General features: G+C 36.0%; 3 protein-coding genes across 19 annotated transcripts; 1 reads left to right on the forward strand and 2 right to left on the reverse strand.

Moving 5' to 3' along the window:
- Positions 1-21,670: 21,670 nt before the first annotated feature.
- LOC131162191 (butanoate--CoA ligase AAE1-like) lies at positions 21,671-30,937 on the reverse strand. Its single transcript, XM_058118394.1, has 2 exons — positions 30,613-30,937; positions 21,671-23,461 (listed from the first exon to the last, which is right to left on the reverse strand). Exons 1-2 carry the CDS (start codon positions 30,808-30,810, stop codon positions 21,992-21,994), a joined length of 1,668 nt encoding a protein of 555 aa, XP_057974377.1. The 5' UTR covers positions 30,811-30,937; the 3' UTR covers positions 21,671-21,991.
- A 12,323-nt stretch (positions 30,938-43,260) lies between these two features.
- LOC131162192 (uncharacterized) lies at positions 43,261-44,534 on the forward strand. Its single transcript, XM_058118395.1, has 3 exons — positions 43,261-43,413; positions 43,548-43,672; positions 43,766-44,534. The coding sequence occupies exons 2-3, from the start codon at positions 43,567-43,569 to the stop codon at positions 44,314-44,316; spliced, it is 657 nt and encodes a 218-aa protein (XP_057974378.1). The 5' UTR covers positions 43,261-43,413; positions 43,548-43,566; the 3' UTR covers positions 44,317-44,534.
- A 401-nt stretch (positions 44,535-44,935) lies between these two features.
- LOC131162193 (dolichol-phosphate mannosyltransferase subunit 1) lies at positions 44,936-58,488 on the reverse strand. Of its 17 annotated transcripts, none has more exons than XM_058118404.1 (10): positions 58,339-58,488; positions 58,061-58,127; positions 57,669-57,895; positions 48,692-48,791; positions 48,547-48,580; positions 48,397-48,473; positions 47,328-47,353; positions 47,066-47,230; positions 46,865-46,979; positions 44,936-45,259 (listed from the first exon to the last, which is right to left on the reverse strand). In XM_058118404.1, the coding sequence occupies exons 3-10, from the start codon at positions 57,776-57,778 to the stop codon at positions 45,155-45,157; spliced, it is 732 nt and encodes a 243-aa protein (XP_057974387.1). In that variant the 5' UTR covers positions 57,779-57,895; positions 58,061-58,127; positions 58,339-58,488; the 3' UTR covers positions 44,936-45,154. The 17 variants fall into 17 exon arrangements, with proteins under 17 accessions (XP_057974387.1, XP_057974388.1, XP_057974379.1 ...); XM_058118405.1 differs by having other exon boundaries at positions 57,669-57,898; XM_058118396.1 differs by having other exon boundaries at positions 58,061-58,112; positions 58,339-58,480.
- Positions 58,489-62,467: the final 3,979 nt, after the last annotated feature.

The following is a 62,467-nucleotide window of genomic DNA, read 5'->3' on the forward strand; positions in this document are numbered from 1 at the left end:
ACGGTACCGTGCAAGTGCTAACTTAGACCAAACCAACCAGGTTCTGATACCATATAATATAAATTGAAATTGTGATACATGGATATTTCATATCATTAATTTTCACATCAATTATATCATTTTGCATATATACGTGTATCATGAAAATCATTGGCCCGTACGCCGGTATTACACATTTTATCATAGCTCAGCCCGTATGTCGGCAAATCATAGCATAGCCCGTATGCTGGAAAAACACATCATAACACGGCCCGTACGTCGGTAAACATGTCATAGCACGGCCCGTACGTCGGCAAACATATCATAGCACAACCCGTATACTGGCAAAACACATCATAGCACGGCCCGTACGCCGGCAAACATATATATAAAAATCTCGGCCCGTACGCCGGTTTCCCATTATAAAAATCCGTATCATAATCCCATTCCAGAAAACAGTATTTCACAACATTTTATACTCATGCCACATTGAACAGGTTTTTCACGTATTCAACATATCATCATTTAAATAGTATTCTCCCAAATATAAATCATATATATATATATATATATATATAAACATATTTACTTCCCAGAAATCAAAATACTATATATATATACATACATTTTCTCAAAAGGAACTAGCTTAATTTATCTCTTTACCTAATTACTGAGAAAACCCCCAAAATAATCTAATTTAACTCCTGTAGGATTTCCTGACCAACACCTTGAAAATGAAAACCCCCAGTATTAAATTTCAATATTTTCATGCATATATCATTTTCTATAACTATCACAAGACCAAATTTGCCTTAAAAAGCCTTACCTCAACTTTGAGATGATTCCCAACTTGCTTTCGCCAACGATCCGCTCCGGCAGATTTGGAGAGAACTTCCCCAAGAGCGTCGTGGTGGCTTTGGATTGTCGATCCGGTGTAAATTTGGCCCGAAATCGACAAAAGAAAAAGAGAAAACCAAAGGGGAGAGAGAGAGAGAGGGAAAACTTAGCTTAATTGTGAAGATAAACTTGGATTTTTCATATTTATAGAATAGGGGATTTCGTCGACGAACCATGTCATTCGTCGACGAATCCTTCAATAATTTCGTCGATGAAATTCAGTCCTCGTCGACGAAATTCAGTTGGCTAAAAAACGCCTCTCGGTATTTCTTCGTCGATGAATCCCCTGTGTTCTTCGACGAGGTCCTGATAATTTTCCCTTGTTTTTCCTTCCAAAATGCAATGTCAAGCGTTCGTCGACGAAGTCGACTGCTTCCTTCTATTTCGGTTTCCATTCCTCTTTCTTTTATTATTAAAATACCATTTTAAATTTGGGTCGTTACATTTTCCCCTCCTTATAAAATTTCGTCCTTAAAATTTACTATTCACCAAACTCATCATCACTTAACAAGAAAAAAGTCTACTTATTTTATTACCTACCCTCACTTATGGCGGAGGAATACCGTGGTTACATTCCAAGTCTTGGGAGATTACATATACAAAATAAAAATTCTCCCAAAACTAAAATGCTACAGTATTTAAACCATTACATGTACCTGCAAAAGAAACTACCTAACTACTTACATTTTATCCAATCAACTTTCTTGGAATAGATGCGGATACCTCTATCTCATCTGCTCCTCGGACTCCCAAGAAGCCTTTTCTACCGCATGATTCCTCCATATAACTTTTACCTGAGGAATTTTCTTGTTACGTAGCTCCTGTACTTTCCTATCCAGAATATGTACTGGTAACTCCTTATACACCAGTGAATCACTAATCTCTAACTCATCATAACTGATGACATGAGAAGGGTCGGGGACGTATTTCCTCAACATAGTAACATGGAATACGTCGTGGATCCTGGACAACACAGGTGGCAAAGCTAACCTGTAGGCTACCGGCCCCACTTTATCTAGAATCTTAAATGGACCGATAAACCTAGGACTAAGTTTACCTTTCTTCCCAAATCGCATAACCCCTTTCATCGGAGCTATCTTTAGAAATACATGATTACCCACATCAAATTTCAGATTTTTGCGGCGATTATTAGCGTAACTTTTCTGTCGGCTCTGAACTGCATTGATCCTGTCTCTGATAAGTCGAACCTTATCACGCGCTTGCTGAACAAGCTCTGGTCCCACTACTCACCGCTCACCCACTTCATCCCAAAACAAAGGAGAACGACATCTCTTACAGTATAGAGCCTCAAACGGTGCCATGCCAATGCTGGATTGATAACTGTTATCATATGCGAACTCTACTAGTGGTATGAACCGAGTCCAACTACCCTCAAAATCCAATACACACGCTCGGATAATATCCTCTAATGTCCGTATCGTCATCTCAGTCTGTCCACCAGGCTACGGATGGAATGTCGTGCTAAACGATAACTGAGACCCAGAGCCTTCTGCAAGCTCCTCCAAAATCGTGACGTGAATCGCAGGTCTCGATCTGACACAATAGATACAGGCACCCCATGAGAACAAACTATCTCCTGAATGTAGATCTCCGCTAAACGGCTGAGGGAGTAGCTGATCTTGATAGGAATAAAATGGGTGGTCTTAGTCAAACGGTCAACAATCACCTAGATGGCATTCTGGCCATGTAATGTCGTCGGCAGTCCTGACACGAAGTCCATAGATATATGATCCCACTTCCACTCTGGAATAAATAACAGCTGCAACTGCCCTACCGACCTCTAATGCTCAACCTTTACTTGCTGGCACGTCAAACAGTGGGCTACATACTCAGCGATCTCTCTCTTCATACCACTCCACCAATACGACTCTCGCAGATCTCTGTACATCTTCGTACTATCGGGATGAACTGTATACAAAGATCTGTGAGCCTCCTCTAGAATGGTCTTCATGATCTCAGTATCGGCTGGAACACATAATCTGGAACGGAATCGCAAGGCTCCGTCATCTGCAATACTGAATTCCTCTCCCTGACCATTTTGCACTCTGTCTATCACCTCTACCGATTCTGGATCTTCTTTCTGGGTGGCTTTAATTCTTTCCTGCAAAGTAGGCTGTACCAATAGGCTGGCAATATATACTGGAAGATCACTCTCTACCATCTCTATGCCGAGTCTCTCCAGATCCATCATGATCGGATGCTGGATCTCCATAGCTGCGAACACAGGTTCCCTGGATTTCCTGCTCAATGCATCAGCTACCACGTTTGCTTTCCCGGGGTGATAACTGATGGTACAATCAAAATCCTTTATTAGCTCCAACCACCTTCTCTTTCTCATATTCAGTTCTTTCTGCATGAAGAAATACTTTAAACTCTTGTGATCGGAGAAAATCTCACACTGCTCGTCGTACAGGTAATGCCTCAAAATTTTCAGTGCGTGTACCACTGCAGCCAATTCAAGATCGTGTGTAGGGTAGTTCTTTTCATATTCTTTTAGTTGCCTGGACGCATACGCCACTACCCTGCCATGTTACATCAATACATAGTCAAATCCCTTCAAGAACGCATCACTATAAATGACATACCCCTCACTCCCTAATGGGATAACTAATACTGGTGTTGTGACTAATCTCTGCTTCAGTTCCTAAAAATTCTACTCACAGCTGTCGTCCCACTTAAATCTGATATTCTTCCTCGTCAGTCGTGTCAAGGGTCCTAACAAAGCTGAGAATCCCTCAACGAAACGACAGTAATATCCAGCTAGCCCTAAGAAACTCCTAATCTCCTAGACATTTCTTAGTCTAGCCCAATTCACTACCGCCTCAATTTTGCTGGGATACACAGAACTACCGTCTCCAGATACAACATGCCCCAAGAACACGACCTTCTCAAGCCAGAATTCACATTTATTGAACTTAGCGTATAACTTCTTTTCCCAAAGCGTCTGCAAAACTTGCCTCAAGTGCGTCGCATGCTCCTCATAACTCCTCGAATAAACCAGTACATCATCAATAAACACAACAACAAACTAGTCTAGGTATTGGTGGAAGATTCTGTTTATCAAGTCCATAAATACAGCACGAGCATTTGTCAAACCAAATGGCATAACAAAGAACTCATAATGCTCGTACCTAGTCCTGAAGGTTGTCTTTGAGACGTCTTCTACTTTCACTTTTACTTGATGGTAGCCGGATCTGAGGTCAATCTTCAAATACACTCGTGTACCTTGGAGCTGATCAAACAAATCGTCGATACGGGGTAGAGGATACTTGTTCTTGATTGTTTCTTTATTAATCTCCCTATTGTAGTAATCGGGAAAAATAAAATTTTTTTTTAAAAAATAATAAAATAAAATAAAATAAAATAAATAAATTAAATTAACAAGTAAAATGAATAGTATGATAAGGAAAATATATATATATTGAAACACACACACACACACACACACACATATATATATATATATCATTATTACTTTTAACTTATATGTATTACATATATATCCTAATAACTTTTATATATATATATATATAAAATATATATGTAAGTTATCTTAAAGTAAACTTCTCCAAGAAGCTTTGTTTTGAATTCATGAAATCCAATTTGAATTGGATTTCATTCCTGCGCTAGTGCACTCTCTCTCTCCTACGACTCTCTCTCTTTCTCTTCGATTCCGAGCCAGTTTTATGCCGGATCGACAAATCGAAGCCACCATGACGCTCCTGACGAAGTTCTCTGCAAATTTGTCAGGGCGGATTGTTGGAGAAAGCAATTTGGAAATCATCCTTAAGTTGAGGTAAAGTTTTTTAAGCCAAATTTGAAGTTGTGATAGTTGAGAAAAGTGTTATACGCGTTGAAATATTAAAGTTTAATACTGAAAGTTTTCGTTTCCAGGGGTGTTGATTGGAAACGTTGGAAATCATCCCTAAGTTGAGGTAAGACTTTTTAAGCCAAATTTGACTTTGTGGCTGTTATAGAAAATGTTGTACGTACGAAAATACTAAAATTTAATACTTGGAATTTTTGATTTCAGGGTACTGGTTAGGAAATCTTATGGGGGTTAGACTAGATTGTTTTGTGGGCTTTCTCATTAGTCAGGTAAGGGGATAAACTAAACTAGTTTTATTTTGAGAAAATGCATGTATATTTATGTAGCATCTGGTTTCAGGAAAAATAAATATATTTATATATATGATTTATATTTGAAAAATACTGCTTAAATGATGATATGTTGAATACGTGGAAAATTTGTTCAGTGTGACATGAGTATAAAAATCTTGTGAATAACTGTTTTCTAGGAATGAGGATGATATGACTTTCTACGATGGAAAACCGGCGTACGGGCCAAGATATATATATATATATATGTGATTTGCCGGCGTGCGGGCCGTGCTATGTGGATATGTTTGCCGATGTACGGGCCATGCTATGTGGATGAAATTTTCCAACGTACGGGCTGTGCTATGTGATTTGCTGGCGTACGGGCCGAACTATATGATTTGCCAGTATACGGGCTGTGCTATGTGATTTGCCAGCGTATGAGCCGAGCTATGATAAAATGTAAAATACCGGCGTACGGGCCGATAATTTTCATGATATATGTATATGTGAAAAATGATATGAATGATTTGATAATTAATGATATGAGTTATCTATGTATCACGATTTTAGTATATGTATATGATATTAGAACCTGGTTGGCTTGGTCTAGGCTAGCACTTGCACGGTACTGTTGCTATGTGTCTATGGTCTTCGTGATCATGATATTTGTGTTAACGCCGCTGTACGGAGGGGTATGAGATTGGATGGTCGATGTGGTTATTTTCAAGAAGTGTGCTGTTATCGCCCCTGGTGTACGGACCAGTCTGGGTAGACCCATCGGACCTACAGACTACTGTTTGACTTGGCAGTGGTCGGCTAACCATTGTCAGGTCCCGCCTTCGGGCCACATAACCCAGTCATGTGGGGGTAATACATGACAACAGCCAGCTAACCTACCAGGAATATTTTATGTTATTACTATTATATGAGATGAAATATGATTATGAAAAATGCAGTATGTTCTGCCATATTTTGATGGTATATGTATGTTTTCCTAGATTTAATAAACAGTACTGAACATGTTATGTATGATATATGTTGAACACAGAATACTCATGTTGCCACACATTAGTATTAGTTTATTTCCCTTACTGAGAGGTGTCTCACCCCTAAATCTTATTAACTTTTCAAGAGCCCCGGATAGGAGAGTGGAAAAAACCCCGCTGATATAGTACGGTCTATCTGCCCTTTTTGAAGGGTAAGTTTTATAGAGACAGTTAGATTTTGTGGAAAATGTCCCTAGGTTTTATTTTTGGGATGTATATATGAAAATACAGTGATTGTAGTAACTCTAGTATATTGTGGTATATGGTATTGAGATGTACATGTTTGTATATTTTCTACTGCTAGGGCTTCTGCTTTATGTTCTAATATATCCCTGGTGCCCACAGGCCCAGGTGGATTGTGACCTGCTGAGCTAGAATATGAGATATGTGATATTGATATTATATTTAAAAAAAAAATATATGGAAAAATGAGCAGGTCGTGACACCTATAGTCTATACACATCCTCATGGTCCCGTATTTCTTCTTCACAAATAAAACTAGAGCTCCCCACAAGGATACACTAGGTCGTATGAAGCCTTTATCAAGAAGATCTTGCAACTGATTGTTCAACGCTGCTAACTCCACTGGTGCCATCCGGTACAGTACTTTAGAAATCGGCGCTGTACTAGAAGGTAGATTAATAGAGAAATCTACCTCACGATTGGGTGGCAAGCCTTGTAACTCATCTGGGAAAACATCTGTAAACTCCTTTACTACAGGGGTGCTAGCAAGTTTCAATTCATTTTCTGACATCTCCTTTACAACAGCCACAAACCCCTGACAACCACTCAGCAGTAATCTTCTGGCCTGAACAGCTAAAACTAGTTGGGGCGGGGATTGCACTCACGACCTTACGAACTTGTATTCTGCTTCCCCCGGAGATCTGAATATCACTTCTCGTGCCCAGCAATCTATGCTGGCAAAATTAGTTGCTAGCCAATCCATGCCAAATATAACATCAAACTCGTGCATGTCTAGCACTATCAGATCGACAGACAAAGTCTTTCCTTGAATATCAACTGGACAACATCGGAGCACCTTACTACACCTCACTATCGACCCAGTTGGTGTAGATACCAACAATTCAACATCTAATGATTGTGTTTTACCTCCACATAATTTAACTCACCCCGAAGACACGAACAAGTGTGTAGCTCTTGAATCGAATAATGCAATAACTTTAAAATAAAACATAATAACCATACCTGTCACCACGTCACTTGACGTCTCAACCTCACTTGGCGTCAGAGTAAACACCCTGGCTGGAGTCGTATTCCTCTGCTGGCCCCCACGTGACGTCTAATAACCTCCCTGGTATGGTCTAGGAGCTGGAACTACATCTGGTGGGGTAGGACAGTCTCGCACCATATGCCCTGATCTACAGCAGCGAAAGCACATTGGAACTGCATCCGGTGGGATAGGACAGTCTCGCACCATATGCCCCGATCTACGGCAGCGATAGCACACCACTCCACCAGCTCGACACTCCCCCCAATGCCTCCTACCACAAGTCTGACAGAATGGAGGACCCTGCCCTGCCTGCACCTCACGTCCTCCCGTCTCTTGTCTCTGCCCTCTGCCATGGTTTCCTCTCCTCCACTGACCCGGTCTATGACCCTGCTAGTAGCCCGTAGATGCAGATCTCTTGCTCTGCCCCTGCTCCTCTACATCAAGACGCTCACCAATCTCCGCCAAAGCTGCCATGTCGACTAACTCAGCAAAGTCCTAGATCCGCAGCACTACCACCTGCTTAAATATGCTCTGCCTCAAACCTCTCTCAAACTGCCTGGCTTTCCTCACTTCATCAGGAACAATGTATAGGGTGAAACGAGAGAGCTCGATAAAACGCGCCGCATACTGCTGGACAGATAGCTGTCCCTGCTTCAGACTCAGGAACTCTTCTACCTTAGCCTCCCTGACAGTAGCTAGAAAATACCTATCAAAAAATAATTCTTTAAACCGATCCCATGTCATGGCTATAGGGGTCGCCTTTTGCTGCTCCAACAATCCCACTGCAGTCCACCACCTCTTGGCCTCTCCTGTCAGTCTATAGGTGGCGAAGAGGACTTTCTGTTCCTCAGTACACTATAACACGGTTAAGACCCTCTCGATCTCCTACATCCAATTCTCGGTGGCTACAGGATCAACTCCACCCGAGAATGTCGAAGGATTCATCTTCATAAACTTTTCTATAGTGCACCAATGGCTTGCAGATGGACCACTCTGCTCCCTCGAGCTCCTAGTGATCTCAGTCATAACCTGCTGAGCCACACTACGTAATACCGCGTCAGAGTCGGTCCCAACTGCACCTGATGGTCTTGCTCCATCACTGCCACTAGCATGAGCACTATTTCCCTTTGGGTCCATCCTAAAAAATAACAGTTGTAACTCAGTAATCCTATCTTCACTACTGATCTCAACATTTCTAACTCATTTCTAATCCCTAGTCCTACATTCTAGGAACACAACCCGACAATAGCTTACTATGGTTTTCCTGAAATCGTCATCCTAGGAAAAACACAGAAACTACCACGAAAGTCCTGCCTCTAGACTGTAGAACAACCTTAAATCTTTTCCTAGACTCTGGTATCATTTTCGCTGAATTCTAAAGTCTACAAAACCTAACAACCTAGGCTCTGATACTAAACTGTGACGACCTGCTTATTTTCCTTTTTTTTTTTTTTAATATCATCAATAATAATAAAATCAATACCACATATCTCATATTCCAGCTCAGTAGATCATAGTCCACCTGGACCCGTGGGTGCCAAGAATACATCAGAACATCCAACGGAAGCCTAGGCAGTAGGAAACATACAATCATATACATCTCATTACCATATATCACAATATACTAAAGTTACTACAATCACTGTATCTCAGTTTATACATCTCAAAAATCATATTTAAGGACATTTCCCACAAAATCTAACTGTCCCTACAAAAACTTCCTACAAAAACTTACCCTTTACAGAGGGCAGATAAACAACTCTAGATCAGCAGGGCTTTTCCCGCTCTCCTATCAAGGACTCCTGAAAAGTTTATAAAATTTAGAGGTGAGACACCTCTCAGTAAGGGAAATAAACTAATACCAGTGTGTGACAACATGAGTATATCTTGTTATACATATACCATGCATAACATATCTAGTAACTGTTTGTCAAATTTGGGAAAACATATATATATATATATCAAAACATGGTAGAACATACTGCATTTTCATAACATATCTCATCTCATATCATAATAATAATAACATAAAAACATCCTAGTAGGTTAGCTGGCTGTTGTCATGTATTACCCCCACATGACTAGGTTGTGTGGCCCGAAGGCGGGACCTGATAATGGTTGGCCGACTACTGCCAAGTCAAACATACAGCCTGTAAGTCCGATGGGTCTGCCTGACCTGGTCCGTACACCAGGGGCGATCACACACACTTCTTAATAACTACATCGACCATCCAATCTCACACCACTCCGTACAGCGGCGTTAACACAAACATCATTATCACGAAGACCATGGACACATAGCAACGGTACCGTGCAAGTGCTAGCCTAGACCAAGCCAACCAAGTTCTGATACCATATAATATAAATTGAAACTGTGATACATGGATATTTCATATCATTAATTTTCATATCAATCATATCATTTTGCATATATACGTGTATCATGAAAACCATCGGCCCATACGCCGGAATTACACATTTTATCAGAGCTCGGCTTGTATGCTGGCAAATCATAGCATAGCCCGTACGCTGGCAAAACACATCATAGCTCGGCCCGTACGTTGGCAAACATGTCATAGCATGGCCCGTACGCCGGCAAACATATCATAGCACAGCCTAACGCTGGCAAAACACATCATAGCACGACCCATACGTCGGCAAACATATATATAAAAATCTCGGCTCGTACGCCAGTTTCCCATTATAAAAATCTGTATCATAATCCCATTCCAGAAAACAGTATTTCATAACATTTTATACTCATGCCACACTGAACAGGTTTTTCACGTATTCAACATATCATCATTTAAATAGTATTCTCCCAAATATAAATCATATATATATATATATATATATATATATAAACATATTTACTTCCCAGAAATCAAATACTATATATATATATACATACATTTTCTCAAAAGGAACTAGCTTAATTTATCCCTTTACCGGACTACTGAGAAAGCCCCCAAAATAATCTAGTTTAACTCCCGTAAGATTTCCTAACCAACACCCTGAAAATGAAAACCCCCAGTATTAAACTTTAGTATTTTCATGCGTACATAATTTCCTATAACTATCACAAGACCAAATTTGGCTTAAAAAGCCTTACCTCAACTCTGGGATGATTCCCAACTTGCTTTCGCCAACCATCCGTTCCGGCAGATTTGGAGAGAACTTCCCCAGAAGCGTCGTGGTGGCTTTGGATTGTCGATCCGGCGTAAATTTGGCCCGAAATCGACAAAAGAAAAAGAGAAAACCAAAGGGGAGAGAGAGAGGGAAAAATTAGCTTAATTGTGAAGATAAACTTGGATTTTTCATATTTATAAAACAGGGGATTTTGTCGACGAAATTTAGTCCTCGTTGATGAAATTTAGTCAGCTCAAAAACGCCTCTCGGTATTTCTTCGTCGACTAATCCCTTGTGTTTGTCGACGAATCCTCTTCTGCCTTCGTTGACGAATCCCCTGTGTTCGTCGATGAGGCCCTGATAATTTTCCCCTGTTTTTCCTTCCAAAATGCAATGTCAAGCGTTCGTCGACGAAGTCGACTGCTTCCTTCTATTTCGGTTTCCATTCCCCTTTCTTTTATTGTTTAAATACCATTTTAAATTCGGATCGTTACATGACATGCTTCATCATAGTATTCGGGCTTTCCTCTATATGTAGGAAGTAAGTAATCAATATACCTTTTGTTTGGTATGTGCTGCCGAGAAGATCTCCTAAGCTCTGGTGCTGGAGTAGGAGGTGGTGGTGCAACAATTTGCTCCACATGTTCCTTTGCCTGATGAATCTCAGTATTCTGCTGAGGATTTTTGGTGTTTTGTTGACGTGTCCTTACACCTTCTAAAACATCATCCACATCTACAAAGGTCGTTTCTGACTCTGTAGATTCTGTTGTGTGTCTATCTTTGTACATCATCTTTTCATCAAAAATCACATCTCTACTCCTGATCACTTTTTTGTTTTCATCATCCCAAATGCGGTATCCATATTCATCTCCACCATAACCGATGAAAGTGCATTTCCGAGATTTTGGATCCAACTTATTTCTAACATGATCATTGATATGTCATATGCAATACAAAAAAAAAACTTTCAAATGTAAAAGTCTTACCTCTTTATTACTCCAAACTTCTTCTGGTAGACTATAGTCCAATGGAACTGATGGACTTCTGTTAATCAAATAAGCTGCTGTGTTGACTGCTTCTGCCCAAAACATCTTTGGCAATCCTGACTGCATATGCATGCTTCTGGCTTTTTCCATCAACATTCTATTCATCCGCTCGGCTACGCCGTTGTGTTGAGGCGTACCTGACACAATTCTTTCCATTCTAATACCATGCTCATAGTAGAATTTCTTGAACTCGGAGTCAACATATTCACCACCGTTATTTGTTCTCAGCTTCTCGATTTTCAAACCAATTTCGTTTTTTTCCATTGCTTTCCAAATTTTAAAAGCATAAAAAACATCTGATTTATACTTTAGGAAGTAAACCCATACCTTCTGTGAATGATCATCGATAAACGTGACGAAGTAATGCTTTCCACCTGTAGACGAAATGGTTGCTGGTCCCCATACATCTGAATGAACTAGCTCAAGTCTCTCCTTCTTCGGGGTACTGATGTTTGTCTGGAAACTGAATCTCTTTTGTTTCCCAAATATGCAATCCTCACATGTGTCAATCTTCACCGACTGTAAATCACTCAACTTACCCTTTGAGTGCATTATCCTGAGTCCCTTCTCACTCAAGTGTCTGAGTCGTTGATACCATAAGTTGCTATCATCACTTCCTGTAGCAACTGTAATAGACATACATGCATGCATTAGGAGTTACATAAAGAGTACCACTTTTCTTACCTCGAGCAATTGTCAATGCACCTTTTGAAATCTTCCATTCATCACCAATGAAAGATGTGTTTTATCCTTCATCTGCCAATTGACCGACTGAAATCAAATTCTTCCTTAGGTCTGGAATATACCTGACACCTCTCAGTTTCCATACTGACCCATTCATTTTAATCTTCACCAACCCTTTACCGACAATGTAGCAAGGTTGATCATTGCCCATATATAATTTACCAAAATTACCTGATGTATACTCCTCTAGGCAATCTCAGCTGCAAGTGGCATGGAATGAAGCTTTAGAGTCTAACACCTAAGACTCATTTTTGCTCTCCAAAGAGCATATAAAAAAATCATCATTTTCTGAAGCAACATTTGCTTCTGTCTTTGCCCTCGTCTCGTATTCTTTCTTCTAACTTCTGCACTGGTTCTTGTAATGACCAGTTTTTCCACAGTTCCACTCAATAATTTTTGTGCTTTGGGAACTTGTTTCCTGAGAACCTCTGAGATTTCTGGATTTAGATCGCCTGGGCCTAGATCTGCCACGATTGTTTGATCATCCATGCTTTTTTCCTCTGCCTTGACTTTCCATGTTCAAGGCTGAACTCGAAGTGGAGCCATGGTTTGATTGCATTCTGATTTCCTCCGTTAAAATCATGTTGACGACCTCATCGTATACAAGCTTTGATTTTCCTACGGAGCTACTGATGACAATAATGACACCATTCCAACTTTCGGGCAATTGATTGAGAATCAGTAGGGCACGAATCTTATTATCAAACGTTATCCCGACTAAGGCGAGTTGATCCGACAACTCGTTGAAATTATTCAAATGTCTGCTAAAACTTTCACTTGTAGACATGCTCGTGGTAAATAGTCTTTTCATGAGATGTACCTTGTTTGTTGCTGAAGGCTGCTCGTACATATTAGAGAGCACATCTATCAGAGACTTGGTAGATGATATATGCTTGGTATTGAATGCCACAGACTTTGACAACGTCATTTTGATGGCTCTAAGAGCTTTTCGATCAAGTAACTCCCACTCGTCCTTGTTTATAGATGTTGGCTTACCCTTTAGGGGTAAGTGCAATTCCTTCCCAAACAAATAATATTTTATCTGTATCTTCTAGAAACCGAAATTGTTGCCATTGAACATTTCGATTTTTGAGCTCTTTTCATTTGACATCTCGATTCACTGATCTAAAGATAAAATTAGCTCAAATGGATAGCACGGTTGGATCCGAAATGGTCAAAAACCTTAGAAATGGTTTAAGTCGTTCGAAAAACGAACCCAAAACGACTTTGAAAAGTTTGGTCAAAGTTTAGGCCAAACATGGTCAAACTTGGTCAACTGTGCTGACATGGCAGGCAGTGGGGTCCACCAGCTGATGTGGCGCCCCGGGTTTGGATTAGTTCGAGTCAGATACAGATCCGCGGATCGGGTCTCGGGTTGATCCGGTCTGAGTGAGTCTCCGGGTCAGGTTGAGGTAGTCCGGGCGAGGAAGACGCGTGGCAACGGGTGTGGCGCGTGAGAAGCATGTCACCGGCGCATGGCCAGCGTGTGGCGAAGCGTCTTGCTCCGGCAAGGCGCGTAGTGGCTCGTGAGGCTTCTTCTGAGCTCCTTTCGAGCTCCGTTTTGCACAGTTCACTTCGTCTCAGCGAGTTGAATGTGATGGTGGCCTCAAAACTTAGTTTCGAGCCACTAGACAGAGCTCTGATTTTAGTGTACAACTCCGATCTAGCATTTCTGTTCCAACTGGGCTCTGATACCACTTGTTAAGACCCTGTGAGCAATCAGAAAAATATTACACTAGAAATTTAACGTGATTCGATCAACATCGACCTATGTCCACGGAGCACGCCACAAATTCACTATTCGCCGAAAAAATACAACTCTCTCTTTCTCTCACTCTCTTCCTCCTCTCTTTCTTCTCTCTGCTCTCTAAGCTTCTCTTGTACATCTCTCAACTCCATAGCTCCTCTATTTATAGGGCTTTGGAATCAATTACAAATTTAATACAATAAATTACAAATGAGAGGTTTCATCTATCAAGATAAATGGAGATAAATGCAAACCGCGTTTCCAACTCTTCACGCGTCTCCAGCTTCTGACTCCAGCTATATCTCCTGTCTCCAGCTACAACAAAATCTCGATGCCAGTTCAACGTTAAATAGAATTAGTACATGGGGACCTTTTATAGGCCGCCTGTGTTACTTAAAGAGCAAATAAAATAATTTTAGAATCCTAAATAAACCCAAATACTACTTTCATAAATAATAATATGCTAAAAATCTAAAGATGTCTTAGATAAGTGAAAACACTAATTTCCTCAGGAATAAAAAACCATATCCCAAGTTTTCTTCAAAATAAGCCTCAAGTAATGCCAATGCTCTAACTTACGTAGACTTTAACATGCAGACTGAACCAAATCCAGTTTAAAGAAAAATTGAGAATATGATGATGACAGTGGGAACCAGATCTTATGTGCCAACTCAAGTCAAGCGACAGCACCAACTACACACGAAGAACTGATAAGAGGGAACTCAAATCGAAGATAGTCAAACAAATTCAAGTCATTGAAATAAGCTCCAAAACAGAGCTTTAAATCTCGACTCCTGCTTTGCCCCAATTACTTTGGGTTTGTTATATTAAGCCCATTTTACCACCCCACTTTGTCAGGGCTGGAGTATTTTCAGTTATGGACATTTATTAGTCTTTGTTTTTGTTAAGTGCCTTATGATTTTGCCTAGCATGACTGAACACATTGGAGATGTAGGAGGAGGAGGAGACAAATTCTCACTCAAAAACTCTCTAAACTCTCATAGTTTTCTCTGCCTTCCCACTTTCTTCTCTTAACTCTGTTTTATTTTTATTTTTATTTTTATTTTTTTTATCTTTACATTCACAACACACCAATTTATATGGTGAAGAGGATTAATTACTCAAGAAAACTCCCACAATCACATTTCAATTTTTCCATAATCATATTTGAATTATCTCCTGATTTTGTGGGGAACCACCCGTAGGTAAGTAATGGAAGAGAAACAACAACACCTGAATAATTTTCATCTTAATTCCTACATTAATTTGGGTATGAACCTATCAATTCTCCCCCTCCATACCCATCAGAGGAGAATGCATGCAACCATTCTTCAATTGGTATCCATCTTGGCTATGTCTCTGCATAACTCAAACTTCTCACGAGTCACTACTTTTGTCAACATGTCTGCAGGGTTTTTGTTTGTGTGAATCTTCACTAGCTTTAATAGCTGTCGTTCCATCATTTCGCGTATCCAATGATAGCGAATGTTGATATGCTTCATTCAGGAATGATACATTGCATTCTTACTCAAATCCAAAGCACTTTGACTATCACAATGTACTTTATACTCTTTCTGTGTGACACCTAGTTCTTGGATAAACCGCTTTATCCACAACATTTCCTTACCAGCTTCTGTTGCGGCAATGTACTTTGCCTCTGTTGTAGATAAAGTAACACACTTCTACAACTTGAATTGCCATAAGACTGCTCCCCCTACAAAAGTGAAAAGAAATCTTGATGTAGATTTCCTACTATCAAGATCCTGCCATATCGGAATCAGTATATCCTTCCAAGATTGGTTCAGCTCCCCTAAAACACAAGCACATCTTTGATGTATACTTCAAGTACCTAAAAATCCACCTAAGTGCTTCCCAATGGTCTTTGCATGGATTTGAAAAAAATCTGTTCACCACACCTACCGTGTGGGCAATATCCGGTCTTGTGTAAACCATTGCATACATCAGATTGCAAACTGCTGACGAGTATGGAACGACTTCCATTTCTTCCACTTCTTTCCTCGAAGAAGGACACGATCTTTTACTCAACTTGAAGTGATCTACCAATGGAGTAGTGACTGACTTTCCATTCTTCATGTTGAACTTTTCAAGCACCCGTTCAATATAATTTTCTTGGGACAAAGACAATTTCTTAGCTTTCCTGTCACGAATAATTTTCATGCCCAATATTTGCTGAGCTGGGCCTAGGTCCTTCATGTTAAAGAACTTGGACAGTTCTTACTTTAATTTGGTAATCATACCTGCATCCTATCCAACAATCAATATGTCATCAACATAAAGCGTCAATATAATGAAATTACCATAAGGGAATTTTTGAATGTAGACGCATTGATCCGCAACAATTCTCTTGTAACCATGACCCACCGTGAATGAGTCAAACTTTTTATACCACTATCTCAACGCTTGATTTTTTTTAAAAATATCTGTTATAATTTATTCCCTTTATCTGCTTACTAAAAAAATTCCTACGAAGATCCTAAAACCCAAGCCCGCGGCGATTCAGAGTTCAAAACCCTGAAATCACATTTTCCCAGTTCAATCAACTCAACCACATAATTATAATTATTTTAATATTTCCTAAGCTCACACACTCCCAATAACTAATTAAATTTTAAAAATAATTAACGGATATAATTTCATTATCCTTACTTAACCTTAGAGTGGTGTCTAGGAAATCTAAATTAAAAATCTGCTCCGATTAACATGATGAGAATTAAAGTTAGGATCCCGTGGTGGTATCCGATCATTGATTTGGTTGAAGATTTGAGAAAAAAATTGAGAGAGAGAGAGAATTTACCTTATCTTAGAAGTGGTACCTACGACACCTTAATCACGAATCCACTGTAATTAAAATGTTGGTGATCGAGAATGAACCCAGTGATATTTTCCGTTCTTCAATCAAACGACAATCAGGGAAGAAATTGAGAGAGTGAGAGTGATTGAAGAGAGAGAGAGAGAGAGAGAGTTGACGGCCACTAGGGGTCTTCTGTTTCTTGATTTCAAGATTCAATTCCTGAAGCTTCTTTTTTAAGCTTCAAGTTGTACTATTATTATTATTATTATATAATCATTAGTTTATTATGTTAATCAGATATATATATATATATATATATATAAAATTAATAATTAATATATTATTATTATTAATATTATTATTATTATTATTATTTATTATTTATATTTTTACACTTCTATGCTTATAATTTTCTGGTCGTTACTGCAGTGGCGCTGATGCTCTTGCCAGCATTTGGGCTGCACCTCGTTGTCATCTAACAAAGCAGCGAAATGCCACAAGATCCAAAGCAATTCAAGCTATTAAATTACTCTTACAAAAGAAAGAAGTGTATATGATGTTTAACTTCTTGTCTCAGGACGACGTGTTTTCCTAGAGTCAACTTCCTCTAACCTTGCTAGAGCAGCAATAATTATAAATTGAATGGGATAGCCATGCCTCTTTTGGGCTAGATTTTCTCCTTGGAGCAAAATTAGAAAAATGGGATCCCATTTATCTCTCAATTGTCTAACAATCAAATTCATGATCAAATTTTTCATAAGTGGAAATGGACTTTCGGTCAGAGTGGAAGCTGGTGATGCAAGGCAACATCATGCAATTACAGCCAACACATAATTGGAAGAATAGAGGAGAGGAGAGAGGAAGAAGAAGGAATGGAAATCACATGTTCTTTTCGGTTCAAATTCATAACAAAAACCTAGTTCTTACATGGCTTTCACACCCTACCTATAGGAAAGCATAAATTACAGGAGTTACACATTTACACATATAAGTTGGGTAAAATGGAGAAGTGCGTTAGCGGTGTTATTGATTGTAGAATATCCTTAAAATTAAAAGAAAAGTTTTATAAGACGATTATAAGACTTGCTATACTTTATGGTTCAGAATGTTGAGCAACTAAGAAATATGTACAAAAAGTAAAAGTTGCTGAAATGTTAATATTAAGGTGAATGAGTGGTATAACATTAAAAGATAAAGTAAGAAATGAGCATTCATGCAATAATTTAGGCACAACATCGGTTGAAGACAAGATAATAGAAGGGAGGCTTAGATGGTTTGGGCATTTTAAACACATGCCTAGTAGAGCACTTGTGAGGAAAAGTGAGTTATTGTTTCTGACATGAAAATGGTTAGAGGTAGCGTCAAAATAACTTGAAATGAGGTAGTGAGGAAGGACATAACAACCTTTAATCTAATAGAGGAAAACACTCTGGATTGGGTGAATTGACAGAAAAGGATTCATGTAACCAACCCCATGTAGTGGGGCTTAAGACTTATTATTGTTGTACACACTTACACATGCACCCATAAAGATACATGAAATTACAAACAGAACCCTAAAATACACAAAAATTGCAAACAAGCCCCCAAAACGCATAATCCTACTACAAGCAAACTAAAAAAATGAACTACTAATTAACTAGGCACATTTGGGTTTAAGACCCAACAATTACCCTATTCTTTGAAATTGGCGTCCAAATTGGGTCTAAATGATCCATCCAAATACTCATCAGTCTATTGTCCATGGATTAAGAAAAGAAATGTAGCTTAAAATTTGAATGCAGACTGTGTGTTGTAGGAATAAAATACTAGTCTACAAAAAATGGTGCGGAGAAGCAACTCTTCATCTTGGTTATTACTAGTTAGAGCATATGCAAGCTTGAACAGAACGGGCCATGTCTCTTCAGGGATCAGCAGTAATGGGTGAAACAACATCCAACAAACTGATTATGAATATTTCTTTTACAAGGAATGTGCTCCTCTCTGATTAAATTTTCGTTTTTCCTAGCCAATTAGTCAAAGAGCACAAAATTCAAGACACAGAAATGAGTTAACATTCCAAATTTTCTTCTCAAATCCTCCGTTTTCCCAGGAAACCAAGGAGCATTAGTATTTCATAGAAAATTTAGTTGAAATATAACAGTAAAACCTATAAGCATAAACATAAAAGTAAAACATCAACACCCTAACAGCAGGAGATGGAGCTAAGGTATGCACAAACAACAAAAAGCAACAAACATGAAAATTAAACAGAAATTTGCTTATTAAAAAGTAAAAACTAAGAGCTCAACTTTGCATGGAATTTGGTACTCAATGTAACAATTAGTGTGCCAAAAATTGTAGAACTCAAAATCAAACTACCAGCAAAACTACTATGAAACAGGAAAAACATCAAACACAGCAAGCAAATGAATTTTAAAGTAATAAATTTCAAGACATATAGATTTTTTTTTTTTTTTCCTTACTTTCGCACACAGCTATCAGAGCACATTTCTATCATAACAGCTAAAGCACTTCTATCTCACAAACACAATTTAAATTAATAAATAATGGTTGATGCAGCATGCAAGCAAGATAAATTGTATTTTCATAGTTTTTATTACATTTTCATTTTATTCATTTTGGCTATTTTATTTAGAAAGTATCCTTAAGATTCTTGAGATATCTTTATTTAGGAGAGTAATATTTAAGTTTATTTAGGTTCCTAAAATTATTTTGTTGTTACGTCCGAGCCTGGAGGTCAAAGGCTCAAGGCAAGGAAACTGTCTCTCAAAGTGCAGAGGTAAGACTACATACATCGTGCCCTTCCCAAACCACCAATGGCATGGAGCTTTGTGCATGTATATATATTTTTTGATTTTACATTGATCTCCAAGCTTTGTAGGCCTATAAATGGCTTCTATACAGCAATTTTATTTGATGTTGATTTTTTATTTGTGTTGGACATTGGTCTTGTATCAATGATTCAACAGATAGCAATCATATTATCAGAATATAAGGGCATGCAAAGTAATCAGTCGCAGTAGGAGAGTATCAAAATAAAGCAAACTATCTTTAGCTCAAAAACAAACAAACTAGACTTATGACGTCTCCATGAGCAAACCCCAGTTGGCTCAGAGCAAAATCTAGTCTCAAATATCTTCAAACGTCTCTCTCCATGTGTGCTTGACATTTTGATACACCATGGACCATCGTCTCTGAACATAGTGGTCGATCACTCTCAAGTAGCTTATAAGAGGCGGGGATATAGTTTGCAGTGCATTTGAACAGATCTCCATGGGTGCTCATGAACTCTACCCAGTTTCAGACATTGATATCTCATTATTCATACGGCCTAGCCTAAGCTTTAAGGGTTGACTGCTAACTTTTTTAATCTGAAAAAGATTCTTTTTGTTTCATTTTTTTTTGTGTTGTTTGCCTAACCACATCAAAACCCAAAAGAAAACTATAAAAAGAATTAAGCAGCATCAACTCCCCTTGGTCTCCTTTTCCCAGTTGAGGGAATGGAACCCTGGACTCCTAAATGGAGGCTGAGAGGTGAGGTGAGATCGCTTGGCCCAGAAGCCCATATCTCCAATCCCTTTATTTTCATGCAAGGACTCTTCATTTTTCAATGTTAATATGTTATCTTGGACATTCTGATTAAACATTTACGTTGCCTGTGGTAGGGGGAAAGGTGTGGCTGCAGGAAAAGGAAAGTCTTTCCCTCCCCTAGTATTTGGTTAAGCAAAAGAACAAATGAATGGAAATTCAATTTAATAGGCTAGTCTCTTTTCCTCACATACTCCCACATCCTCCCACTTTCGGAGGGATTGATTTTGGAAGGAGTGGAGATATTCATTTTCTTCCTTTTTCTTTCCTTCCTAATTTTACACTATATCAAACATGGGAAAAAGTCTAGATCCACTCATCCTTTACTTTTACCTATTTTTCCTTCCTTTTTGCCTCTCCTATTGAGCATAATAATGTTATTCAAGAAGAAATAAATAATAGTGCGGAATTAAAAGCAATCAGGGAAGGAATTCGTTTATGCAAATATTTGCATTATTTTAATGTGATTATTGAAAGTAACTCGCGAATTATAATTGATTGGCTTCGGAAAGGTAGATGTACTTTGTGGTATCTTTGAGAATTTTGGGAGGAGCTTGTGGTGGAGTTAGAAAAAATGAACGTCATGGTGATACATCAATATAGGGAAGACAATAGTGCGGCTGATTTTCTTACTAAAGAAGGAGAAATGGGAAATAATGTAATCCAAGAAGAACAACACCTTCTACCACGTTATCTGAAAGGTATTCTTCGGATGGATAGGTGGGGTCTCGTTTCCGTTTGTCGTTAGTTCAACTCTAGATTTTTGTTTGATAAATTTTATTTTGATTTTGGTTGTGTTTATATTTTTATCTTCTTTGTTAGTTATGTTTAGTTTTATTGTCCTAATTTGATTGGTTGCTGCTGTTAGTTTTTTTTTAGAGGATTTTTCTGTACTCTCCCTTTTGTTTTATCTTGTAACCACGATATTCCTCCACCAAAAGTGAGGGTATATTAATAAATAAATGGAGGGGCCGCCTTCTTTTAGTAAAAATAAATAAATAAATAAATAAATAAGCATTAGAATTTTTTTCACGGAATTAACTTAACTTTAACCGAGGCCTTTCTTCTTCCAAGGTCCCTGAAAATGGCAAATCTAATATTCAAATTTTAATTTTTGATTTTGTTAGATCAGCACTTCACCTAAAAGCTCAAGCTCTTAGGTTGTGGTCCAACAATGTATATTAAGCATTTTAACAATTCCCTGCACGTGCAGCCAAATTGTATGTGGATAGATACACAAATGATAAATAACACCAAACAATAAATGCGACAACAAGACTAGAACCTGTAGCTCCTAGCAACAATAACTTTGATACCATGTTAACATTGTTTATCAAGGTCTTGAACAGTTTTATTACTTGTCAATCATGGGGAAGGAAAATAACAAGTGGCAAAGGTGCTGCCACTGAAGATTATTGAGGAAAAGGGTGAAGGTTTTAACTGTAAATCCTAAACTGTTGAATTTTTTGCTCAATAAATTATTTATTGAGGAAAACAATGAATATAGTACATCTAAGAGTACTTTATTTTACCAACACATACACACATGCACACATATACACGCATAGATTTAGTAATCCCTGGCCTTTTGCCTGAAAGAGCCATAGTGGCAGTCGAGCAAAACTGATACCTCCCAATTAAGGTGTCTCAAATTTTGCTCTTTTTTGAAAGGCTTCCCATGGCCTTGGCTTTCTCCCTGAGAACAAATTTCTGTGTCTTTCCAGTCGAAGTCTTTGGTAACTCCTGAAAAACAACAGTTCGAGGTGCCATATAATGAGGCAAACGATCCCGACAAAAGTCAATAATCTCCTTAGCACTGACAGTACTCCCATCCTTCAGCTTTACAAATGCACAAGGTGTCTCCCCCCAGTGATCATCAGGTCTTCCCACAACTGCTGCATCAAAAACTGCTGGGTGACCAAAAATCACCGATTCAACCTCTATTGTGCTGATATTCTCTCCCCCAGAAATGATGATGTCTTTTGAACGATCCTTTAACTCTATGTAACCATCTGGGTGCTTCACACCCAAGTCTCCACTGTGAAACCACCCACCAGTGAAATTTTCTTGGGTTGCTTTGGCATCTTTTAAGTACCCATTCATCACAGTGTTACCTCTGAACATAACCTCACCCAATGTTTTTCCATCAGGCGGTACACTCTTCATAGTAACAGCATCTTTTATATCAACCTCCTCCATGCCAAGATGGTGCAAACCCTGGCGAGCCTTGATCTTTGCACGTGCATCAGGGAGCAAGGAATTCCATTCAGGTTTCCAGGTGCAGATTGTCCCAGGACCATATGTTTCTGTCAACCCATACGAGTGAGTTACATCAAATCCTAGTTCTTCCATCTTAAAAAGTACTTGTGGTGGAACTGGAGCAGCACCTGTCACCACGGACACTTTGCCCGGAAGTGCCCTCTGTTCACTAGCTGGGGCATTGATCAGCATGTTTAGAACTGTTGGAGCACCACCCATGTGCGTGACCTTGTGCTGAGCAATACTTCTGAACATTGCCTGTGCACTGATATTTCTGAGGCAGATATTGGTGCCACCTTGAGATGCCACTCCCCAAGTGAAGCACCATCCATTGCAGTGAAACATGGGGACAGTCCACAAATAAACAGGCATTGAGCTCATGTCGCTGAGAAGAACTGCTGCTAGAGAATTCAGATAGGCACCTCTGTGGCTATATACAACTCCTTTTGGGCTTGATGTTGTTCCTGATGTGTAGTTAAGTGAGATAGGATCCCATTCATCTTTTGGTCGTTTAATGACAAAATCATGTTCTCCCATGGCTATAATATTCTCGTAATCATAATTCTTGGAGGTTGAGTCAGTATTGTTTGTAAGAGTGAGGGATGGTTTCTCACATTCTGGAATTAAGACTAGTAGGGGTAGCTTGGAACCTGTCCTGGATAAAATTTCGAATGCTCCATTTGCAACAGCAAGATATTGGTAGTCTACAAAGATAATTTTGGCCTCCGAATGCCTGATCAACGATGACACCATTGCAGAATTGTGACGTGTGTTCAGTGTACAAAGAACTGCCCCAGCCATTGGAACACCAAAATGTAGCTCATACATTGCTGGAATGTTTGGAGCCAATGTCGCAACCTGTTTAGATAAAGTCAAGAAAGTTCACAAGAATAAAATTGTGTGTGTGTTTGTGTGTGTGTGTGTGTATGAGAGAGAGAGAGAGAGAGAGATGAAAATAGAACTAGAATAAGGAAAACATGTCCATTAGCTCCACATGATATTCAGAAGAGAAATTATCATGTCTCTACATTCATCAAATATCAGGTGCTCAACCAGCAACTTATTAACACATTAAGAATCACGAGGGAATATTGTTTAAAATAAAAATCTTCTCCTGGAAAAAGTAATGCCAGAATACGCATTACATTTCAATTTTGATGTACTATCCATTAATAAAATGTTCTTGTTGGCTTTTTGACTGTCTAAAACAATTGGTGTCCTTAACTTACCATACCCTTGGGGCGACATTCATTTGATTTTTTGAGTGTCTAAAACAATTGGTGTCCTTGGTTTACTGTATCCTTGGTGCCACATTCATGTTTGCTCTTTTTAAAGCTTGTCCCAAAATCCACATCCCTTGTTTAGCCTCCCTTGGACCTCTTAATATATGGGAGAGTTACTTGGGCTTTGTGAATAAAATGATAAACAAGCATCAAGAGCTCACCACATGCACATGAGGGCAGGGCACAATCCATCCATTTTGAGGAAGCCTGATTTGGAAAAAAGTAAATCGGGTGAGACACATGTGCAAATCTCTGATTTTGGGCCTCACAGTGGACAAAGTCAAGCCTGCTGTTTTGACTTTTGATCCTTCCTAATTTACGGTTGACTTCGTTTACTGTACAAAATATTCTTGGTTTGCTCTGGGTACTTAGCAATCACTTGACCATTTTCTTTTTATTTTGAAGTACTAATTGACAATTATCAAGTTCTTTTCTAGTCAACAATTTATCTACATATATAGCATGCAATTAAGGCAAGGGGGGAAAATGGAGAACTGCTTTGACCATGTCTTGCAAGCATGGAATGTTTTATAGACAACTATAAGTTCAGCTATGCTAAATGGATCATAATGTTGGGCAATTGAGAAATAACATATCCAAAAGTAAAAGTTGCGAAAATAAGAATGTTCAGAACTTAAGATGCAAGAGTATTATAACTCTAAAACATAAAGAAAGGATTGAAAAACATATCCGTGGCAAGTGTAAAACATATAGAAGACAGGATAAGGGAAGAGCAGTTCAGACAGTTTGTGAACGAGAAAATAGTCCAAATAATAAACAAATAAGTGAGTTGATTGCCATTAACAGTAGAGGGGGACTGAGACACTAAGGATTTAACACTCCAACTTTCGAAGGACATTACCTTAGATCAATGCGGAATAGTACAAGAGAAATCATGTAGTTGACACTACCTAGTGGGACTTGAGGTTTGGCTGTCATTGTTGTTGTTTTCATGATGCAGACATTCCAATTTTAATAAAAAAAATCTTAACCGTCTCTTGTCTCTCTTAGCTGTCATCAAGTTTTAGGCTGTTCTTAGTTCCCCCATTGACGAGTACAAACATAATGAGAAGGGCTATCATATCCTAGGGACGGTCACCACAAACCTTTTACTAAATTTGGAGCTCAACTTTGCGTGGAATTTGAAACTCTGTGTAACAATTATAATGTCAAAAATCGGAATCAGAACTCAAAATCAAACTACAAGCAAAATTACTAAAAACAGGTACAACATTATTTTTTTTAAAAAAATACCATGCAAATGAATTAAAAATCAATAAATTTTATGACATGTCAAAATGTAAAAGAGGAAAACTGAGCAATATTAGAAGACATCTAGCTCTCTCTCTCTCTCTCTCCCACAGCCACCCGAGTGGATCATCACAGCCCAAAACACTTTAAATGGAATTTGGAACAATGTGTGACAGTTAAAAGAAAAGGAGGTGGAAAACTGAACAATAACAGAAGACATCTAGCTTTTTTTCTTTTCCTCTTTATTCCTTCCACAGCCACCCAAGAACATTTCTATCAACACAGATCGAACCCATCAAGCTAAAAATCACAGTTTAAATTAACAAGAAAGGATAGCTCAGCAAACAGTGATCAGATTATCAGAAGATAAGAAACATGCAAATTAATCAGTCAATGGCAGATATAATCAAAATAAAGCAAAACAAAGATAGCAAGTAGATAAACTAGACTGATGGAGTCTACAAGAAATCACCAGTTGGGTCAGAGCAGAAGTAAGTTTTGACATATTCAAAACATCTCTTTCCATCCATACTCCACATTTCCGTATGCCACAGAAAATCTGTCTCTGGTATGCTCTAAGTAGCTTACAGGAGATGGGGGCCATATTTTGCAGGGAATTTGAACAGACATTCATGGATGCTCATGATTTCTACCCAGATCCAGCCTTTGATATCTCGTTATTTGCAGTGCCTATCTTTTTTGTGTGGCTATCCTTTTTAAAGAAAAAATAATTTTTATTTTTTTCTCCTTCTTAATCTCCTGAAAAATGAAAAATCTAATCCCAGAATTTTATGTTTGTTCTGTCATTTCTCAGGAAACAAATGGAGAAGGAAAATAGAAGTGGCAACTATAGTGCTACTAAAGATTGTAGCACAAAAAGGTGAAGGTCTTAATTGCAAATCCCAAACTGTTGATTTTGTGATCAATAAAATTAATTGTGGTAGAACACGGAGAAAATACATATGCAACTCTGGCCAAACCACTTTTGCTTCAGCATAGCAAGAACAGCTTTATATTGCTGAGTAAAATACATGCGTGCGCACACACACATCATAATTCCTAGCCTTCACCCCAGAAGGGCAGTCTTCTCCCAACACCCAACTTGAACCCCGACCTCCTCCTTCAGAAGAGGAGTGATGCATAGGGCTACAAGGGCCACAGCAGGTACAACACAATAGACATATATACTACATGGACGAACTGGCAATCAAATAAAATTGTTGCTTCACACCTAAAGCAACCTCAAATTTTCCTCCACTTTGAAAGACTTCACAGAGCATTGGCCTTCACCCTGAAAATTTTTGTGTCTTTCTACTCAAAATAAAATTGTTGCCTCCTACCTAAAGCCACCTCAAATTTTCCTCCATTTTGAAAGACTTCCCAGAGCGTTGGCCTTCTCCCTGAAAATTTTTGTGTCTTTCTAGTCAAATTCTTTGGCAACTCCTGAAAAAAAAAAACAGTTTGAGGTATCATATAATGTGGCAAATGATCCCAACATTAGTCAATAATCTCCTTGGAACTGGCACTACATCAAACCTTCAACTTTACGAATGCAGAAGGTGTCTCTCCCTAGTGATCATCAGGTCTTCCCATAACCACTACCTCAACAAGAACTAAAAATCGTTGATCGTCTATTGTGCTAACATTCTCTATCTTAGAACATTTAATACAAACTTAAAAATAAAACTCATAAGCATGGATGGAAGGGCCGAACCGCAGAACACTTCACACCTTGTGAAGTGCCATGTAGCACTAGTCGTAATACACTAGGTTAACTAGTGAAAGTAAAATTGTGGTTTCGCCACATGAACATTGAATACAAAGTAAGTGAAAGTAGTAAGCAATCATGAAAGCAAAGAAGAGTCACGTGGTAAATTGTTAAGCAATGCAATTCATTGTTCATACCTCCATAGATGTGTTTAGCATGGGAGGCGAGTATGCTAAACAAATTTACAATAGCTAGTGACCTTAAAGAGCTTTCTACACTATTCTAACTCTAGTACTAGTAAACATCAACTTAGCAACTCCTTTCTGACTAAGACATTATCCTACTCAAAATAAAACCTACACTATTATTTACCCAATGGTTATCCATCCCGTGCACAAAAGACGAGTAGTTGTAGGCCAATGAACTGAAAAAGCTTGACTTGTGACATTCTCCCCCACTTATGCAATCAACATCCTCGTAGACTTTGATGCTAACAATAGTTCAACTTTTTCCATGAATAGTTCCATTTCTTCATCTCTAGGTCCTTCCACAGTTCCACATAACAAAGAACTTGTGTCACTTCTTCCTTGATAATATGAACTCTCTATCTACAAGAATATCTTCAACTTCTCATTTGTCGGGTTGTGATGTCTTCACCGGTGCTCTAGTTAATGGTTGATTGGATTTGGGTTGGATCATAGTGTCGACGATGAATGGCTTGAGGCAGCTAATGTGAAACATAGAGTGTACCTTCAGCCAAGCTGGATGATCAACCTTGTAAGAGGTTTTTCTAAACTTGACTAAAATGGGGATTGATCCTTCATATTTGCAAAATACTCTACTATCTTAGACTCATAGTGAAGATATGTTCTAGATGGAGCTTAACAAGGACCAAGTCATTCACTTCTTCATTCATTCAAAGCTTTCTCTAGGTAAACTTAGGCGATCTCTACAGTCCGTCTCTATTCTTTAGTGAAGATGTATGGCCTCAAACTTTTTCCTTTGTATGGCCATCCATTGTGTGAGGCAATCAATAATTGGTCTATTACAAGATAAGGACTCTTGTTGGTTGTTAAGCTCTTTTGGGGGTTGAAACATAATCAACCCACTTCAAGTAACTACACCCAATTCTTTTGGTTGGAAGTGATGAAATGGCAAAAGTACTTCTCTAGTAGCCTATTGAATCTTTTTATCTATCTATTCACGAGTGGTAACTGAAAGAGATGTCAAGTTATGAACTAAGGATTCTGAAAAATTCTATCCATAATTTTCATGTGAATCTTGTGTCACAGTCATTGAAAATGTTTTAGAGAACACCCCAATACTTCACAATATGCTTGAGAACAATTGTTCTATCTCCTATGTCGAGTAGTACTTTGGTGCTGGTATAAAAACATCATACTTTGAAAACTTTTCTATAACCACAAGCATAGACCCTATGTCCCCAATTTTGAACAAGTTCGTGGTGAAGTCAATTGAGACACCCACCCACGATGTTATTGGTATTTGAACAAGCTTCAATAGTCATGCAATCTTATTTCACTTGACTTTGTCTTTTTGGCAAGTCAGATAGGTCCATATATACTCAACCACTTCATCATGCATGTGTGGCCAATAATACTTCTACTTTAACAATGCTAACATCCAATGGCATCCTGAGTGGCCTGCCTACATGGTGTCTTGAGCTCTATTTTCAAGTATGCCCAAGTACCAATAACAATTCATTTTTATTCTGAATCTCATTGTACATGGTACACCACCACAGTTTAGGGTCACCACTCAAGTACATAGTTGCCATGTATGTTTTAGCCTCCTTTGAGTCAGTCCTCACTACACAAAACCATTGCTTCATGTCGAATAAGAACTTTTCTAACTCCTTTACATCATGGGCACTCACATATGCTTTGGGCTTTGGGACCTAGCACCCTTATTTTTCTTATTCTACCCCAAATTGCCGAAGTGGAAGTCCCGATAGCACGAACTATTAGTTTCATTGCATGATAAACTTATGCATATGGTGTTGTATCGCTTCTATGGTACCATGGAAATCTTATGTAACTCCTTAATGGAGCTATTTTTTGGATCCCTCCAATAAACCAACATGTTATGAAAGTTGAGCCATCCCTAAGGCCACATTGTTGGTAGTTTCATCCTGCACCTCTAGCACATTAATTCTCTCAATGTTAGTGCTTAGTATGGTTTTCTCACTAATGCTTATACAATCTCACAATCATAAAGCACATCACAATTAATGAGGTCTAACACCATGACAGGCCGAACACCTCACACCTTGTAAAGGGTTGTGCGGCACTAGTTGTAGCACAGTAGCTTAACTAGACAACTGAAAGTAAACTGCAGTTTCACCGCATAAATAAATTCACAACCATCGTATATAAAGTAAGTGGAAGCAGTAACGAACGCAAGTGAGAGTCACTCAATGACACGGTAAATCGTAAAAAATGTAATTTATTGTTTACACCTCCATCCGCAACATGTGTTTAGTAAAGGAAGCAAGTAGGTTACACACATTTAAAATAGTCATAGAGTCTAACAATTAATGATGAACAATCACCCTTTCCTAAAGAGCTTTATACAGTATTCTAACTTTGGCAATAGGAAACATAAAGAGTCATATTTCCCTATTTGAATAAGGCATTATCCTACTCAAAGAATAAAAACTACACTACTAAAGACAAGCGGTCATAGACAAGCATGATGTCCTAAATTAGTTTGACTTGTGACAATGGAAAAGGAAAACCATCAACATCCACCCAGCACAAGATGACCTTAGGGTATGCACAAGCAACAAACACCAATAAAATATAAAAATTGAACTGCAATTGTTTATTGAAAATGAGATCTCAGCTTCGCATGCAGTCTGGTACTCAATGTAACAAGTACAGTACCAAAAATTACAATCAGAACCCTACGGCCAAACTGCAAGCATAACTACAATATGAATTGAAAATAAAGCATAACTACAATAAAACAGGTAAAATATCAAATAAAGCATGCAAATGAATTGAAAATTATTAATTTTATAACTTAGAACGATGTAGAGAATAAATAGAAAAATGAAAAAAGAAATAGAAACAGAACAAGTCTAGCTCTTTTCCCCCACTTTCTTTGACAGCCACCTGCGCACATTTCTATCACATAAGTTTAAACTAACCAAAAGGGATAGTTCATCAGACACCGGGATAGTTCAATAGACACCGATTATGAGAATTTAATAGCATGCAACTTTAACCAGTCACGGCCAGAGAACATCAAAACAAAGGCAACTAAATATAATTTCAGGGCCAAGAACACATGCAGTATCAAAATAAAGCAAAAATTAAGATAACCCAGCCTCATCGATTATCAAAATAAAGCAAATTAGAGAAAACCCAGAACGAAGAAGCACAGAGAGGACCCAAAAAGATCATCGATGTTACATCTGCAACCAAAAGGGACATTATGCAAAGAAATGTCCTAGTTCATCAGACACCGGGATAATTCATCAGAAACCGATTATGAGAATTTACTAGCATGCAGCTTTAACCAATCACGGCCAGAGAGCATCAAAACAAAGGCAATCAAATATAACCCAGAACCAAGAACCCATGGAGTATCAAAATAAAGCAAAAAATAAGATAACCCAGAACGGAGAAGCCTCATTGAGTATCAAAATAAAGCAAATTAGAGAAAACCCAGAACGAAGAAGCCTCAAAGAGTATCAAAATAGATCAAATTAAAGATAACTCAGAACAAGAAATTGAACTCACGACGTCTCCAGGAGAAATCCCCAGTTGGGTGAGGGCAGAAGCCAGCCTAAGACATCTCTGGAACGTCTCTCCCCATGTGTACTTGACATTTCCATACACTACAGACAATCTGTCTCTGTACACAATGGCCGATCGCTCCAGGAAGCTTATGGGAGACAGAGGGACGTAGTTCGCAGAGCATTTTAACAGACCCTCCATGGACGCTGATTGATTTTCAGAAGAAGTGAACTTGGACGAGCGCAGCTGCGCAGGATGTTATTGAAACAGGGGACGATAAATGGGCCCGTACGGCGTTGTCACAATTCAAATAAAAATACAAAATAAAGAACTGTTGAACTGTCTCATTCCGTTTTGAGTTATTAATTTTTTAAGATTAAAGAAAATGAACAGAGATATTTATTATATATTTAGAGAACGAATGGTATATTCTAGAAATAAAACAATTAGATTTTGTTATCACAATGATATTTGTTAATATGTTATTTTAAAAAAATTTCCAAAATTCAATCCAATGATTGGTTTCTAAATAGAAAACTAACTATTTATCTTATTAAATAAATTATTAGAGGGATTATTTTTTAGATGAAATTTGTGACTAAGAATATGTGTTCTAATCCATTCAAAAAATCTGATAAGTTTTTTATATTTTTCAATTGCGTTGGTTAATTAATAATACTTTATTTGTAATTAATAAATAGTAAATTACAATGTATATTTATCATTTTAATTTATTTTTGTCATTTAATGTGAAATTTGTCATTTCCATGTATATTCTTTTATTTTAAAGCAATAATAATTAAATTTTTTAGTCAAATTGGCAATAAATTAACACAATATTCTTCTATTAAATGATTTGTGAGGCACATGCATAATAACAGTAAATCAACATTTAATTAATTCACCTACCACAATATTACAAATTTATAATATATTTTCTCTAAATTCGCACAAACTCAATTTCAAGTTTCAATCTTTTGTAAAACACAAACAATGTATCTTGAATGACAGATCAAGTTAAATTTTATATATATTTAAATAAAATTTTACTCAAAATTATATTAAATTTGCTTACATACGCACAATTCCTAACGAAATTCAAAATTTAAAATTTATACTCCTTAAATCCTAAAATCTTATACTAAGTATTGTCCAAATTGACACAAATTAAAATCTAGAGGAACTCCAAATTTCTATAAATATAGGAGAAGTAAATATATTTTTCTCACCATTTTTTGAAAAACCTAAAAAATAAGAAAAAAAAATTTTCTTGAAATAGACAGCAATACATACATAGTTCAGAGTTTGGGACAAATTGCTTCTTTCATTGCACAAACTACAAAGTACAAAATGCAAAATACAAAAATGGCTATCTTGGTTTTTCCTTTATGGGGAAGCTGCAAATGGTTTAGCCGTTCCCTTGTCTCTGTCTGCCATGGTAGGTGAATAACTCCAACGAGTGGTGGTCCTCCTTTAGAGGCCAAATAATAAACTTAAGGTTCCCCTCATTAAATAATCGATATTTGAATCTATGCCGCATAGGGGTGAGGATAATTCGGGAAAACCTGAATTAATCGATTTAACAGATTGAAATTATTCGGTTTGGTTCGGTTCGGTCCGGGTAAAAAAATCGGTTTGGTTAACCTTCACCAAAATTTGGTTTTCGGTTTTCGATTCGATGAATAGGAAATATAAATTCGGTTAACCGATTAACCGATTTAATAATTAATTAAATTTAAAATATAAATTAATATATGCTAAATAATTAAGCTTCACCAAAATTTTGTTTTTAATAATTAGTTTTAAATAATTTTGGTTAAATTCGATTAACTGAATTACTTGAACATGTAATTCGGTCGGGCGAGGTTCGGTTAATACCCCTTATTCGGTCGGTTCGGTTAATGAAAATGATTAACCGAATTTCACCAAACCAACCGTTTGTTCACCCTTACCTGACCATATCCAATAAATTCGAAAGAGAAAGATGTTACACAACTTACCTGAATTCAACTCACATAAATGTTTGTTAGTCTATTAAATTTAAATAATTTTACTTAGAATGGAGCAATTAAGAAATACCAAATTGGATGAATTGACATGCTAATATAATTGGTGCCCTTTAAAAAGATCAAGACTTGATGATTAGTCATTTATTTGTTTTATTTTTTTCCCTCTCTCCCATCTCCTTTTCCATTTCTTTGATTTTTAGTATGATAATTCAAAATGATAAAGGTATAACCAACCAAAGAATTATTAGATCTCCCTAATTAAATTTCTCTACACAATGAATGATGCATGTTGTTATTTATAATACTATTTTATCACATGTTTGTTATGGTAAATTTAGACAACTATAATTTTGATATTGCAAAGTAAAAAAATGAATCCATCACAAATTTTTGTTTTTTCCTTAATTGGTCTCCCAAAAGTGATTATTAATTGTTAGAATTGGAGAAGAATAATTCTCTCTATTGATTCACACAATTACAAGGATTACAAGGGTATATATATACATGAGATAATTGAAAAAAAGGAAAGTTTATATTTGTCTAAGTTGGAAAGTATATTTCTCTAATACTCCCCCTCAAGTTGGACCATGAAGATCTGTAATGCCCAACTTGCGTGATAAGTTTTAGAAATGTTCATGACCCAAAACTTTGGTGAAGATATCGGCAAGCTGACTGTAGGTAGGAATATGCTTCGTGAAAAAGAGGTTAGCCCGTAACTTCTCACGAACAATGTGACAATCGATTTCTATATATTTTATACTGGGTGTAACGACCCCGACCCGCTACGTGGGTCCGGAGTGCTATTTTAGTGACGTTTGTGTACCTGATATCTTGTTCATCAAATATAAAACACATATGCGCAACTAAAATAAAATATAAAATCCTCAAATTATATTATCAGAATTCTAAGCATCTTTATACACGAATATATCCATTTCCACATAACTACATCCTATAAAACTCAACAAAAATAAAATCTCTATCTACACACTACTTACAAAAAATTTACACCACTAGCCCGGCTCCTCTAGCCCGCTAGACCCGATCTCTAGGATTCCCTAAAAAGACAGTTTGTAAAGTAGGGGTAAGACACAACTTAGTAAGGGAAAGACTAAGTTAATGTCAGTGTGTGGCCAACATGCTTTTAGTGTACAAAAAATAATCAGTCCACTAAGCAGATAAATACATTTATGAAAACATTCTTATTTTACACTCACACACACAATTAGTCGAGGATAGGGAAGATTACCCGCTCTTACAAGTAGCTTCCCTCTATTCTAGTACCATTACTTCTATTAGGGCACTCACCTTTCTCAGTAAGCTTTCAAAGTTATCTTATTAATTAACTGTATTCACATAAATTAATAGATATGTATATAAGACACTTCCTATGACAAACACGTCATTTACATCCCCATGACACGAGTTGTGCGGCTCGAAGGCTGGACTAAGCCTGGGTGATCAGTCCAAACAAAGTCAAAAACAACATCCTCTGCAAACACATCTGTAGACATCCACAGCAAGGCTGTAGGTCAGATACCCTTACTTCAACCTCACGCAGGCAGTTGGCTGAACCCCCTACACTTCTATCCAGACAGTGTGGGTGCACATGGTCTAACTAGCAATAGTATCGCGCTCACAATACACTGGTCCCCAGGGTTCTTAAAGCATATCGTGTAATTTAGATAATAGAAATCACCATTTAAAATGTTAATTCACATATATTTCCTATTATTCCAAACACTTGGCCCCTCGACCACAAAATACAATCTGGCTTATAGCCACCAATTAAAACTCCGTCCTCGACTGTCAAATAATAATCCTAACCCTTGGCCAATCAAACAATACTCGGCCATTGGCCGTTAGTTCAAACTCCTGCATTTCATAAACAGTTCCAGTATTTTCACAAGCATTTCTAGTATTTCACAAACAATTTAGTATTTCAAAATCCCAAATCTAGATATACAATAATTCATACAAATTAAATCATCTGCCACACGATTTTTTTCACATTTTAACATATCCATATAAACAAACCAACTTTCCACCGTTCATTTTATTTAAAAATATCATACCATATATCCTAAGTTTGTAAAATCCATTTCGAACGGTTGGTTTTCAAAATAACATTTAAATTCCCAAATAAATAAATAAATAAATATATTTATATAAACATAACAATTAAATGGTTTCACATTTCATAAAATTACTGATTTAACTTAATTCCCTTACCCGATTCCTGAAAAAGCTCGCTAACACCCCCGCCTACACCCCAGGTGTTCAAAAACCCATGAACCTTGAAATTCAAATTTCACCATATTATTCGTCATAATTCTTAGAGTAACTTTCCCTAAAATTTTCCTAAGTTTTGAATACCCTAAATAGCCTAACAAAAACCTAAGTTATCAAACTTACCCCTATTTTAGGATTGGTACCCCGGAGCTCCAATTCGAAAATCCACTCTGACTAGATTGTAGAGAATCTCCCCACGAGTCTTCAAAAATTTTCATTCGTTAATGGGGCTTATAGTTTAAGAGAAATTGAGGCAAGTTTAAGATTTGACCTTACCCCAGGAGATATGCCTACGCTGCTCCCACGATAGATCCGCACCAGTAGAAATATCGGTGGCGGCGAGTAGAGGCCAACGGTATTTTAAGATTTTTGATCGGTCAAATAACGTAGATGAGATGGAGGAAAGTGGGAGAGAGAAGACGAGGGGAAACAGAGGATGCGGGAGCCTCTGTATCTTCTTCCTGAAGGATCCTTGAGATCCTTCAAGTTATATTATTTATATATAAAATATATTTTATTATAATATTATATTTTTATTATATTATATTATATTATTAATAATAATAAATATTTCATTAATTAATTAATTAATATTTTTTTTTAAATTTTAATTTAACTTTTTTTATTTTTTATTTTTAAATTTTTTTTAAGGATCACTACACTGGGCAATGTGAAGAACTACTTGGTTGTCACAATATAAGAGCATAGGCTGGGAATGCAGTACTCCAAGATCATTTAAAAGAGTTTTGAGCCATGTAAGTTCACATGTAGTGGAAGCAAGTGCATGGTACTCAGCTTTGGCGAAGGAGCGAGACACGGTAGTTTGTTTCTTAGTGCACCAGGAAATCGAACTAGTGCCTAACTGAATGAAAAAACCAGTGGTGGAGCGGCGAGTGAGGGGACAACTAGCCCAATCCAAATCAGAAGAGGCGGAGACTTGATGAGTGTTGGCAGTAGGAAAAAATAAGCCCTGTCTTGGAGACGTCTTAATGTATCGAAAAACACATACAACAGCATCATAATGTGGCCGTCTAGGCTGGTGCATAAATTGATTGAGAATGTTGACTGAAAACACAATATCAAGACGAGTTATGGTGAGATATATCAAACATCCAATGAGTTGCTGAAACGAGCTTGAATCGGAGAGAAGATCACCATCAGTATTACTGAGCTTGAGATTTTGTTCTTTGGGAAAATGGGCAGGACGAATACCAAGATGACCGCTATCAGTGAGGATGTCAATAGCATATCTGCGTTAATTAAGAAATATGCAAGTGGGAGAGTGAGCAACTTTGAGGCAAAGGAAATATTTCAATTTGCCAAGATCCTTTAGTTTGAATTTTTTAGCAAGCGTGACTTTGAAAGTGCTAATATCATGGAGATCATTACCTGCCATGAGAATGTCATTAACATAAACAAGTATAAGAGTAAACGACTGACCCCGAAAGCGGGTGAAAAGAGAATGGTCCGCCTGAGTTTGGGTGAAACCCGCAACAAGTAAAACAAAAGATAATTTAGAGAACCAATTGTGAGAGGCTTGCTTAAGACCATAAAGGAATTTTTGAAGATGACAAACATGAGTCTCCTCCTGTTTGCAATAACTTGGTGGAGGGAGTATATAGACCTCCTCATCGAGGTCACCGTGGAGAAAAGCGTTGTTGACGTCCAAGTGAAGAAGATGTCAATTCCGAGTTGCAGCCACTGCAAGAACACACCTAACAGTAACGAGTTTAGCAACAGGAGCAAACTGTCATGATAATCCAAACCTTCTACCTAAGTGTAGCCCTTGGCCACCAAGCGAGCTTTGTGTCGCTTTATGGATCCATCGGCTCGAAGTTTTGTTTTGAACACCCATTTACAACCAATTAGTTTTTTTCCAGATGCAAGGTGTTGAAGAACCCACGTATTATTGGTTTCTAAGGCTTGGATTTCAGAAGACATGGCAGCACGCCAATGTGGGTGTAGCACAACCTGAGAATATGAGGTGGGTTCGGGGTATTGGGATTGGGACACGACAAAAAGAAAAGCCAAATGTTGGTTAAAGAAACGATGATAAGATAAAAAAGAGGAAAGACAATGAACCATACTTGAGGAACATCTTGAAACCTGTGAAGTCATTGAGGACTTTGGTAAAGTAGGACATATATAATCAACTAAGTACGAGGGATGTGTGACAGCTCGTTTGGGCCGTGAAGATGTGAGTGGAGGGGGTGGTGGAAGGGGTAAGGGTGGAGGTGTTGGGGAGGAGACCAAGGGAGAAAGAGGGAGAGATGAGGGGTTAGGGATGGTGTGAATGGTAGAGGAGGTAAAGTGTAGGAAAGATGTATATCAGGAATAGGAAGAGGAAGGACTGGAGAAGATGTAGGAGTGGGAGAGATGAGATGATAGGGAAAAATATTTTCTTCAAAAGTGATATCACGAGAGATGAGAATTTTTCTGTTTTCAAGATCGTAGACATGATAAGCCTTATAATGAGCAGGATAACCTAGGAAAACACATTGGAGAGCACGGGGAGAGAATTTATCGCAATGTTGATGAGTAGTTTGGACATAGCACAAGCACCCAAATACGCGCAAGTGTGTATAGGGCGGTTGTTTCTAAAAAAGAAGTTCATAGGGGGACTTATGATTAAGGCTGGGTGAAGGAGTGCGGTTAATTAGATAAGTGGCCGTGAGAATGCATTCACCCCAAAAAGAGATGGGAAGATTAGCTTGAAAACGTAAACACCAAGCCACATTAAGAAGATGGCGATGTTTACGCTCGGTAACACCATGCTGTTGAGGTGTATTCACATATGTGTGCTCATGAAGAATGCCTTGATCATGGAAAAAAGTTTGGAGTGAAGTGGATAGAAATTCTCTACCATTATTAGTGCGCACGTGCTTAACTGTGCAATTGAATTGATTTTTAACCATGGCGCAAAAATTCGTTAGGCAAGAGAAAGTATCAGATTTCATGCGCATAAGATAGACCTATGTAGCACACGAGTAGTCATCCACAATTGTTAAAAAAATAATGTGCACCAGAAAGTGAAGCCATAGGATAACCACCCCATATATCACAATAAAGTCGATTAAAACAAAATGTGCTCTTAGTTGTAAATAAGGAAAAAGGTAAACGAGTGTGTTTTACTCTAGCACAAACATCACAAGGTAGATGAGAAGAAGAAATATTTAAGGTTTTCGGAATACATGAGATAGAAAGGTGACCAAGGCGTTGATGCCAAAGAGTGGTGTCAGAAACATGGTGAGAGTGGAAAACTGAGGCGAAGGGAGGTTTATAGTGATAAAGTTCATCTCGTACTTCACACGTTCCAATCACCCTCCTCGTTGATAGGTCCTGAAAGAAACAAAAGGTGGGAAAAAATATAGCAACACAATTGAGATCCTTGGTAAGTTTGTTGACGGATAATAAGTTAAATTTAAATGAAGGCACATAAAGAACATTAGAAAGAGAGAAAGTAGAAGGAAACCGCATAGTGCCGATATGAATTACAAAAACAATGTCACCATTTGGAAGCTTAATGGGGCATGACTAATTGAGAAGTTTAATATTATCAAGAGAAGACAAATTGGAAGTCATGTGATCGGAGACACCTGAATCAACAATCCATTCAGTGTTAGAAAGAGAAGCAAAATGACAAGAGGTGAGGTTATCAGCAAAATTGGCAAAATTGATATTCAAGGGAGATAATAGATCCAAGAGCTGACGGTATTGTTTACTGGTGAGACCAGGAATAGCAATCTCGGAAGAGGTTGAAGAGCCTGTGACATTATTTTCAACCATTGAAGGATCAAATGCTTCCATAACGTCAGATAGTTCAGATAAATAAATAAAAAATTACCGAATCGGGCCAATTTAGAGCTTTGCAATGACCAAAAAAAAAAAAAAAAACCTTCGATTTTATAATCTTCGAGCTTAATCAGAGAAGCCGAAGGTGCCGTCGGAGTGTTAACTGAGACAAGGATTATACTTGCAGCTTGCAGATTGAGAGCTCTTAACCGAGGGTCAATTGGCAGTGGCTTTTAGAGAGCTCTGTTATCTTCTGTTGATATTCTGTTCTTGCTCACCATCCTCCTTTTCTCAGTTCAAAAGCTTTATTCCACATTCACCACCAAAGGCCACCCCTCCTCTACCATTAGCAAGCCCAGCATCAGAAATAGTATATCTTTTCTGAGAACTTCTCTTTGGTTCAAGCGCCCACTGACTGTAACTGTTCTATTGGCAATATCTTACACAGTTTTATGCAAATACAATGAAAATTGCATATGAGATGGACAGGACTACAACCGGAGAAGACGGAAGAACTGAGAGAGAGACGACGACGGCGAACACAGACGATGGCTGCCGGCGTTGAACAACGAACGACTAAGATGACGCCGGAGATTGAACGATGCACTGAGATGAGGTCGGAGAAGGCAGGTCTGGCCGGAGAATACCCAGAAGTCACTGGAGAGATAGAGAGCACGTCGGAGAGGATAACAGAGCTCCGGAGAAACTGCTGCAAGCACCGACGAGACTGAAAAAAATAGCCGAGACAACGGGGAAAACTGAGAACTAGATTAACAGCGATGCTGGAAAGAAGAGATACCACGGGAGATAGTGCAGGGAGGAACGACCACAACAGCAGCTTCAGCGCAAGGAGCAGGAGTTCCAACCGAACGACGGTGATGAAGTTCGAACGCTGAACGTCGTTTGTAGGGAACGACGATGTCTGCAGAGGAGGAAGAACGCCAAACGAAGCCTGAATGCTGAACTAAGAAGAGATCGTCGAAGTAGACAACCGGAACTGAGAACAGATGAGTCATGAGAAAGAGAGATGCTCGGAAAAAATAGAGAGCTGCGAGATGAACTGAGAGAACTACGAGGGACTTGAGACGAGCCAGAGAAGACTACTGCCGAAAAACACAGAAAGACGAGATTTGCAACGCTGGAAACGACAAGGCTGTTGCCGGAGGAGAGCCAAGCGGAAGGCCGAGCATGCGTTCAGAAATGGTGGGCGGCAGCAAAGAAGGAGAAAAGAAAAGAAAAAATAGGTTAAGATCTAGAGGTCTCTGATACCATGTTAGAATTGGAGAATAATAATTTTCTCTATTGATTCACTCGATTACAAGGATTACAAGGGTAAAGGAAAGTTTATTTTTGGAAAGTATATTTCTCTAATATTAATTCAATATTTGAAGCAGAGGTACCTTATGAGAGAGAGAGAGAGAGAGAGAGAGAGAGAGAGAGAGAGAGAGAGAGAGAGAGAGATGAATGTGTCATATTACAGGATGGAGACCACATACAAGATAAAGATCTATGTCACTTGCTAGTAATAGAGAATGTGAGATAGAGTGATACTCATTACATTCATCACGCTTTCACATGGTAGTAACAAAGAATGTGATACAAAGTAAAACTCACTTATAGCAATAGAGAATGTGAGATAGAATAAAACTCACTTACGATACTCAATTCTCCTAACATGTGAGCACAACTATATGTAAAATAGCATTACTTATTTTTAAAGGAAACAAGTTATAATATACTATAAAAAAATTAATTTTTAGTGATGAATTCAATTTCGTCACTAAAAGGAAGTATTAGTGACGGTTTTATCAACCGTCTCTAATAATTTCGTCACTAAAATCAGGAAAAAATTACGGAAAAACATTTTTCGCGCAAAAATTATCTCAAAAAAATATTAGCGACGACTTCTACTGTATTAGTGACGAATTAAATCCGTCATTAAAAAGACTCTTATTAGTGACGATTAAATAACCGTCACTACTATTATTTTAAAAAAATTTATTTCAGAATATTAATGACGAATTTGAAAATTCGTCACTATTAGTCACTTATTAGTGATATATTTGGGAACCGTCACTAATACTTCTTTGATCTAAAAAAATAAAATAAATTTATTTCTGAATATTAGTAACGAATTTAAGGATTTGTCACTATTAGACCCTTATTAGTGACGGATTGATACCTTTTTTATTTTAAAAAAAAATAAAAATTATTTCGGAGTATTAGTAACGAATTTGAAGATTCATCACTATTAGCCACTTATTAGTGACGGATTTGGGAACCGTCACTAATACTTCTTTTATTTAAAAAATAAATAAAATAAATTTATTTCAGAGTATTAGTGACAAATTTGAAGATTCGTCGCTATTAGCCACTTATTAGTGATGGATTTGGGAACCGTCACTAATATCTCTTTAATTTTAAAAAAATAAAATAAATTTATTTCAGAGTATTAGTGACAAATTTGAAGATTTATTACTATTAGTCATTTATTAGTGACGGATTTGAAAACTGTCACTAATACCTCTTTAATTTTAAAAAAAATAAAATAAATTTATTTTAGAGTATTAGTGACGAATTTAAGTATTCGTTACTATTAGATCCTTATTAGTGACGGATTTAAGAACCGTCACTAATACATCATTTATTTTAAATAAAAAATAAAAAAAAAATTATTTCAGAATATTAATGACGAATTTGAAGATTCGTCACTATTAGATCATTATTAGTGACGGATTTGAGAACCATCACTAATACCTCTTTAGTTTTAAAAAAATAAAATAAATTTATTTCAAAGTATTAGTGACGAATTTAAGGACTCGTTATTATTAGACCTCTTTCTTCTCAACTAATAATTGATCCTAATAGATCCTATGTTACCCCCAGGGTGTGGTTCAGCTAGTAGTGCGGGCTGTGGGAGTGCCTCTCAAGAGGTCAGGTGTCCAAACCCTCCCGAGTTCGTTTCCGTCCCTGGACTCCTGAATTTACCCTTCATTTGGAGTTGGGTCAACTTCAAGGGACGCAAGATCAGTCACATGCACCGTAAAACAAATACGTGGATACCCGGTGCGTAATTCAAAAAAAAAAAAATAGATCCTATGTATGTAGGATAAAAAATTGTGACAACACATGTATTATTTTCATTTTTGTTTTTTTTTTACTATTTTTTAAATAAATGTGAGATCATAATAATTTTTAGTGTATCTCATTAATTGTTTATGTTATTACTTAAAAAAAAAAAAAATCAATGTCACGTTACTTAATCTTTCAAAATTCTCGCCAAAATCTTATTTCATTTTTTGGAATTCAACTTATGCTTCTCAAGAAAGAAAAAAATATAATAATAATAATAATAATAATAATAATAATAATAATAATAATATCCCCTTATGCCCCTTCTAAAAATAAAATTGTAACCTTTATGTTTCTAAAAGTATTAAGAGATCCATTACTTCATGAATTTTATGAACAAATTGATATTAAAATATTTTTTGGACAGAAGACACTTCTTCTAAGATTTGACGAAAAGGCAAAATTCTGTCCTAAGATTTTTAAAACACCATATACCTCTCCTAAAATTTTAAAAACATCATAAACTTTCCTGAAATTTGCCAAAAAAACATAGATCTCTCTTCAAAATTCTTACCTTTTTTACAAAATATAAGAAAAAAATTGTATTTTTTTGACAAATGTTAGGAAAGTTTTTTAAATTCTTGAAACCTCAATAGAGGTCCCTAAAATTTTTAAAGCTTAGGAAAAGTCATTGTCAAATCAAGGAGATTAATGTCTTTTACCCCTTATTTTTTTAACCCTTTTATTCACATTTAATAAGCATTTTTAAAGAACCTAAAAAATAATGCTTCTGGTTGTTAAAAGAATTAGTTATCAAGTTTCTCTATTTATTTTTAAATTAAAATCCCTAAAATACTCCAATAATTGTTCATTTCTTGTAAAAAGAATATATTATTAAATTAAAAATACAATTTATTCAATAATAATAATAATAATAATATAGTATGTTGGTGGATAAGAATTTGACAACACTCTAATTGTTAAGATTTGGCTATCTTAAACAGACACATGGAAACCCAGTGCGTAATCTAAAAAAAAAAGATTTGGCTATCTTCATTATTATATTTTTTATATGTTAAAAGCATAATTATTATGCAATTACTGAAAATAGAAAATTAAAAGTTTTAAGAGTTTAGACACTATTTGAAACTTAAAGATATTTAGGGAAAAAAAATTAATGAAACTTTTTTATTATTATTATCAAAAGAAGATAAAAAAATAAAAATACCTAATCAATTAAATAAAAAAAATTTATATTTTCACATCATTAAAAAGCTTTCAATTTTCTTAATTTTAATTATAATAAATATTTTTTTATTTCTAATAATATATTCATTTCATTTTTCTTAAACAAAAACTAGGCGTTAGGGATAATATCTTTCCGCACGACGGCACCGACGTGCGGTTCATCTTACCGTCTTGATTTCAAATAATTCCTGACCGTCGGATCACACATATGACCGTTAGAGGCTCAGAGGCGCTCCTCTTGAAAGAATTCAAACCGATCTTATCCTCTGGCAGAATAAAAGCACAAAAACAGAGAAAAAGTGACAATTGACTAAACCCTAAATCCAAAAGAGAGCAAATCAGGAATCAAGACACCAGCACAATCTAATCACTCACATTTCAAAATCCAAAGGTAAAGATCTCTATCATCTCAGTGATCTCTCACCTTTCTTCTTCCTCAATCTTCCCAGAAAATTACTTTATACCAGAATTTCCCCAAATTTTGCCCAACCCCCATCTCTGATCTCTCGATCTCGATTTCTCTAGTGGTCTGTAGTTGCTCTCGATGTCTAGGATGGCATTGGACCGCAAGCCACCGCTCCCACGATCGCCGGTTAGGCTTCGTCCCCGCCGGGCACCGTGCGACGCAAGCGCCGCTCAAACCCCACCAGGTCTGTTGAAAAGATTTAAGTTCTGAAATTTACGTTATTTTTCTGAAAAAAAAAAAGCTTCAGAAAAAATTCCTGGATTGTAATTTGTAACAGGCTCTTTGACGAAATCTCAAATCCCTAGCCGCCCTAATTGGGTCACGGAAGAGTTGGAGACTCGTTCCGAGTACCGCACAATTTCTTCCGAGTTTCGGGCGCTTGAGAAGCTGGTTCGAAACGAATTCGGCAACGCCGATCCGATTGGCGCCGGAATAACGTGCAATAATTTGAATTTCAGCGCCAGTAACATCTCGGTTTCTCTGTTTGAAAGGGGCAGATTCTACGAGGAGTACTCTGCGAGAAGGAACGAGAGGCTGAAGAGGAAGAAGGGTGCGGAAGCAGGGGACGAGAGGAAAAGCCCGTACCGTCTTCGCGTCGCCGTGGAGTCGTCGGCGAAGAGGAGGGACTCGAAGAAGTACGAGAGCTTAAGGAAGTCGGTGCCGGCTAGCGCTTTTTTGGCGGATCGAAGGGAGAACACTCCTAGGTATGCGCTGAGAAGCAGCAGTACTAATAAAGAGAATAAGAAGCCGCCTCTAGCCGTGAACTTCGAGAAGTCCACCGTCCGCGGCGATCGGAGAGTCGCAGTTCGAAGAGTTCAGAGGATCTGAAATCTTAGCACTGGGTAATGGGTATATCTGCTAATGGTTAAGAAATCCAAGAATTTGTTTGATGATTTCTTGTCTGTATGTTTTCTGCAATTTACTTTACGATCTATGAGACAGCTAATTGTGTTTGATTGTGGGATGAAATTCAGTTGACTCGTCTATTGTTTTGTAAAAAAAAATTTAGTTATTTTAATAAATCCTTTCCCGATAAGGGATGGAAATGAGAGTTTTTTCCAGGAATAATATACCAATATTAATAAAAATCAAATATCAATGACATATAAAATAAAAAATACTCATTAATTATAATTTTTATGTTCTTCATTTTACAACAAAAAATGGATAAATTTCTTTATATATTCATTTAGCCTTTGGATCACTGCTACTGATCGGTACTACATAATAATATGTTTCCTACACCTGCTAGTAAAATTATAATACCAAAAATGTTTATCCCGGAATAAAACAATTAAAAAATATAAATTTAACTCGTTTTGATTAAGACGACTTCATTTGAGCTTCAGAAGAAAATCTTGTATGATCATGTTAAGTCTCCACGGTTGTTTCCTAAGAACACCCACTTCACTCTGAAATTGGGACATGAGAAGAAAAGAAAAGATGAAAAAATCCGTAAATATCATGGAACTCCTCAATTACTTCAAAAAAAAAAAAATTCAAGATATACTGTTTTAAAACTGCCAAGATGGCAAACCGTTTACAGAAAGAAAAACATCTGTAGCCCGATCTGTATCCTCATTTTAAAATTAGATCGAGAAGCTCATTCAGATAATCAGCAAAAACTGGGTAAGAAGAAGCTATGGATAATTACTTCTGGCGCACATCAAGTTGTCATTAGAAGATACACCAGGCCTTTTAGGTATTCGACAATTTCAGATCCGCCAAGCTTTGAACTTCCATATACTCTATCAACAAAAGTAATAGGAACCTGAGGAGAAATGCGAAATCCAAGTCAACTGGAGGCTAAATATCAAGAAATAATGTAGCTGATTTTGTATGACAAGCATCTGGGCATAGCTTAAATTATCCATGAGATAATGCAATATGAAGGAAATGAATAAGTGAATAATAAAAAAGGGACAAAATTTGACAATTGAAAGCCAACAATATATGATTACTCGAGCATAGATAGCTGACAATAACTAACAATCCATCTAAGAAACGTGCATACCAAATGTTTTAACATTGTTGGTTCATGTCATTAACTACAATCATATTAACATAATAATTTATATAAATATCAGGGCCCTACTTGGTTATGGGGAAGAGCTGATTTCAGCTAAGTATGGTAATAGGTTTTTTTGTCGAACAAACTTGAACATTCTCTCAACCGTTCCGTAGTGTTTTGAGCAGAAGACAATGAAAACAATCACTTTAATAATAATAATAATAATAAGAGTAATCACATGAAAAAAGAAACAAGGAAGCAAAAACTGGCTCGATCACCATGTGCACGCTTGTATATATTCTTCGTGCATCTGTCATGAATACTCTGTGTGTGTGTGTGTGTGTGTGTCTCTCTCTCTCTCTCTCTCTCTCTCTCTCTCTCTGTAGTCAAAAGTGGCTTGAACACTCTGCGCACAGGTGTATATTCCTCTGCAAATCTATATTCCTTTCGCACGCAGATACATGGCTGCTGTTATTTTCTCTTTTTGATTCTTTTAGTTTCAGTATACATTGCCTCAACCAAAGGGAAAGGAAAACCAAGAAAGCTACCTTAGTGGGATAAATGCTATTTGGAACCCACCAATCAAGATATTAATGATGGAATTAATGCCTGAACCCACTAACGTGATATGGGACTCACATCAGACCCATGCCAAACCATGCCACTCACTAGTGTGAGCCCAAGTACTAATGTTATATCTTGCGTGGTTGATCCAAACCATATGCGAATTGTGAAGGATGCAATCTTTGCAAGTATTTCTCAAGTCAGCAGTCTCAAACTCATGATTAATGCTAACTGCACTTTTATGATCATAGGCTGCATGTCTAAAAAAGCACAATGCCACATGGTGCAACTGGCGATTGAGTTTAGGTTGTTGGACTCATGTAAGGATACACTCAGCAAGACACGTAAAAGGCAAAAAACTAAATTCATCAAAACAATGCTGGGAAATCAATCAATAGTAGTAAAAAACTGTACGTCATTAAGCTTCAGCTGAAACTAAAGGAATAAGAGGTGATCAACAAAATTCACAATGTCATTACATAAGAAAAAGAAACCTTATTTTTTCCAAAAATAAAGTGCCTGATAGAAGAGAACAGACGTGGAAAATGAAACCATGTACAAGGGTGAAACCATAACTACCATGAACTACCATGTGTGGTAAAGATTCAATTACGCAAACACATGCACAAATCAATTAGAGAACACATGACAGGTCTCAAGATCCAATCAATTAAGTTAGGAAGCTTAACTCCTAAAGTCAAGTCCAAATCCAAAAGTGATTCAGCATCAAAACGATCCAGTCTTCATTAAATTCAGAAAAAAAAAAAAACAACAACAACAACAATAATATACGACTCTTACCTCTTCAATATGATAGCCTTTTCTGGAAGCCCTGACAATCATCTCCATTTGAAAGACATAACCCTTACTAACGCATGAGTTAATGACATCTTCCAGGACAGATTTCGTATAAAGCCTTCAAAAGCAAAATAGCGTGTAATTTCTAAAATCATGACAGTGTGAAAGAATTTATAGCTTAATAATTTATATCAGTACAAGTACCGGAAAGATCCAGTCAAATCTGATACACCAGGCCACAATAGCGTTTGTGCGAGAACATTGGCTCCCCTACTGGTCAGTTTTCGCATAAGATTCCACCCATGCACACCACCACCTCTAACATATCGGGTTCCAGTAACAATACTTGCACCAGTCTCCATCTGTTTTCTAATAATATAATACAGAAAAATAACTTATTATTACTTCGAGTAACCAAGCATCCTGAGCCACATAATAGGGATAACTAGTCTGGAATTTTTCTTACTTGATGAAGCTCGGAAGATACTTTGGCTGTAAAGCAAGAACATAAACAGGAATAAATATTGTCGTGAATGGCTCCATAAGCATACAGAAACAAATAGAAACATAAACATGAAAAAGGTTCAAAAATGATGGAACATGCCTAGGATCAAGATAGAGCTCACCTAGATGCTAGATTTTTCTACTCAAATCAATAATCTCTAGTCTGTGTTCTACTTTTTTTTTTTTTTTGTCCTGCGTCTGAGTGATTCAGAGATTATGCAGTTTAACAAAATTTTAAATAGTGAAACATGGGAAGCGTGGAAGTTTGTCAACATGGACAATAAGCATTAAGAGGACCAGCTTTCACTAACCTGAATTCCCAGATGAAATAATCTAGGGCCCATTTAGTTGTGGAAAATGGTACTCATTTTCCAATTTTAGTTTTCCAAAGAATTACAAAAAAGTAAGTGAAATTACATTTGTAAAAAAAAATGGAAATTTTTTTTGGTACTTCATGCTTGTGGAGATAGATTTATTTTCAATTTGTATTTATTTTCAAATAATTACAAAAATACCCCCTTATTTTCCAATTTTCTAAACTTACATAGGAAAGACAGAAAACATCTTTTTGTTGTTTTTTAGAAATCAAATTTCTTACCTTACATTTTGGAGCATGGAATTGGGATCTTGGCTTTGGACTTGTATGAGTTTAGACAAAATATAGTAAAAAGTTGTATTGAATTTCTTCCAAATTCATAGAGCTCCAAATCGAAGCCCCAAAATCATACTCTAAAACACTAGCTTACATAATTTTCAGAAATTTGAAGAACAAGTTGTCTTTTTTGTAATTGTTCTGAAATCTATAAAAAATGAATGAAAAATCATTTTGCACAACAAAATGAACCCTTTATCTTCTACCTTTTAAATACAATTCATGGAAAATTAAAAAATAAGCTAAAATTTTGTAATTATTTGGATAACTAAATATGGGCAAATGAAAATTGTTCACTACTAAATAGGTTCCTAATTGTTCCAAACCCAAATTCAACACTTCTATCAAATTATATTCACATCATAGGGAACACATTTACATGGTGTGATAAATCAGCATCCATAATTACAACAAAATTGCCAGATGCATGCTTCAAGCCATGAGAATAAGCTGTCCCTGCAACAAAAAAAAAAATGGCATTCACAGAGAGTTCACAATTTTTTCCCCCAAGCAAAAATGCATGACATACCTAAACCAAGCTTCTTAGGTCTAGCTCGTAATAGCTGCATGATTAGAGAGACAAAAGTACAGATGGTTATGACAAGCCAAAAAAGAATGGCAGATTAACCTGTCACAAAAATGTTCAATAAAATTTTAAACATTTTGACACATACAATGCGATCTTCACCGTAAACTTGCTGCAACTGTTTTACAATATCTTGAGTCCCATCTGGACTCCCATCATCCACAACAATTATTTCAAAATCAACATCCCTACACAATGCAGAAAGGATTGTTTGTCACTGCATTTTTTGCTCCATGGCTTTAAGGGAAGTAATAGAAAAATTTAGGTTGTACATCCAATAAATATTTTCTATTGCCAACAAAACTTCAAAGAGCACATACATGAGTACTTTCTAAACAATTTTTTGAGAGAAAAAATTCAACACTTTGACTTAGAAGGAAAATAGATATAAGTTCCAACTTGAAAAGCCGGAGACAACAAGATAGCAGCCAAAAAGAATTGGATTCCGCAGTTTTGGCATTATCTCACTTGGTTTTAAACAAAATGCATGGTGTGGGACAAGAAGGGATACCCTTGGAGGAGAATAATTCAAAAGAATTGGGTAAAGTGATTGTTGGGTTTATTTCATAGTTTATTGTGTCTTTAGTTTAATTAGTATAGGATTATGTGTATTTGGGGGCTTGTTTGTAATATTTGTGTAATATCATGCAGTTAGAGGCATATGTGTCTTGTGTTATTGGCTTTCTTATAAATAGTGTGTGAACAAGAAGGGAAACCCTTGTGGGAGAATAATTCAAAAGAATTGGGTAAAGCGATTGTTGGGTTTAGTTCATAGTTCATTGTGTGTTTAGTTAAATTAGTATAGGATTATATGTATTTGGGGGCTTGTTTGTAATATTTGTGTAATTTCATACAGTTTTATAGGCATATATGTCTTGTGTTATTGGCTTTCTTATAAATAGTGCGTGAAAGCCATGTGTGAGTAGGTTATTGATGAATTTGAATTGAAGTAAATGTGTTTATTTCCCCCCTTTTGCATCTCCTTCCCCCTCTTCCTCCTTCCTTCTTCTTCGCCTTCCCCTATACTACCCTCTATCTCTCCTACATTTTCTCATGGCTGAAAATCCATGACGCTATCCTGCATCATTTCGTACTGGAGCCCAACCATGATCTCCATTCTTCCATTTTCAGCCCCCCATTTTCCTTCCAATCATTCTTCTTCTTCCTCCTTCCTTTTTCTTCCTCCTTCTCTAATTTTGTGCTCTGCCTTCAATTTCTGCCTCCATTCTTCTATTCTGTCCTGCACAGCAACCTTTCTTCTCCTCCTTTCTTCTTCCCTTCTTCTCTGTTCTGTCACTAATTTTCTTTCTTCCTTTCTCTGTGTTCGGCTTATTCTTCTGTTCTCTTCTGTTCTGCTGTCTCTTCTACTTGCAGCATTTTCTGTCCTACAGAAATTCCTCCCTTCTTCTATCTTCTTTTCTCTTCGCCATTCTTTATCGATTCATTAAATTCTCTCACTCAGTTTCTGACTTTCTTTCAATTCAAATTCATCAACCAACAACTCCTACGTGGCTATCACTCTATTTATAAAAAAGCCTCTAACACATGAAATTACACATATACCCATAAACCACATGAGATACCTTCAGTTCACTTAGAATTTCTATCCATATTGCTTCAAATTAGAGAATTTCAACAATTTAATCACAGAAATCAAAGAAATTGGGAGGTTCGAAGCCCTGTTCATCATCCAGCAATTTATCCAAGAAATTACAGTTGTGCCCATGATTTCAAACCACTAATTTCCAGGCATCATCTTGCAGCACCACTACCACCGATAGAAACAGACACTTCCGAAAAGCCCATTCCCAAGATCTCCTCTCCATCCAAAGATCAGGATGAGCACACAAACCACCTGAAAATTTTCCCCCCCAACTCCCTTTGAAATTCCTAAGCTCCTGGGAAATTTCCACACACCACCACCACCATTGCAAGCCCCACCCCTGATCTACCTTTGCCTGAAATTTCATCACCAGAGGGCCCTTGCCGAGGGTGCACTTGTGAGTGAACAAGATTCTCCTGCATTTTCCAACTTCACAAGAATTTGCCTCCAACTGCAAAATTTTGGGGTTTTCCATGATATTTTGATCTGCAGCACAATATTTTGATTATAGACATGATAGTTTGCAAGCGTAATAATTTGCTACAAAAAGCTAGAAATTGGACTACAAGCATCAAGAATCACACCAAATTGCTGCTGTTTGCAAAGTGCTTATGAGGTTTTTTTGTCTTTTTTACCTAACAATTGTTCTTGAGAAATTGAGAGTCAGATTTGTGGTCTACATGAGTAGATTGAAAATTGTGGGTAAGTAGTGTAAACAACTTTTGGTGATATATAGTTCCAGTATATATATATGTATAATCTACCAAAATGGTGACAAATTATTAGAAAAAGGAATGCCATTTGTCAAACTTGGGCACAATTTCAAGCTTTTTCACACCTTTCTCAAGCGTGGAGAAAATGTTAGCAAAATCCTCATTGATGGAAGATGCCTCATGAATGAGGTTTCTATAAATGGTGTCACTCAAATGCAACTTCATCCGAAACCTCACCAAGATCCTTTTGAGATATCTTGGGCTGATAACTCTAAATGGTTGTTAAAGATGTTCAGTTCCTGTCCAGATGGGTGACTATTTTGATCATGTTTGGTGTGATATCATACCCATGAATATTGGCCATGTACTCCTTGGTTGGAAGATTTGGGAGACTCAAGGACATGAGAACACGTCTTTTACCAAAATAATAAGAAGATTGTTTTGAAGCCGCTTCACCAACCAACCAAGATAAGAATCTCACATTATTGATCATGTCAAAGTCATTCAACATGAAAACACTACAAACTAGGAATGAAAACATGTGAAGACAAGCAAAGTCTTTCAAACATTCGAATTGTTGAGTTTGTCATTACTGTTGTGTTCATTGATGCCAAGAAGTCTATGGTGCTATTAGCGGAGCATAGTTTCTTGCATCACTCAAGCACCGGCTTTTGAAGAGTCCAAGTTCTCTTCTTATCCTCCAACATTCCAAGATTTGAGGCCAATTTTTTTTGTAACTAAGGGAGATCTGATGTAAGACAAGTTACAGGAGTGCAGGACCATGGGGAAACCCTTGTTAGAGAATAATTAAGAAAAATTGTGTCAAGCGATTGTTGGGTTTAGTCAATAGTTTATTGTGTGTTTAGTTTAATTAGTATAGGATATATGCGTGTTTGGGGGCTTGTTTCTAATGTTTGTGCAATTTAGGGGTGTGTGTGTGCGTAATTAACATAGTTTTAGGACCATTTATGTAACTTCTTGTGTTACTGGATTTCTTATAAATAGTGTGCAAAAGCCATGTGGTACAGGTGGGAGTAGGTTGATGATGAATTTGAATTAAAGTGAAAGTGAGTTTTGCCCTTTGAATCTCCTTTCCTCTCTTCCTTCTTTGTTCTTCTTCTTCTTCTTCCCCTCTCATCCCCTCTACTTCTCCCATATTCTCTCATGGCTGCAAGTCCATGATACTGTCCTACATCAAGACATCTGTCAATTTTTGTAGACTTCGAAATTCATTCAAACATCATGCAAATAGAAATTTTAATAATTCATATGAATGTTCTTCTTGGAAAAAGTAAAAACTTAGGCCAGCATAGAATAACAGTTACTTTACAAGGTCCTAAAAAACATTCACCAACATTACACATATTTAAAATTACAGCTGTTATTCAAGATAAAATAGTTCTACAAATAATTTTTCACTAATATGTTACCCCTTAAAGCTCTTTTCCAACTCTAGAAACTTGGGTGAAACTATAGTGTCCCTTTAATTCATTTCAAATTTAAGAAAAAATAAAAACAGGAAATATATATTTGAGATTTGGTTTTAGCTAAATTCCAAAACTGAATTAGGACGATTTATTGGATTAGAAAGTTAAGCCTCTTATAAAAAAAAATTGTTCTCTTATCATGTTCAAGGTCTAGAATATTGAATCATGGGGAAATGAAGTAATGAGATAAAAGAATTACTGGAGGTGCTTGAAGACGAGATAGACAATAAGGGCAATGTTGAGATGCTCATTGTAGGTGGGGATAATTATGCTGTACTTGTTCCTCTCCTTTTTCTGGTGCTCCTCCATTTGGAGAACCTATACAACACTCGAAACTTCTTGATTTGATAGCACTCTTTCAACTTGTTTCAAATCCTTCAACATTCTTCTACTTGCAGCATTTTCTGTCCTACAGAAATTCCTCCCTTCGTCTATCTTCTTCTTCTTTTCTCTTCGTCATTCTTTATCAATTTCTTAAATTCTCTCTCTCTCTCAGTTTCTGACTTTCTATCTTTCAGTTCAAATTCATCAACCATCCTACGTGGCTATCACTCTATTTATAAAAAAGCCTCTAACACATGAAATTACACATATACCCATAAACCACACGAGATACCTTCAGTTCACTTAGAATTTCTATCCATATTGCTTCAAAGTAGAGAATTTCAACAATTTAATCACAGAAATCAAAGAAATTGGGAGGTTTGAAGCCCTGTTCATCATCCAGCAATTTATCCAAGAAATTACAGTTGTGCCCATGATTTCAAACCATTAATTTCCAGGCATCATCTTGCAGCACCACCACCACCACCGACAGAAACAAACACTTCCAAAAAGCCCATTCCCAAGATCTCCTCTCCATCCAAAGATCAGGGTGAGCACACAAGCCACCTGAAAATTTTCCCTCCAACTCCCTTTGAAACTCCTAAGCTCCCGGGAAATTTCCACACACCACCACCACCATTGCAAGCCCCACCCCTGATCTACCTTTGCCTGAAGTTTCATTACCAGAGGGCCCTTGCCGAGGGTGCGCTTGTGAGCGAACAAGATTCTCCTGCATTTTCCAATTTCACGAGAATTTGCCTCCAACTGCGATATTTTGGGGTTTTCCATGATATTTTGATCTGCAGCACAATATTTTGATTGTGGACATGATGGTTTGCAAGCATAATAATTTGCTACAAAAAACTAGAAATTGGACTACAAACATCAAGAATCATACCAAATTGCTGCCGTTTGCAAGGTGCTTATGAGGTTTTTTTTTGTCTTTTTTACCTAACAATTGTTCTTGAGAAATTGAGAGTCAGACTTGTGGTCTACATGAGTAGATTGAAAATTGTGGGCAAGTAGTGTAAACAACTTTTGATGATATATAGTTCCAGTATATATATGTATAATCTACCAAAATGGTGACAAATTATTAGAAAAAGGAATGCCATTTGTCAAACTTGGGCACAATTTCAAGCTTTTTCACACCTTTCTCAAGCGTGGAGAAAATGTTAGCAAAATCCTCATTGATGGAAGATGCCTCATGAATGAGGTTTCTATAAATGGGGTCACTCAAATGCAACTTCATCTGAAACCTCACCAAGATCCTTTTGAGATATCTTGGACTAATAACTCTAAATGGTTGTTAAAGATGTTAGTTCCTGTCCAGATGGGTGACTATTTTGATCATGTTTGGTGTGATATCATACCCATGAATATTGGCCATGTACTCCTTGGTTGGAAGATTTGGGAGACTCAAGGACATGAGAACACGTCTTTTACCAAAATAATAAGAAGATTATTTTGAAGCCGCTTCACCAACCAACCAAGATAAGAATCTCACGTTATTGATCATGTCAAAGTCATTCAACATGAAAACACTACAAACAAGGAATGAATACATGTGAAGACAAGCAAAGTCTTTCAAACATTCGAATTGTTGAGTTTGTCATTACTGTTGTGTTCATTGATGCCAAGAAGTCTATGGTGCTATTAGCGGAGCATAGTTTCTTGCATCACTCAAGCACCGGCTTTTGAAGAGTCCAAGTTCTCTTCTTATCCTCCAACATTCCAAGATTTGAGGCCAATTTTTTTTTGTAACTAAGGGAGATCTGATGTAAGACAAGTTACAGGAGTGCAGGACCATGGGGAAACCCTTGTTAGAGAATAATTAAGAAAAATTGTGTCAAGCGATTGTTGGGTTTAGTCAATAGTTTATTGTGTGTTTAGTTTAATTAGTATAGGATACACGTGTATTTGGGGGCTTGTTTCTAATGTTTGTGCAATTTAGGGGTGTGTGTGTAATGACCCTAAAAATTTTATGCATGGAAATGTAAAAAATGAAAAAATAAAAAAATTAAATAATTAATTAAAATTAAAATTAAAATAATTAATTTTTATTTAATTTTAATTAATTATATAATATAATATAATATAATAATATAATATTATATATATATGTAAACTAACAATCAAGAAGCTTCTAGCTTCCTGATTGAAATTGAGATCTATTTCAATTAGAAACAGAGGCCCCCCTCTCTGCGCTGTCTCTCACAGTGTCTCTCACTCTTGTCTCTCCCTCGTCTTCTCTCTCCCACTCTCCTCAATTTCGTCTCTAATATTCGGTCGATCGAAAATCAGAAAATACCGCTAGACTCCATTCTCCTCCACCGACATTTCTACCAGAGTAGATTTGTCGTAGAAGCGACGTAAGCATATCTCCCGAGGTAAGGTAGTCTCCCTCTCTTTCCTCAATTTCTCCTTAAATCTTTGACTAAATCGATGATCGGACACCACCACGGGGTCCTAGTCTCGATCGTCGTCATTTTGACTAGAGCAAATTTTTAATTTGGAGGTTTTAGGCACCACTCTAAAGCGAGAGTGGGATTTATGAAATTAAGGAAATTGGTTGTTTTCGGGGGTTTAATTGTTATTTGAAATTTATTGGCCTAGGAAATATTAAAATAATATTTTATTTATGGTTGATTTGATTAAATTAGGGTTATTGAATCAGAGTTCGGGTGAGCACCGTAGGCATCGTTTTGGGGTCCCTACTAGTGTAATTTCAGGAAACCAGGTAAGGGGATTAAGTTAAGTCAGTAATTTTATGGAAATTGAATCAATTTAATTGTTATGTTTATATATATATATATATATATATATATATATTCAAGAATTTAAAAATTATTTTGAAAACCAACCGTTCGAAATGGATTTTACAAACCTTGGATATATATGGTATGGTATTTTTGAATAAAATGAATGGTGGAAAGCTTGTTGGTTTATATGGTAATGTTAAAATGTGGAAATCGTGTGGCAGATGATTTAATTGGTATGGATTATTGTATATCTGGATTTGGGATTTTGAAATACTGAACTGTTTGTGAAATAATGAAATTGTTTGCGAAATACTGGAAATGCTTGTGAATAATGCAGGGATTTGATACAGCAGAGGGCCGGGGTTTTGTTTGAATGGCTGTGAGCCGGATTGTATTTGTGGTTGGGGGCCAGGTTTTTGGAATAACAGGAAATATATGTAAATTGATGTTTTAAATGGTGATTTCTATTATCTAAATTGCATGATATGTTTTAGGAATTCTAGGGACCAGTATATTGTGAGCACGATACCGTTGCTAGGGATTTGTTACGTGACCGTGTGCGCCCACACCTGTGTTGAGAGGTGTAGGGTGACCTTGTCCGATTTGCCTACGTGAGGTGAATGTACCCCCCTGGGTAAGGGCAATCGGACCAGTAACTGGAGCTGCATATACCTACGGAATATGTTAGCAGAGAGTACAGATGACTATTGTTTGGGTGGATCCCCCAGGACATTAGTCCAACCTTCGGGTCGCACAACCCGTACCATGGGGGAAATAAATAGCGTGTTTGTCATAGAAAGTGTCTTATATGCATATCTGTTAATTTATGTAAATACGGATAATTAATAAGATAACTTCGAGGGTTTGCTAAAAAAGGTGAGTGTCCTAGTAGTAGTAATGGTATTAAAGTAAAGGGAAGCTACTTGTATGGGCCAGTAATCTTCCCTATCCTTGGCTAATTGTGTGTGTGAGTGTAAAATAAGAATGATTTCATAAATGTGTTTATTTACTTAGTGAACTGGTTATTTTTTGTACACTAAATATATGTTGGCCACACACTGACATTAACTTAATCATTCCCTTACTAAACTGTGCCTCACCCCTACTTTACAAACTATCTTTTCAGGAAATCCTAGGGATCGGGTCTAACAAGTTAAAGGAGTCAGGCTAGTGGTTTAAATTTATGTAGGTGGTATGTATGGACAGAGATTTTCTTTTTGTATAATTTTATGGGATGTACTTATGTGAAAATGGAGATATTTGTGTATGAAGACAGTTAGAACTCTAATAAAGTAATTTGAAGATTTTTTATTTTATTTCCACAGTGTATATGTGTTTCATTTATCAGGAATAAGGTATCAGGTACACAGACATCACTAAAGTAGCACCCCGGGCCCACATGGCGGGTCGGGGCGTTACAGTGTGTGTGCATAATTAACATAGTTTTAGGACCATATATGTAATTTCTTGTGTTACTGGATTTCTTATAAATAGTGTGTGAAAGCCATATGGTACATGTGGGAGTAGGTTGATGATGAATTTGAATTGAAGTGAAAGTGAGTTTTTCCCTTTGAATCTCCTTTCCTCATTTCCTTCTTTGTTCTTCTTCTTCTTCTTCCCCTCTCATCCCCTCTACTTCTCCCATATTCTCTAATGGCAGAAAGTCCATGATACTGTCCTACATCAAGACATCCGTCAATTTTTGTAGATTTCGAAATTCATTCAAACATCATGCAAATAGAAAATTTAATAATTCATATGAATGTTCTTCTTGGAAAAAGTAAAAACTTAGGCCAGCATAGAATAACAGTTACTTTACAGGGTCCTAAAAAACATTCACCAACATTACACATATTTGAAATTACAGCTGTTATTCAAGATAAAATAGTTCTACAAATAATTTTTCACTAATATGTTACCCCTTAAAGCTCTTTTCCAACTCTAGAAACTTGGGTGAAACTATCGTGTCCCTTTAATTCATTTCAAATTCAGGAAAAAATAAAAACAGGAAATATATATATTTGAGATTTGGTTTTAGCTAAATTCCAAAACTGAATTAGAACGATTTATTGGATTAGAAAGTTAAGCCTCTTACAAAAAAAATTGTTCTCTTATCATGTTCAAGGTTCAGAATATTGAATCATGGGGAAATGAAGTAATGAGATAAAAGAATTACTGGAGGTGCTTGAAGACGAGATAGACAATAAGGGCAATGTTGAGACGCTCATTGTAGGTGGGGATAATTATACTGTACTTGTTCCTCTCCTTTTTCTGGTGCTCCTCCATTTGGAGAACCTATACAACACTCAAAACTTCTTGATTTGATAGCACTCTTTCAACTTGTTTCAAATCCTTCAACAGTCTTCTCCTCTTGGCTTCTTGTTCTTGAAGGAAGGAAAAAATCTGCTGCTTACATTTTAAATTCAGCAAGTGCCAGCAACTTGATTCACAATTTATTGAATCCAAGTAAGAACAGCCCACACAGGAATTCATACCAAAGAATTATCTAGAGAGGAAAACCGAGCCTAAAAAGAGCAAAATCGAGCCCTAAAGATTGGTAGAGCGCACCTGGAATGAAATTGACGGAGGAAGCTGTGGCCACCGTCAACGGAGGCAGCTACTGAGAGAGGAAGAGCTGTTTAATTTCTCAACAAATAAAAATAAAATACAATTAAAACATATAACGCATGAATTTTTCTACGGTTTGGATCCAAAAACTGATGAACTAATTCCATAAAAAAGTTATTAAAAGGAACAACATAACAGAAAGAACAATTGAAGAATTCTCAATAACCAAACAAGAATAGAACGAGAGATCATTTGATTCGTACATTAACTCAACTGACCTCGCTAACTTGCAGAAGTTGAATGGAGGATCATCAATGTAACCACACTCACGTGATCACCGACTTCGTAAAACGAAATCATCGGAAGACAATCTAAGTCCCCCATTGGGAGCAATTAAAAACATAAATTATCGCTTAAAATAAGTATTTTTTTTTTTAAAGTAATATTTATCTGACAAACTCTAATAAATATTTTTTTCAGAATTACTTTTTTAAAAACTATTTAAATAAATTTTGAAAACTATTTAGAGATACAGTCAATTTTATAAATATAAAAAATTTTAATAATTATTTTATAATTTAAAAAATACATTAAAATATAAATTATATATTATTTTAATGTGCATTATAATATATTAACTATTAGTAAAACATAATTAAATTTTGAAATAAAAAAATTATTTATTAATTTAAATTAATATTAAAAATTCAAAAATACTAATCATGTGTCATAAATATATATTAAAAACAAGATTATTATTAATCAAAATATAATATTTTATTTTTAACTTGAAAAAATATTTAAATATAAATTAAAAATATAATTAATTAAAATTGTAATTAAAAATTAATTAGATATTTTTTATTATGCATTATAACCTAGTAATTATTAATAAATATAGTTAGATTTTGAAATGAATAAAAACAATCATCTCTAAATTTAAATTAATATTGAATAAATTAAATTTTTTAATTTAATTATTAATACTATTTTTAATATAAATTAATATGATAATCATATGTTATAAATATATAAATTAATAACAACATTTTTGTGTATTAATAAATAATATTATATTCTTTTAGTTAGGAAAAAAATATTAAATTTTTAATTAGAAAAATAATATATATATGATTTCAATTTTTAATTATAAAATATTAATATTTTTGTTTAAAATATATTTAAAAATACATATTAGTTATTATAATTCAATTATTAGTTGAACAACAATTATCTAGGGCAAAAGATACTAATCTTGCTTGAAGTTTGGTAAAAAGACAATAACCTCTCTCGAGGTTTCAAAAATTTCAAGAACCTTTCCTGAGATTTTAAAAATCTCAAGACCTCTCTAGATTTCAAAAAAAAAAAAACACAAACATTCAATTGTATTTTGTAATAAAAAAAAAATATTTTGGGGATAGATCTATGTATTTTTCTACAAACCTAGGAGGTCTGTGACATGTTAAAAACCTCAGAAGAAGTTTATGACATTTTTTAAACCTAGGGAGGTCTATTTTTTGGCCAAACCTTAAGGGACACGAGTGTCTTTTGCTTAATTATTTATTAATTTAAATTAATATTAAATAAATTAAAATTTTAAATTTAATTAATAATACTATTTTTATCATAATTTAATATGATAGTAATATACTATAAATATACATTAACAAAAATATTATTATTAATTAAAAATAATAATCTCATATTATTTTTTTAATACAAAATATTTAAATATAAATTATAAATAATTAAAATAATTATTAATTTAAAAAACTAATATTTGTAATTTAAAATATGTTTAAAAATCATCTTATAGTACTCTATAATAAAATCAAGTGTCCAAACACTACTTATTGTAAATACAACCAAATACCACTCTGTCAATATTTTTTTAATTTAATATTTATTAAATTTAACACTTTTTTCTCTGTATAAGTGATTTCAAAGAATCCCTGAAGTATCACTTCGGCATTCTTTAATGATAATTTTAGGCATATAAAATCGTGTTTGTGAAAAGAGTAATGCTACTGTCCACGCTATTATGATCACTAAGGGCCCATAGGTGTGGCCCATTTTACTTAGCTGAATCTTCTCACATGGCCCGTTATGCAATTGCATGACCCATAACACTTACTATTATTATTATTTTAAAAAAAATACCAATAATTACCATTAATTTTAAGAAAAAAAAACTTTTTTTGAAAATGGTGATGATCTTTTAATTATTATTTCAATAAAAACTCTAAAATGTTCATCGAGAACAAACTGCAAACATTCGTCTTTCAATCAAGATAATGTTTACTTTTCAGACAAATATAAAAAATTATTTTTCAAAATGGTAATGCTTATGTTTTTTGGTATATATGTGTTACAAAAAAAAAAAAACATTTTATGAAGCGCTTGGAGAATAATTAAAATAATTATTATATTTCATTAAGGAAATTTAAAAAAAAAAAAAAACCAAAAACCCTACTTATTTTCCTTTTTGGGATGTTTATATTCATCGTGTCTCTTTATAAATAATATGGATCATTTTACTGTCTTAATGTGACTCACAATGCGACTTAATATAATGTAATTTACATGATTAATTATGAAATAATTTATCTTATCTATCTCTTATATGTATGCTATTTTATTTTATATTTTTTTTAGGAGTTTTGACTGAAAGATGCAAATTTCTCGTTTCAACGATTTGATGAGTTTCTCTTGAAATCTAAAAAAAAAAAAAAGGACGTATACATTTTATAATATCATTAAAGACAAGTCAGAGGGTCAATAGCGAAGGATTTATTTTATAAAGGGTCGTAAAATTCAAATGTTACGAGAAGAAAGTTGGCATTTTTTACGAAACCTAAAATTATATTAGATTTGAATAAAATGTTATATAAAATTATATTAAAATTTATCTAAATCCATTCAAATTCAAATTCAAGATCTAAAATTCATGTTTCCAAACACTAACTTATCATTTATTGTCTTCTAAGACCATCAAACAAGTTATGTTACCTAGCAAGCATTTGGGATATATTGAATTGCTACTATTTCTATTTTAACTTATGGTGTAAAAAACAGTAACACTTAATGAGTTTTCTGAAAATGACACTTCATCCCCTTTATTTTTGAAAACTATCAAAAAACCTCCTAAGGTTTAAATTTAGTGACAAAATGAACATTACGTTAGTTGACCGTTAATCAAACGTTCAATATATGTGAAAAAAATGAATAAAATGATAATTTTGTCCTTTTTTATTCACTTATGTTTAGATAACTTAAAGAAAATGACATTAATTTGACAAATTAAGTTGAAAAAATTGTTCAGTTAAATAGAATATGTTTTGCAAATTGAATTTGTAAATGAATTAGACACCTAATTCTCGAGTTAACCAGTCTGACTGGTTCAGGTCAACTAGTTATCATAATTGTTATTTGAAAAAAAATTTAAAATATATGTAAAATAAATAATCTAATAATTTAGAAAAAAATACTTAAATAATTTTATTATCAAAATTTGTTATATACTGTTTACATGTAACTTAAATGACTAAATATATCTTTAAAATTAATTTATTGTTTTAGAAATCGACTAATATCAATTGGTTGGTCGAATTGCTATTTCTTTTCTAAATTGAGTTGAATCTCATGTTTAAAACATAACAACTTAGATAAAATATAAAAAATGGTGAAATTGATTTGATCAAAGGTCAATCAATTAATATAAATTTAAGTGTATTGTAAATGAAATAAAGAGAGAAATATAAAAAAAAATTAAAGTAAAGAAATTTGGAATTATAGAAATTCAGTCTTGTTCTTCAGGAACTAGGTGTTGCTAATTATCTTTATATCAACATGTCCTTATATAGGTAAAGATTATATTGACATCCCAAAGGTCAATTTCATAATGAACCATTATGTGGGCATACCAAAAGTTATAACCTATTTTCAAGATAGTCATCCACATGTATAATATACATGTTTTACAACACTTCCCCTTGGATGACTATGCACTATAAATATGTCTCGTTAAAACCTTTGTTAAGGAAAATGTTGTGGAACAAAATCTTAACGAAGGGAAAAAAGTACAGTATTCATACTTTCCCTAAAAAATACAATCAATTAAGAAATGTTCTTAAGTTGTCGCATTTCAATGTTATGTACATGTTTTTTGAAAATTGAAGTTGACAACGCTTTGTGAATAGATCTGTTGAGTTGTCACTTGAAAGAATTTTGCAAATGTCAACATCTCCTTTTTTCAGAAGTTAATGTGTAAAAGAATTTTGGTAAAATATGTTTAGTTCTATCGCCTTTTATGTACCCACCTTTGATTTATACCATACATGTTGCATTATCCTTAAACAATATTATTGGCTTGTCATTCTCCAGTGATAATCCACTTGTCCATTTAAT

The sequence above is a fragment of the Malania oleifera genome, chromosome 8, assembly GCF_029873635.1.
Source record: "Malania oleifera isolate guangnan ecotype guangnan chromosome 8, ASM2987363v1, whole genome shotgun sequence".
Taxonomy (NCBI): domain Eukaryota; kingdom Viridiplantae; phylum Streptophyta; class Magnoliopsida; order Santalales; family Ximeniaceae; genus Malania; species Malania oleifera.

Bases quoted from the DNA above. Each gene is read 5' to 3' on its own strand.
- LOC131162193 (XM_058118404.1), bottom strand. From the start codon at position 57,778: ATGGAGGAGCACCAGAAAAAGGAGAGGAACAAGTACAGTATAATTATC. The intron at 48,474-48,546 runs GTATGTCATGCA...TTTTTGTTGCAG, and splicing joins ACCTAAGAAGCTTGGTTTAG to GGACAGCTTATTCTCATGGC. The intron at 46,980-47,065 runs GTACTTGTACTG...TTGCTTTTGAAG, and splicing joins GATTTGACTGGATCTTTCCG to GCTTTATACGAAATCTGTCC.
- LOC131162191 (XM_058118394.1), bottom strand. From the start codon at position 30,810: ATGGAGGGTCTGTTAAAATGCTCTGCGAACTACGTCCCTCTGTCTCCC. The intron at 23,462-30,612 runs GTGAGTTCAATT...TTATCTAAACAG, and splicing joins GGATTTCTCCTGGAGACGTC to GTTGCGACATTGGCTCCAAA.
- LOC131162192 (XM_058118395.1), top strand. From the start codon at position 43,567: ATGTCTAGGATGGCATTGGACCGCAAGCCACCGCTCCCACGATCGCCG. The intron at 43,673-43,765 runs GTCTGTTGAAAA...AATTTGTAACAG, and splicing joins CGCCGCTCAAACCCCACCAG to GCTCTTTGACGAAATCTCAA.